Here is a 72089-nt window from a genome sequence, read left to right on the forward strand (position 1 = left end):
GAAAACAGTTTAATAATCAACACAGAAACGTTAGTAAATTAAAATTCCTTAAGCTTGTGAGCGTTACTGTGTTAAAACAAAAAAAAAATCAGAAAACTGTTAAAAGAATAAAGAAATGTATAAAATAGTAAAGAATCAGAAATATTCCGAGTCCACAATTTTCTTGTGCGTCCTTAAGGAATTTTAACCCCCTCATACGTTGCCAAGGTAATGGATTAAATCCTCCCAGGATAAAACGGAATAAACATTCCTGCAACAGTGGCAATACAAACTGCAGGATACCAACGAACTCAAAGAACGGAGCAAAATCACACTTACGAATTTGAGAGAGAGAGAGACTGCCAATTGGGATGCAGTATATTCAGAAAGAAAGAAGTTCTAGAGTGTTTTTCGTATCTGGAAGATGCAGCCTTGCCTTAGAATTTATAGGCAAATATCAGAAGAGGTGTCTGGAAAGGTGCCTTTTCAGAAAATACGCGTCCTGCCGCGGTTCTACCGCGATCGCGGTCGAACCGCGGCCAGAGAGCCTCTCTGAATCTGACTGTCGCGGTTCTACCGCGGTCGCGGCAGAACTGCGGCCAGCGAGACCCTCTGAACTTTCAGCAGTGTTCTGGCATATTTTCAGCAGTGATTTGGCATTTAATTAATTATTAAATAATTAAATAAATTTTGTCCAAAAAATAATCTTATCGATCATTTGACAAATCCGAAGCCGAAGCCGAGCGAGCGACGACGACGACGCGAGGGTTCATTCTCTTCAACTCCTTTTAAGAGCTTTAAGAAGTGAATCTATATATAAGCACATAAATGTGATTGTCCCTCACCAATGAGGGACAAAGTGCAAGACAAAAGTTCACTTCTTCAAATTTTCATTTTCCCTCCATTTTATTTCCCCCCATTTCCAATTCACACTTCTTCTACTTTAAAGCCCAATGGCTTAAAGTTCAACAGTTAGGTCTTAAAATGAAAAGTAAAGTGGCAGGGGATAGATAGGAAAGCTGATAGATGGCCTAGAGAGCAAGTTTGGGCTGAAAAGCATGCTACAGGAAAATGGGCGGAAGCAGAAGTATATAGAATCATCTTGGCATGCTGCACTTACTTCATCTGGCAGGGGTGGAATAATAGGATATTTCAAAGTAATTCCTGGCAAAGGTAATTCTAAAGTAAAAGTGGCAGGGTGTCTAAAGGGAATGAACTACTATCCACAATTTGATTCCTTCTTCTCCAACCAGGAGTAGTTTAGGTGGCTGTAGATCTCGGGAATGTAGTGATCTTTGTTTTTGTTTTTTATGAAAGGTCTGTTATTTCGCAGATTCTTAGGGGTTATTTTGTTTGCACAAAAATATTGTCCCTGGTAATCAAAAAATTATTTTCTAAAAAAAATTAGAGTGCTTGGTGAGACAAATTGCAATCTGATTATCACAAAATAAGATGTACCTTGACTGCTCAAAACCAATATCATTAATAAACTTTATCATCCAAAGTAATTCTTTAGCACCTTCGGTGATAACAATATATTCAGCTTTTATGATGAATAGAGTTATTATCGTCTGTAGTCTAGATTGCCAAGAAATAGCTCCTTTTGCAAAAGTAATCAAAATAATCAGAAATGGGTCTTTTAAATTATCGAGGCTGCCTCCCAAATCAGAGTCTCGGGTTTATAAGATGAAAAAGGGGCAAATATATTTTCTTCACAAATAGCAAATCTTTCGTCTTGTTTTTTTTCAAACATTACAATTGATCACGTTTAAATATACTATCTTGCTCATATTCGCCTCTATCCCGTAAAAACCCCAAATAAATAACCAAAGTTCTAATACCACAGTTATATAGAAAGAGGTAAACTCAAAAATAAAATAAAAAATGAACACCAAATTTTAATGTGACAAATCAAAGGTAAAAATCACGAGATTACAGAGATCCAAAAAGCTCTGCTATAACAATAAGAGAGTTATAAAAGTTCTTCAAAATGACTAATAATAAGTAGCAAATACGGAGCAACAATAGCAATAAAAGTAACAATAACCATTTGAAAAAAGGAGATAAATCACCCAAAAATATAGCTATTGTTCACAGCAAAATCTGAAACTAAACGCCTCCAAATCTAATCTTCGCGTTCGGATCCAAGACCGAGATGTTAGAACCACTCAGTTAAAATTTCAGCTCAATCCAACGATAAAAAAATCGAGAAATGCAATATGGGGAAGGCTGGCATGCGCAAAAATCTTTGGAGCAAAGAAAAGTTTTCTTTCTTTTTTCTAACAAAGTGACTTCTATCTCAAACTTCTCTTATGTGCTAAAGTCTTTCAAAGACTAATATCAATGAGTAAACAATAATTTTTTTAAGTTGCCCTATTAATAAATAATGAGTGGTACTTTCTCTTAAAGTCAAAATCAATTCCAAATAGGAATAAAAATCAAATCCAACTTCAAATAGGAATAAAAACCAAAAGTAAGTAGGACTAGATCATTGGACCTTTGGCTGGACAACATGGGTATGAGCCTAACAAACTCCTCCTCCGGCCAATGAGCTAAATGTGTCTTCAAGTAGAGGAACTATTGACAAGCTTCATGCCTATCAATATTCTGTAAAACTCATGCTTATCTGCAACCACCAGTATTATTATCAGTGTGTATCTTCTCAACCTCAAATAATTTCTCTTTCACAACCATTTTTATCTAATGATATTTTCTATTTATATGTTTGGTTTTAGAATAAAAAGTATAGTGTTTGGTGAGACAAATAGTACTCTGATTATCAAAAATATTCAAGATCATTAATAAATTCCTTCATCCACAGTAATTTTTTGACACCTTCAATGATAACAATATATTCGGCTTATGATGGATAGAACTATGCACTTTTGTAATATGAATTGATAAGATTTTGACTATAATTGAATAGGATAAATATAAAAAATTTATTGAATCTTGGTAAAGTAATTTTTCTTTTCCAATCTAAGACATTGTGAATTGTTTTTACAGGATGAACGCGTAGTGGTAAAAGGTATTGATGAATCGAGTCATGCCAACTGAGACTTATCCCTTATTGTTCAATTTTTAAAGAAGAATTAACTCAAATAGTCGCAGATCAAACCACTTGAACTAAAAATAGCCGATGGAGGTATAATATCTGCTTAATTTATGTATTATATGTGCATAATTATATATAATTAATGTATCATCTATGTATATTGCTAAGAAAATAGACAATAAATATGATCGGTTATTTGTGTAAAATCTCATTTTTAAATAGCAAGTGCTTCCGTGCTAAACTGAGCAACAAAAATACATAGATCTTAACTTAACTGTTTTAAGAAAAATAATTTGTTTAATAAATTCATATAAAGAGCCAATGTGTAATGATCCATTAATTCCCAAAAATATCATTGTTGTTAGTTGGGTTTGAAGTGAGAAGTTGAAGATCATCTGTAACAGAAATCGTGAAAGGGAGTTAACAGAAATTCAAATACACGGCTAAGATTAAATTAGAGTTAATGAGTTGCAAGGGCTAGGATGAAGCCACGTCAGCTTGTGGTTATTATAACCACCTTCAACGGAAAGAGAAGGTAGCAATCATCAGATCAATATTCTCTCTTCTCTTTCCTCACTCAATCTTTGTCCTCTCTCTCGATTCTCTTCTAACTTCTTCTTCTTTCTTCTTCATTCTGCAAATTTCCTCAGCTATGGAGTTCCAATTTAAGAGATAATTATTTTTATTTTACCACTGTAGTTCAACTTCTTCTTTTCATTAATATAAACAGAAAATTATCCCAAAATTTCTTTTAATTCTGCAATTTAGTTGTTTAAATTCTTTAGTTCTCATCGAGATCATTATAATTAGTATCAGAGCCTCGATTCTGCGACTGTGAAGGTGGTGATGGTTGAAGGAATGAGGCTGAAAGTTATAGATGATAAGCTGGTAAGACACGATGAGCTTTTGAACGAAGTTCTGACCACTCAAGAGGAATTACGCAACACTTAAACTGGGATTAGGGTACCTTAGAGCTAATCTTAGAAAGGTTGACAAATTTTGAAAGAGTTCCCCGGCGAGCTCAAGGTGACAGACCTCAAAGAGATGGGCTCTTGCCCATACCAGGTCAGGAATTGAGACAGCACAGACCTTAAGCTGCGCATGCCCCTTCTCCTAAGTAGGAACTGCCTTACTTTGAAGGTTATGAACCTAGGGTGTGGATTCGAAAGTGTGAAAAGTACTTCAATCTGTATAGGATCCTAGACAATCTGAAAGTAGAAGCTGCTGCACTCTATCTGAATGGATTAGCTGATACTTGGTACGATTCATTAGTGCTAAGTAGAGGTGAAGTAAGCTGGACTGAATTCAAAGAAGGGTTGCTTATTTAATTTGGGGAGGAACTAATGGGAGACATAGTGGAGGAGTTTAACAAGTTAAGTCAAGTAGGGTCAGTTGATGAATTCCTAGGCAAGTTTGAAGACTTGAATGCTCAAAAGCTGATAAGGAATCCTCACTTGGATGAATCACACTTCATCTCCAGTTTTATTGGAGCTCTAAAGGAAGAGATTAGGTTTGGGGTGAAGTTGTTTAAACCTACGACTTTGAGGTTTGATGTAGAATAAGCTAGATTGCAGTAGAAGGCAATAGAAGCTGCTCACAAGAGAACTAAAGTCATATCTAAGCCCTCCTTTGTGGCTGACAATTCTGCTAGTACAAGGGTACATGCTGCAGCTGCAGTTAAACCGAACTCCTGCAAGCTTAGTCCTGAAGTTTATGAATACAGGAAGAGTAACCACTTATGTTATAAGTGTGGTGAAAAGTATACATAAGGCCATCAGTGTAAGAAGAAGCAACTGAATTGCATGATAGGATCAACAGAAAACCTTCCTGAGAATAATGAGATAGAAGAGGAACAGCCATGTGTATTGAAGGAGAACTAGAGCAGGAAGTAATGGAAGTTGTATGCATGAATGCCCTATCAGGTGACAACAAGGGAGTCAACACCATTTTGGTTCGAGGTACCATAGGAAATGGGAAACTAACAGTACTAATTAATTCTGGCAGCACTCATAGTTTCATTGATATTACCACAGTTAAAGAGAGGGGCTACCAAGCTAGGCATTGTCCACTAGTTAGAGTAATAGTGGCTGATGGGAATTATGTCATGTGCACTTCCATTTGCACAGGATATCAGTGGAAAATGCAAGGTAGACTCTTCCAGGAAAAATTACTAATCATTCCACTTGGAGGCTGTGACATGGTGATGGGAAATGATTGGATGAAGAAGCATAATCCAACCAAGTTTGACCATGAGAAGATGTGTGTTACCATTGGCTAGAAGGGAAACAAACTAGTATTGCAAGGTATCTCTGAAGATGGTAAGTTGAATATGATTTCCAGTAGAACGATGGGAAAAATGTTAAAGAAATTGCAAGCCCTGATAGCTCATCTATTCATGATGAATTCCTTGGGGACAGAAGATTAGAAGCCAGTAGGAGAGGCGATTAAGGAGGTGTTGCATCAATAGCCTGATGTGTTTGCAGTATGGCTGGGCATATATCGGGTATAAGTTATAACCGATAAACCGAACCGATAAAATGTTATTGGGTTATCAGTATCAGGTTATTGGGCAAATAGTTCGATAACAGTTTAATTTTATTTGACTAATGGGTTATCGGTTCGGGTCTCGGTTTATCCAATTTTATTAACGGTTTAACCGATAGCCCAATAAGCTTTATCAAAATTATAATTTTACCCACTAAGTATATAAAACCACCTTATGGCTTCATTCTCTCAATTCTCTCGATAGTTACTCTTCATCTTCTGACCTTAATCCTTAGAGTAAGTTTTAAACTTTTCTGAATTTCTCATTTTAATTTTTCAATTATGTTTTTTAGTTTTAAACTTTAGAGAATTAATTGTTCAGATTTTTAGTTTTTCTATTTGTTTCTTTTGTTGCACTGATTCTTTAGTATTTACAAGATTAGGATTTTATTATTTTTCTATGAATTATGCCTGCTCGCAGTGAGATAGTTAGTAAGATTAGATTGTTGAATGTCTTATCCCTTACTCCTATTAACTTATAATTTTAAAAATTAAGATCATTCATTGAAATTTTCAAATGCAAAGAAAGTTTTTTCTAAGTTGAAATTTAATCCCTCTTCTCTTAAGAGGAAAAATTCAATTCCTTTCTCTTAATAATATGGTCACGATTCCTATAATAAATTTTTGGATAGTTTTTATTCTTATCAGGTAAACCGATAAGGATTGATAACCGACTAACCGATACTCAATAAATAATATCTTATCAGTTCGGTTATCGATTTAGTATATTTATAAATCGATAACCGATATAAAGAACCGATAATATTCACAACTGAACCGAACTGACCGATGCCCACCCCTAGTTTGCAAAACCCAAATCTTTACCCCTTGTCAAGACCTTAGATCACATCATTCCTCTAAAGCTTGGAGCCATGTCAGTCAGCCTGAGGCCTTACAGATACAACTACTATCAGAAGGATAAGTTGGAAAGGCAGGTTAAGAAGATGCTCACTAATGGCATAATATAGCATAGTCAATCACCCTTCTCATCATCAACATTGCTTATCAAAAAGAAGGATGGGACTTGAAGTTTCTGTGTAGATTATAGAGGGCTGGATGACATCACAGTAAAGGACAAGTATCCTATACCTATTATGGATGACCTCTTAGATGAACTAAGTTGATATGTGATCTTTTCCAAGGTAGATTTGAGAGATGGTTATCATCAGATCAGAATGAGGTTAGAAGATGCATATAAGATAGCTTTCAGAACTCATTTAGGCTATTATGAGTTCAATGTGATGATATTTGGATTAACAAATGCATCAGCTACCTTTCAATCTTTGATGAATCAGGTTTTTCAACCTTTCCTTCGAAAGTTTGTATTGGTCTTTTTTGATGACATCCTTATTTACAATTTAGCTGAAAGAGATCATGTGACTCATCTAATTGCTGTCTTTGCTTCCTTAAAGGAACATTCCTTATTTGCTAAAAAGTCTAAATGCTCATTTGGTCAGTCTAAAGTTGAGTACTTAGGACATATCATAACTGCTGAAGGAGCGTCTACTGATCCATCTAAAATACAAGCTATGCTCGACTGGCCTAGACCAAACTCAGTGAGGGCACTTAGGGTATTCTTGGGATTGACTGGATACTGTAGGAAGTATATTGCTAACTATGAAATCATTTGTAGACCCTTAATTGACTTACTCAAAAGGGATGCTTTTAAATGGAATGATGAAGCTGATCTAGCCTTTACAACTCTCAAGAAAGCTATATCTTCTACACTAGTGTTGGCCTTACCTGACTACATTAAGGAGTTCATAGTGGAGACATATGCCAGTCAAGGTGGCATTGGAGTTGTGCTTATGCAAGAGGGTAGACTAATAACCTATTTTAGCAAGGTTTTGTATCAAAGGCACAGGGGTAACTCAATCTATGAGAAGGAGTATATGGACTTGTTGAATGCAGTTGACAAGTGAAGGCGCTATTTACAGTACATGCATTTTGTGGTTAGAACTGACCACCATAGCTTGAAATACCTCCTGGAACAAAAAGTTACTTTTGCTTTACAACAGAAGGGATTGACCAAGTTACTTGGGCTGGATTATGAAGTACAGTACAAGAAAGGGGCTGAAAATAGGGTAGTTGATGCCTTCTCTAGGCAACAGGAAGATTCAGAATGTCACATAGGCCAATCTCAAGGAACATTGCAGGCAATCAGTGTCTCAGTTCCTTCTTGGATGCAGGAGATAACACACAGTTATAAAGGAGACTCTAAAGCTACAGAAGTGATCAGTCAGACAACAGTAACTCTACAAGGACCTAACATTTGGCATTACACTTCTAGCATACTCAGAAGAAAGGGAAAGATCTATATTGGTACTAATGGCGATCTCAAAACTCAGCTGATCTCCACATTCTATGATTCTCCTATAGGTGGACGTTCAGGACAGCTTGGAACTCTAAAAAGGTTATCACAGGTGTTCTATTGGCCTAGAATAAAGTAGATGGCCATTGACTATGTGGCCAACTATGATATTTGCCTCAAGAGCAAGGATGACAACACGACCTATCCAGGATTATTGTAGCCTCTACCCATTCCTAACTAAGCTTGGAGCCACATTAGTATGGACTTCATAGAAGGTTTACCCAAGTCCCAGAACAAAGAAGTGATCCTTGTACTGGTTGATCGAATGACCATGCCCATTTCATAGCTCTTGCTCACCCTTATATAGTAGCAACAGTAGCTGATGTGTTCTGGAAGAGGATACATTGCTTACATGGCACTCTTGAGTCAATAGTAACTGACAGAGATAAAGTATTCCTAAGCAACTTTTGGAAATCCTTATTCAAGCTATTGGGGACTCAACTACACTACAACACTACTTACCACCCTCAAAGTGATGACCAAACTGAAAGAGTCAATAAATGTTTAGAGAACTATCTCGGGTGCATGACTGCTAGTAGACCAACACAATGAAAGCAATGGCTGACTGCTGCAAAATGGTGGTACAACACCAACTTCCACACCAGCCTGCAATGCACCCCTTTGAGGCCTTGTATGGTTACACTCCCCCTCAACTATCCTTAGGACCCTTATTGGAGACAGTGTTACAAGGTGCTGAAGATACAGTGATGAGAAGGCAACAGATGCAACAACTATTGAAAGACAACCTCATTAAAGCTCAAGAAAGGATGAAATACTATGCTGACAAAAGAAGTTCAGATAGGGAATTCCAAGTGGGTGACATGGTCTATTTGAAACTGCAACCTTATAGACAAACATCCCTTGTATTGAGAAAGAACCTAAAACTGAGCTCTAGGTATTATGGCCCCTATAAGATTCTGGCTAGAGTTGGTATAGTGGCTTACAAATTAGACCTTCCTCCTGAATCCAAAGTCCACCCTGTGTTCCATGTCTATATACTCAAGAGGAAGGTGGATAATAGAGCGGTAGTGCAGACCACTCTGCCTATCACGGGTAAAGATGGCCAATTCTTAGTAAAGACAATGGCAATTCTACAAAGGCAGCTAATAAAGAGGAACAATGCTGTTGTGGTTAGTGTATTGGTGCAATGGTCAAATCTACCTCCAGAAGATGCCACGTGGGAGGATTATCAGTTCATCAAAGCCAAGTTTCCAAACTTCGACTCCAACCCTTGAGGACAAGGACTCTTTGAAGAGGTGGGGTATGTAATGATCCATTAATTCCCAAAAATATCATTGTTGTTAGTTGGGTTCAAAGTGAAAAGTTGAAGATCGGCTGTAACAGAAATCATGAAAGGGAGTTAACAGAAATTCATATACACTATTGAAATTAAATTAGAGTTAATAAGCTACAAGGACCAGGATGAGGCTACATCAGCTTGTAATTGTTATAACCACCTTCAACGGAAAGAGAAGGCAACAATCATCACGTCAATATTCTCTCTTCTCTTTCCTCACTCAATCTCTGTTCTCTCTCTCTCGATTCTCTTCTAGCTTCTCCTTCTTTCTTCTTCATTCTGCAGATTTCCTCAACTATGGAATTCCAATTTAGGAGATAGTTATTTTCATTTTACCATTGTAGTTCAACTTCTTTTTTTCATTAATATAAACAGAAAATTATCCCAAAATTCCTTTTAATTCTGTAATTTAGTTGTTTAAATTCTTTAGTTCTCATTGAGATCATTACATAATGGAAATGTGGACTAGGCTACCGTACATTACTACGTGATTCTTATGACCACACATACTCAAGATCACTAACTAGACCAGATCTTGAACCTAGATTTAATGGTATGCACCAAATTATAGAACCAATTTTGTTTGGGTACATATCCTAATGTGCTTAAAAGAAACATGACAAACATCTACAACAGACCAGGATGGTGGAAAAGCTAAAACGTCATAAAGGGACATGGTCACATCTTCAGATCATATGGTTTTAACCCCAAACGATAACCAATCCAACATAGAGCTGTCAGAATCTTTTTCAGAAGAAGGAGAAGCAATGGCAAATTTAATACACCCCCTCACTCGAGGCATTAAATTGATCAATCTTATGGAGGATGATAAATAAAGAATTTATGAACCATAGCAATATTTCATCATTATCAAACTGTTTGGCAAATGCATGATGCACCAATACTTAAAAAAAATCAAGAGCTTTGGAGACCAATGAAAATCTTCTCCTTAATCGATCTGGGAGAAGATTATTTTATCATCAAATTCAAAAAAAGGAAAATATGGAGAAAACACTTCATCAAGGCCCATAGTTTGTAAATGGGAATTACCTTTCTGTGATCAGATGGAAACCAAACTTTATGGCTGCCAACGAAAAACTAACTACCTCAACAATATAGATTAGATTGCCACAATTACCAACAGAGTTTTATGATGGAAAAATATTTGAGAAAATTGGCAATTCCATTAGTCGTTTACTGAAAATTAATGTTTGCACATCAACAACAATGATGGGTCACTATGCTAGGCTCTATGTGGAAATTTCGTTGGATCTCCCAGTGCAACCATTCATCTATATTGGTACTCATAAGCAGTATATTCACTATGAAGAAAAAAATCTACTATGTATGAAATGTGGAAGATGGGGACACCCCTCTACTATATGTATGTTTAGCCAGCAAAACACAAAATTAAACTCCTGCTCAGATACTACTACACTAAGGTCAATCGAGGAGAACCAAGAGGGCAAATGGAAAACGGTCACTTTCAACAAAGGTAAGAGACAGAATGTGACAAAAAATCTGGCAAATAACCACACCCCAAAGGAGAATATCCAAGGTCCAGGTATCTTAGTAAATCTATACAATACAAACACAGGTAAGTACATCAATACTCAAGTTTTACAATATAAATCAAAAGACCCTGCTAAGAACATTACAACCAGGAAGAATATAGACAAACCCACTCTTCCAATCCAAAACCACTTCAACATCCTAGATGAAGAGCACATGGTTTTGGACGAAATTAAAATAAATGAAAAAAATATTCCTCCTAAAACCTCCCATGCAATTAGCCATATGGACACAAAAGGCAAATGACCTGGCAATACCAAACTCATACGTGCCTACTTCTACTAGTAATGAAAAAAGTGACATGCTAATAGATATTAACAAAGATATTGTAAGCACGTGATTTTTGACCTTCCCCGAGGATTTTTACATTTTGTTAGCATAAATATGTAATTGGGTCTAATATAGCCATTTTAACTATTTTACTTTATTTCGTTGCAAAAAGAAAAAATCACAAAAATACATATACAAATTTTAGTTTATGTATTTCTCATAAACTTGAAAAAAATACAAAAATTGTACTTTATTTTGGTACTTTATATAAATTCGAAAATCACAAAAATATAGTTCTATTAATGTTTGCAGTCATTATAATTTTGAAAAAATACAAAAAAATATTACTTCATATTTTATCTTTACATATAAAAACGAAAATTACAAAAATAGTTTTAGTAATATTTTGTAGCTATTTTAAATCTTGAAAAAATATTTAAAAAAAAGATATAGTGTTGTTTAAATATTAGTCTTATTTTTGGTAGTTGTTTTGCTTACATAGGGCTAGTTAAGCAACGTTTCCTATTTCTCGGGTCCGGGCAAAAGAATAATATTCGGGTTCAAACTACCCGGTTTTAGGCCTAATTTCGGACCTAGCCCATAATAAACCGAGTCCAGGACACATGGGGAACCCCACCACGCATGGAGGACACAAACCTTGAACCCCACCACGCGTGGGGCTCATTTTTCTGGGCATTGTGTATCAAATACACGGACAAGGCCAAAACATGGGGGGACTGATTTTTTAAAATTTGAGAGGAGGAGACTATTCATCTTCTTCCTCTTTTGAAAGAAGAAGAAGAAAAACAAAAAACCCTACTGTCCTACACCCAAAACCACCACTCCCTCACGTAAAACCATCCTCGCACCCCGTCGTCACCCCCACCAAACACCACCACCCTCGTTCCACCTCCAAACCAGTCGCTCCAGTTGACCCCCTCTCCGTCACGACCCCTCCAGTAAACCACCAAACGACCCTTCAACCACCATCTCCTCACGTCGCCACCAGCTTCCTCAGCATCGTCAAACCACCCAAACTGCCTACGACCATTCCTCCTCCTCCTAGCTCCATCGTCGACAGCCCGTCGCAACCAACTCCCACCTCCATCACCACCTGCTGAACCAAGCAGCCCCACGACCATTTTTCTCCTTCGCCGTAGCCAAGAACCAGCCCGCCATTTTCAGTCCAACGAGCAGCTATTGCTGCATGCCAAGCAGTCGTAGCTGCATTTTCGAGCAGCGGTGGGTTGCTGCGATCTTGCTTGGCCGAGTTTTCTGTTTTCCGTCGAGGTCGACTTTGGTTCGTCGAGGTCCGGTATGTCGAGATGCTGTCCGAGGTTCCGTCGTTGTTCTTCGTTCAGAGAGGTCCGGCTTGAGTTCCGTCGGGATCGTGTTTGTCGTTCTGAGGTTGTTGAGGTTCAAAGGTTAGTAAACCTCAAGTATTGGATAAGGAAATGTTACGTTAAATGTTCGAAGATGCAATATAGAAATTGGTATGATAATTTTCTGCTCGTGTTTTCATCGTATGCATTTTGTTCATTTTGCGTTGTGTTATTCTTGTTTATTTGATATCATTTAATTAAGTTGGGCTAGTCATTCTATGACACAAGTTTGATGTTAATTTGTTCGCGGTCTTTTTCTTAGTTCGTTCGGGCAAAATTAGCATTAGTACTTGTTGTTACCACTTCCGAAACACCCATTCACCAGACTTATTTTATTAAATTTTGATAAGTTATGAGATTTTAGTTGTAAAGAAGCCGTAAGGTTTAGTATTGTTAAAGGCGTAAAAATGACATCCTTTTAAAAAAAATATATAAAAATAAAAATAAATAATAATAATAAAAAAGCGAGACAAGCTTCGCCAAAAATAAAAAATGTACAGATTACGGAGCCCTCACAAAAATATATATATTAAAATAATTAGAATTCGGGACATGCCGTTTAGCAAATTTTACGGCCTTCCCCAAAATAACAATGCGCTAGTTGCATTAGCCGTAAACTAATAACTAATAAGTTACGTTTTTCAGCATGTAAATAATTAAGAGATTTTCTTTTATTTTAGAGACGAACTTAATAGAAAATATAGTCATTGTAGGTTTATCCTTTAAAAATAAAAATGAGACGAGCCTCGCCAAATAAAACGTATAGATTGCGGGGCCCTCACAAAATGTATGGTTTAATTAGAATTCGGAAGGACCGTTTAGCGAATTTCACGGTCTTCCCCAAAATAATAACGCGATAGTCTCTTTAGGCGCGTGTTTAATATTTTACTTTCTTAAGCCTGGGTGTGCATTTCATGCGACCCGAATCCAAATCCCAAAACATCAAATAAAACGTGTTCCGGATTGTGGGTGCATTTCATGTGACGCAGTCCAAAGACGTGTTTTAAGCGATGTTCACATTTCTTTTAAAAACAATAATAATAAAGCGGTTAAAAGATAAAATTTGCACATAAGTTCATATTTGTATAAAATCAGATAATCAAGCCGAATATAACAGTTGAGCGACCGTGCTAGAACCACGGAACTCGGGAATGCCTAACACCTTCTCCCGGGTTAACAGAATTCCTTATCCGAATTTCTGGTACGCAGACTGTAATATGGAGTCATTCTTTTCCTCGATTTGGGATTAAAATTGGTGACTTGGGACACCCTAAATCTCCCAAGTGGCGACTCTGAAATAAATAAACCAATCCCGTTTCGATTGTCCTTTAATTGGAAAAAACTCCCTTGTACCCTCGCGGGTGCGGAAAAAGGAGGTGTGACAGCTCTGGCGACTCTGCTGGGGATGTAACCCAGAACCACTGGTTCAGGGTTAGAAATTCGAGCTTAGAATAATTGTTATTATTTGGCTTTATTTATTATCTGATTTTATTACATGTTTTGAGCCTAATGTGCTAAATGTTGCTTTTACCGCTTTGATATTACGTGAACTGTATATAAACTGTGCCGAAACCCCTATCCTTTCTGAGTCTTCTAAATCATGAAGAAGGGTGTACTTCGTATGACTTCTTTTCTGTATAGTGTCAAATCCCAATTTAGAACGAGGTTCGGATAAGTTGCTAAGCCGGTGAAGCTTCTGTATTCCCGGTACGCTGCCCCCCTCGGCTCGAGCTGTCCGCTCGGGTAAGCCAGGTCTAGATCAAACACCCAGGTTTTGAACCTAGAATAACTCAGCTTCATGCCGAATCCCTAGTAGGAACGTTTATTTGCATCATGTGCATTTGACTTAGGGGACTCAACACAGGGGTTGGGTCCTTCTAGGACAAGCAACCTGAAAATAATAGACCAGCTTTGGGCATCCTATGTGCTACATGTTGTATTTAGTCAAGGGCGAAAGGGTCATTTGGTCATTTCCAGCCTGATTTTATTTTAATCAAAGCATGGAGAACATTTATGGAATCCAAGAAGCCTTGGAATTCCCGATGTCCCCCACGCTTCATTTTTGGGAAAAAGCACATGGGGAACATTTGTGGAATCCAAGAAGTCTTGGAATTCCATATGTCCCCCATGCTTCATATTTTGGGAAAAGCGCATGGGGAACATTTGCGGAATCCAAGATGTCTTGGAAATCCTTATGTCTCCCATGCCACATTTTTGAAAATAATAATAAATTAAATATGTATATATATATATATATATATATATATATATATATATGAAAAAAGGAAAAAGCATGAAAATTCAAAAAGATTTTGTATGTTGTCATCATTTTCCACATATTAGAAAACCGTGAAAAAGAGGAGAAAATAACAGCGTAGAGAAAAAGTCCGAGTACAGTCGAAGCTCTGCCGAAATTTTGAGAAAATAAAAAAAAAATGTCTTATTAAAGTTGTTTTATTAGCAAGCCTTTTTTTGAAAAAATGTCAAAAAGTCCAAAAAGTCCAAAAGTTTTATTATGTTAAAAAAAAAAAGGGAGTCGGGCGTTGAAAGTGGTTTTATTATTGCATATATATATATATATATATAAAATCCAAAAAGTTTTTCTTTATTTCCAAAAAATGTATATATATCTTTATCTGTTGCAAGAACATTTGTCTTGCCAAAAGTTTTTAGAATCCCCATTTTCAAAACAAATAATCCAAAAATATTTTCCATTATTGACTTCTTTAGAAAGTCTTTCTAATTGTTTTTTTTAAAATAAAATAAAAAAAATATAATATAAAAAACAAATCCGAAAATATTTTGATTCTTCTTTCAAAAATTGAAAAGAAAATTCAAAAAAAACATTTTAGAAGCATTTCTTTTATTAAAGGTATAATTCCAAAAAATATATTCTTCTTTTTCTTTAGAATAAAAAATAATGCAAATGAAAATTCAAAAAATATATCTTAGAAGTGTTTCTTTTAAAAAGAAAATCAATCAAAAATCAAAAAAAATACTTCCTTTCTTCTTTTGAAGCAGTTCTTTCACAAATTCCAATTAAAAAAAATGTTAGTTCATTTACTTATTCATGATCTGCCCGAACTACGCGGGTTTGATTCTCACCGGATGTGAGATACGTAGGCAACCCTTATCGGGTCCAACCCCCAATTTGCTAAAATAGCCAAAAACAAAAATAAATAAATAAAAAATGTGTCAAAATTTTAATTTGGTCATAAACAAGTCGGGCGGTGTCCAACCTCCCCTTTTGCTAAAAATAGCCAATAAAAAAACATGTCAAATTTTAATTTTGTCATAAAGAAGTCGGGTGACGCTGTTTTATCAAGACATAGCCGAATGTTCCCGAAAGGGACGCCGGAAGGCTGACTTTGCATAAACAGCCACCTTTGGGTCATTTTTTAAGATTTGGTCCAGTTGACCCACACAGCCTTAAAAATCTTCGTCCCCGAGACGTTGACAGGCCGTGTTTGCAATATTGAGTTTCCTATTTTTGAAAAACAATAAAAGAGTCATAACTAAGTCAGGAGATGCTGTTTGTCATAAATAGCCGAATGTTCCCGAAAGGGACGCCGGAAGGCTGACTTTGCGTAAACAGCCACCTTTTGGGTCATGTCTAGGAGTTTGGTCCAGTTGACCCACACAGCCTTAAAAAGCTTCGTCCCCGAGACGTCGAAAGGCCGTGTTTGCAACACAAGGTTTTTATCGTAAGTTTTTTTAAAAAAAAAACAAAGAGTCAACGGTCAGGTGAATGCCGTTTGGATGTTTTAAAAAAAAATGAAAAAATAAAATAAGCCGAGCCAGCTTCGGCCGCGTCTTAAACCGTTCTTGCCGAAATAGCCTTAGAGTATCTGTCAGTTGTCTAAAGGTTATTTTCATAAAAGAACAGACAAGTTTGTAAAAGTGTCATAAAATAATCCTCCCCAGCCTCAAAATTCATGGGAAATTCGGAAGGGGCCACATTTGCAAAAATAACCATTTGGTTGCATTTGTCGAACAGAGAAAGGGAGTTAGCCTTTTGTTTTTGAGTTTATAAATCTCTTGATTAAGATATATGGGTTATTTGATTTTCGAGTTTGAAGGTCATCTTCAAACCTTCGAAACCCAGTTTGTTTTAATATGAAAATTGAAAAATTGTTTGTTATTGTTTATCTCTTATTGGTCCGAACTACGCAAAGTCTGATTCATGCGGGGACATGATACGTAGGCAATCTCCATAAGATTCGACCACAACAAAAAGAAAAAAAATGAAAAAAAAGAATGAAAAAAAAAGAAATGAAAAAGGGAAAAATGAATGAAAAAAAATCGAAAAAAAGAAAAAAGAAAAAAAAAGATGTTGTCAATAATGAGGACCGACTAAGTCCATTCTAACCTGTTTGTTTTGCAAAGAAAGTTAAGGTGGTTGGTTTGTGGTAAGCCAGACAATGACACCCAGAATCCTTTACTTGCACCTCATGATACACACTCTGCGGGGATCAGGCCTGATAACAGAAGCACTCAAATCCTATTGGGAACTTGCTGACGGAGGATGATGATATTAAAGCTGATAATGGTCTTGGCAATACTGATGCGAAGCTCAGTGGCTAAGATGCCAATTTGATAAAGTGGGAGGACGCTCCGTTCCTTGGTTAGCAAGAAAGAGGCATTTGGTGGTTTATTTTGTTGTCATTTCTGATTGTTCGGATTATTAGGATTGTAATTCGGATACTGTCTTGTGTCAAACTGTCTTAGCTTTCCGTTTTGTCATAGCGGTTGTTTAAATTTTGTCCAGTTTGTTTTAAGATTTTGTTCTGGTTTGTTTTGTTTTGTTATTCAAACCATTTCACCGGTAGTCTAATGCAAAATCCGGTCTTTATTATTTCCAGTCATCTTTTCGTTTAGTCCTTTGTCATTTTGTTCAGTGCCGATTCTAGTGACATGACATGCACACACAGTTCGGGCCTAATCTTAAAGTTAATCATAAAACCCTGGGAAGGTGATCAAAGCATTTAAAGGAAATAAGAACGGTTCAAGATTATTTGGAGCCCGAGTCATGTGGAACTGGGGCAAGTTAAACACAAAGAAAACCGTTAAAGAAAGATTCGCCTAAATTGACATGAGGGTCGTTCATAATAATGAGAATGAGAGTGTCGCCCAATGGTGGTTTAGAAGTGACAAATGAAAAAGTAAATGTGAATATAATTGTCAAGTCCGGCACCATCAGAAGAGGCTACAAATTTAAATTGTGTTGTTTGCACTTGGCATGTTCGAAAACTGGAATGACGAAGACATTTTGTTCTGCTACCTAAACACTCTATCCTTCGTTACCTTTTTTGAGCCTTATTTATTTTCTTTCATACCCCTCGTTCGGAATCAGTAGCAACGACTAGAAGATGCGAACATGGAAGATAAAAAAAAGAATAGCAAAACAACAAAAAACAAAAAAAAAACAAGCAAGAAAAAAAAGCAAAAGGAAAAAGAAAAGAAAGATAAGAAATGAGTGAAAAGAAAGTCACAAGAAAAAAAGAGGAATTGGGAACTACGTTTGACCTGATTCCTCAAAGAGGATACGTAGGCGCTTCACGGCTCGGTCATAGTTTTGAAAAATGAAAAAAAATCAATTAAAATATCCCCAAGCAAGAAACTGGGGCAAAAGTTGCGTTTGTTGTAAATAAATCTAATTCCGAAGGTTGTAATTAATAACCCAAAATTAATGCATTTTTGAGCCTTTAATACCCTTTTTTTTCTAGCCTTATCCAAAACCCACATTACGGAAAGAAAGACCTTCTGACCAGTCTTCAAAAGATGTCAAGTCAGACAAATGAGAGTCTTACCGGCGAACATAACATTCTGTTCCACAGCAGAAAGGACTCTAATCTCCAACAAAAAGAGTCATACCGGCGACACTCCAAATCCCCAGCTGGAAAGTGATACAAATGAGAGAGTCTTATCGGTGAAAACCTTCACAGGCACCATAAGTCGATGAAAGCTGAGAGAAAAGCCAAAATGAGAGAGACTTGATAGTGAAAACCCTTCGGGCACTACAAGTCGAATAGGATTGAGAATCAGGTGGGGAATCGCCAATTGAAGATCTTGAAAGATGATTGACGGTAGAGGATAGGCCACATACGTATGTCATGGCCATTAGAGTCGGTATCTGCGTTTGATAGGTTTTTTTATATAGTTTCTTTTGTTAAAAGGTCATCTTGTTCCTTTTGTCCTTTTATTCTGTTCCCTTTTATCTTTTTTCCTGTCATAGAAAAATCCCCAATAGAGTCTGTTTGGTCCGAACAAGTGTGAATTGACTTCAAAATAGGCCATCAGCTTTCCAAAATGAGATCTGACTAGTACATCCAAGTGGTATAGTCAGCAGGGAACAAACGCGAGGCCAGTGTCAAAAAGATATCCCCAGCAAAAAGGAATTGACAGAAGGATTGACAAGTGTCAAGAGGGATACCCTTGCCAAAATCAAAGGTTATAAACCTCAAGGCCAAAGCCCGTGGGCAAATCAAGGAGAGAAATGAGCATGATTTGGGAAATTTATACTAGACTAAAAGGTCGGGGAAATGCCAGTTTCTGAGCTATGTCACAAAAGAAGAGGGATATCCCCAGCAGGAAGGGATTGTCCCCAACAAATAATATCATCCCCAACAAGTTGTGGAGCGCAGAGCAAGGAAGGAGAAAGGAAAAACCATCCCAGTAGGAGTATCACAACCAACCACCATGTTTTAAACTAACAAAATTTTATTTGATTTGAAGCAGGTAACGGAAATGGCATTGATGCCAAAACTGCATGCCACAAGCGATATTATCAAACTGGGGCAGAAAATTTTCCTTCCATTTAGAAAATTTTCTGGAAGACAGGTATCCCCAGCTGATAACATTTTATCCCCCAGCAGGTAAGTAAATAATCCCCAGCAAGTTTTCGCGTTAAGATATTTTCAAGTCTTAAGGATATGTCGGGTTCATCCGCCCTCAAAACAGGATATGTCGGGTTCATCCGCCCTCAAATAGGATATGTTGGGTTCATCCGCCCTCAAATAGGATATGTCGGGTTCATCCGCCCTCAAATAGGATATGTTGGGTTCATCCGCCCTCAAAACAGGATATGTTGGGTTCATCCGCCCTCAAATAGGATATGTCGGGTTCATCCGCCCTCAAACAGGATATGTCGGGTTCATCCGCCCTCAAATAGGATAGTTTGGGTTCATCCGCCCTCAAATAGGATATGTTGGGTTCATCCGCCCTCAAATAGGATATGTCGGGTTCATCCGCCCTCAAACAGGATATGTCGGGTTCATCCGCCCTCAAATAGGATATGTCGGGTTCATCCGCCCTCAAACAGGATATTTCGGGTTCATCCGCCCTCGAATAGGATATGTTTGGGTTCATCCGCCCTCAAATAGGATCTTATTTTCAAAGTTATTGTCTTTCTAGGTCACCCACCAGTATAATGCGGGAATACATTTCTGTCTTTTCATTTCTGTTCTAGGTCACCCACCAGTATAATGCGGGCATATCATTTTTCATGTCTTTACTACCAGGCGCCCACCTGAATAACGAGAGGAATACTTTTATGTCTTAGTTTGGCCAGACGCCCACCTGTATAACGAGAGGAATACATTTCAGTCTTTTCATTCCAAGTGTTGAAGTTAGGCACCCACCTGTATAACAAGGGAATACATTTTGTGTCTTTACCAACAGGCGCCCACCTGAATAACGAGAGGAATACTTTATGTCTTAGTTTAGACAGGCGCCCACCTGAATAACGAGAGGAATACTTTTGTCTGTGCATTTCATATTTTAGGCGCCCACCTGTATAACAAGGGAATACATTTTGTGTCTTTACCATTAGGCGCCCACCTGTATAACAAGGGAATACATTCCACGTCTTTACCCATAGGAGATGCATTTCCTCCTAAGTTTGTTTTAGTTTCATCCATAGGAGATGCATTTCCTCCTAAGTTTGTTTTAGTTCCACCCATAGGAGATGCATTTCCTCCTAAGTTTGTTTTAGTTTCACCCTTAGGAGATGCATTTCCTCCTAAGTTTGTTTTTTACCCATAGGAGATGTATTTCCTCCTAAAGTTTATTTTTACCAATAGGAGACGCACATCCTAAGTTAAGTTTCACCAATAGGAGACACACATCCTAAGATAAGTTTCACCACTAGGAGACGCACTTCCTAAGTCAATTTCACCAAGAGGAGACGCACGTCCTAAGGAGACGCACTTCCTAAAAATAGTTTCACCAAGAGGAGACGCACATCCTAAGTTTATTCCACCAACAGGAGACGCACATCCTAAGATAAGTTTCACCATTAGGAGACGCACTTCCTAAGTCAATTTCACCAAGAGGAGACGCACTTCCTAAGAAAAGTTTCACCAATAGGAGACGCACGTCCTAAGGAGACGCACTTCCTAAAAATAGTTTCACCAAGAGGAGACGCACATCCTAAGTTTATTCCACCAATAGGAGACGCACATCCTAAGATAAGTTTCACCATTAGGAGACGCACTTCCTAAGTCAATTTCACCAAGAGGAGACGCACTTCCTAAGAAAAGTTTCACCAATAGGAGACACACATCCTAAGGAGACGCACTTCCTAAAAATAGTTTCACCAGTAGGAGACGCACTTCCTAAGCCAAGTTTTACCAATAGGAGACGCACTTCCTAAGTTATTTCACCAATAGGAGACGCACTTCCTAAGTTTATTTCACCAACAGGAGACGCACTTCCTAAGTATAATTGTACCCATAGGAGACGCACTTCCTAAGCTAAGTTTCACCAATAGGAGACGCACTTCCTAAGCAAAGTTTCACCAATAGGAGGCGCACTTCCTAAGGAGACGCACATCCTAAGAATAATTTCACCAATAGGAGACGCACTTCCTAAGGAGACGCACTTCCTAAGATAAGTTTCACCAATAGGAGACGCACTTCCTAAACAAGTTTCACCAATAGGAGACGCACTTCCTAAGAATAGTTGTACCAATAGGAGACGCACTTCCTAAATTCAGTTCTACCATAGGAGACGCACTTCCTAGGTTCAGTTCTACCAATAGGAGACGCACTTCCTAAGTTCAGTTTATCATAGGAGACGCACTTCCTAAGTTCAGTTCTACCAATAGGAGACGCACTTCCTAAGTTTATTGTACCCAATAGGAGACGCACTTCCTAAGTTCAGTTCTACCATAGGAGACGCACTTCCTAAGTTCAGTTTATCATAGGAGACGCACTTCCTAAGTTCAGTTCTACCAATAGGAGACGCACTTCCTAAGTTTATTGTACCCAATAGGAGATGCACTTCCTAAGTTCAGTTCTACCATAGGAGACGCACTTCCTAAGTTCAGTTCTACCAATAGGAGACGCACTTCCTAAAGTTCAGTTTTACCATAGGAGACGCACTTCCTAAGTTCAGTTCTACCAATAAGAGACGCACTTCCTAAGTTTATTGTGCCCACAGGAGACGCACTTCCTTAAGTCTATTGTACCCAATAGGAGACGCACTTCCTTAAAGTTTAGTTTTGCCCGTAGGAGACGCACTTCCTAAGACTATTTTACCCCATAGGAGACGCACTTCCTAAATTAAGATTTCACGCATAGGAGACGCACTTCCTAAATTATTTTCATTCATAGGAGACGCACTTCCTAAATTAAGATTTCACGCATAGGAGACGCACTTCCTAAATTATTTTCATTCATAGGAGACACACTTCCTAGCTCAAAATCATTAAGGTTCACCCATGGGAGACGCACTTCCTAAGACTATTTTACCCCTAGGAGATGCACTTCCTAAGTTTAATTTCATGCACAGGAAACGCGCTTCCTGAATTAAGTTTTCATTATTAGGAGACACACTTCCTAGTCTGGTTCGCTCAGGTTATACTTTTGCTTTAGGAGACGCACTTCCTAGTTTGGCTTTCTAGATTATATTTTATTTCAGGAGACGCACTTCCGGAATTGAGATTTCACCCTTAGGAGATGCACTTCCTAGTTTGATTCATTTTAAGTTCGACCATAGGAGACGCGCTTCCTAGTCTAGTTTTTTGAAGTCTACCCGTAGGAGACGCACTTCCTAATCGAGGTCTTTCAAGTTTTTAGGAGACGCACTTCCTAGTTCTAGTCACTGAAGTTTTCACCCTTAGGAGACGCACTTCCTAGTTTAGCTCTTCCGATTCAACCATAGAAGACGCACTTTCTAGTTTGAGTCATTGAGGTTTTTATTTTAGCAGACACATTTGCTAGCAAGAGTTTTGGTTTTACTCGTAGGAGATGCACATCCTAGTCTAGTCTTTAGTTCACTCTCAGCATGGCATCAGTAGTATCGGTGGGTTACGATTTTGCTAACGACTCACAAACCTTCCCAATGCAAACTGGGTTAGGAAATTTCATTTGTGTTGTTTGTTTTGGTTTTCAGGAGCCTGCCTGTAGAGCGGAGGTTGTTGTATGCCGAAGATTGAAGAAGTTAGGGGTCCGCCTGTAGAACAGCGGAACATCGTTCAAAGTCAAGCCGCAACCCATTGGAAGGCAGAAGGCTATGATAGAAGTCCCCAACACTCAATCCAAGATAGAAGCAACAAGAAGCTCGCCCCAAGAATGCGAGTCAACAGTCTGAGAGGGTCAACAAAAGCTAGTGACAAAAACAAAAAGAAAAAAAGAAGAAAAAGAAAAAATGAATGAATCCGAAGCACGGATGTGGAGAACAGATGTGATCTGCTCAAGAACTAGCGCCTACAACTAGCAAGTATCAAGGTTCAAATCCAAAGTCTGTATGAAGCACCATTCAAGACTCAAGATCAAGTTTCAGAAGACTTAGAGATAGGAATCCTTGTAACTAGCAGCTGATAGGCTTAGTTAGTCTTTTTCAGTTTTCATTTTGATGTAATGACAGGACCGCGGACCGGAACCTCAACGGAACGACACCTCGATCGGCTCCTCACCTCGGTACACTCTACCATCTCTCTCATTTCCGAACTACACGTGGCCTGATTCTTGTATAACCAAGGATATGTAGGCAGCTCAGATACCAGGGCTCGGTCACATCCCCTTCTTTTTTTTCCCTAGTGTGGTCCCTCCAAATAATGATCGGGTCAAAAACACGTCTAGTCGTTCTTTGTCGGAAAACTCTTCGTGTTTCCAGTCAAAGAGGGCAGCTGTAAGCACGTGATTTTTGACCCTCCCCGAGAATTTTCACATTTTGTTAGCATAAATATGTAATTGGGTCTAATATAGCCATTTTAACTATTTTACTTTATTTCGTTGCAAAAAGAAAAAATCACAAAAATACATATATAAATTTTAGTTTATGTATTTCTCATAAACTTGAAAAAAATACAAAAATTGTACTTTATTTTGGTACTTTATATAAATTCGAAAATCACAAAAATATAGTTCTATTAATGTTTGCAGTCATTATAATTTTGAAAAAATACAAAAAAATATTACTTCATATTTTATCTTTACATATAAAAACGAAAATTACAAAAATAGTTTTAGTAATATTTTGTAGCTATTTTAAATCTTGAAAAAATATTTTAAAAAAAGATATAGTGTTGTTTAAATATTAGTCTTATTTTTGGTAGTTGTTTTGCTTACATAGGGCTAGTTAAGCAACGTTTCCTATTTCTCGGGTCCGGGCAAAAGAATAATATTCGGGTTCAAACTACCCGGTTTTAGGCCTAATTTCGGACCTAGCCCATAATAAACCGAGTCCAGGACACATGGGGAACCCCACCACGCGTGGGGGACACAAACCTTGAACCCCACCACGCGTGGGGCTCATTTTTCTGGGCTTTGTGTATCAAATACACGGACAAGGCCAAAGCATGGGGGGACTGATTTTTTAAAATTTGAGAGGAGGAGACTATTCATCTTCTTCCTCTTTTGAAAGAAGAAGAAGAAAAACAAAAAACCCTATTGTCCCAAAACCACCAGCAACCCTACACCCAAAACCACCACTCCCTCACGTAAAACCATCCTCGCACCCCGTCGTCACCCCCACCAAACACCACCACCCTCGTTCCACCTCCAAACTAGTCGCTCCAGTTGACCCCCTCTCCGTCACGACCCCTCCAATAAAGCACCAAACGACCCTTCAACCACAATCTCCTCACGTCGCCACCAGCTTCCTCAGCATCGTCAAACCACCCAAACTGCCTACGACCATTCCTCCTCCTCCTAGCTCCATCGTCGACAACCCGTCGCAACCAACTCCCACCTCCATCACCACCTGCTGAACCAAGCAGCCCCACGACCATTTTTCTCCTTCGCCGTAGCCAAGAACCAGTCCGCCATTTTCAGTCCAACGAGCAGCTATTGCTGCATGCCAAGCAGTCGTAGCTGCATTTCCGAGCAGCGGTGGGTTGCTGCGATCTTGCTTGGCCGAGTTTTTTGTTTTTCGTCGAGGTCGACTTTGGTTCGTCGAGGTCCGGTATGTCGAGGTGCTGTCCGAGGTTCCGTCGTTGTTCTTCGTTTAGAGAGGTCCGGCTTGAGTTCCGTCGGGATCGTGTTTGTCGTTCTGAGGTTGTTGAGGTTCAAAGGTTAGTAAACCTCAAGTATTAGATAAGGAAATGTTACGTTAAATGTTCGAAGATGCAATATAGAAATTGGTATGATAATTTTCTGCTCGTGTTTTCATCGTATGCATTTTGTTCATTTTGCGTTGTGTTATTCTTGTTTATTTGATGTCATTTAATTAAGTTGGGCTAGTCGTTCTATGACACAAGTTTGATGTTAATTTATTCGCAGTCTTTTTCTTAGTTCGTTCGGGAAAAATTAGCATTAGTACTTGTTGTTACCACTTCCGAAACACCCATTCACCAGACTTATTTTATTAAATTTTGATAAGTTATGAGATTTTAGTTGTAAAGAAGCCGTAAGGTTTAGTATTGTTAAAGGCGTAAAAATGACATCCTTTTAAAAATAAAAATATAAAAATAAAAATAAATAATAATAATAAAAAAGCGAGACAAGCTTCGCCAAAAATAAAAAATGTATAGATTACGGAGCCCTCACAAAAATATATATATTAAAATAATTAGAATTCGGGACATGCCGTTTAGCAAATTTTACGGCCTTCCCCAAAATAACAATGCGCTAGTTGCTTTAGGCGCGCCTTTAATAATGTTATCTCCCCTAAACTTGGGTGCACATTTATGTGACCCAAATCCAAATCTCAACAAAATCGAAATGTGTCTCTAATCACGGGTACATTGATTGTGACGTGGTCGGAGATGCATTTCCATGACGTTGCAAATTCTTTTAAAAAAACAAGAATGAGATGAGCCTCGCCGAATAAAAATACAAATTGCGGGCCCTCAGTAAATACTTGTGTTAAAATTATCTAGAATTCAGGAGGGTTGTTTAGCGAATTTCACGGCCTTCCCCAAAATAATAACGCGATAGTCTCTTTAGGCGCGTGTTTAATAGTTTACCTTCTTAAGCTTGGGTGTGCATTTCATGCGACCCAGATCCAAATCCCAAAACATCAAATAAAATATGTTCCGGATTGTGGGTGCATTTCATGTGACGCAGTCCAAAGACATGTTTTAAGCGATGTTCACATTCTTTTGAAATAATAATAATAAAGCGGTAAAAAGTTAAAATTTGCACATAAGTTCATATTTGTATAAAATCAGATAATCAAGCCGAATATAACAGTTGAGCGACCGTGCTAGAACCACGGAACTCGGGAATGCCTAACACCTTCTCCCGGGTTAACAGAATTCCTTATCCGAATTTCTGGTACGCAGACTGTAATATGGAGTCATTCTTTTCCTCGATTCGGGATTAAAATTGGTGACTTGGGACACCCTAAATCTCCCAAGTGGCGACTCTGAAATAAATAAACCAATCCCGTTTCGATTGTCCTTTAATTGGAAAAAACTCCCTTGTACCCTCGCGGGTGCGGAAAAAGGAGGTGTGACAGATATCATTAATCCTAATAAAACTACCAACTCTACATGGCAAGCCACTAAACAAACTAATTAACAGACTACAAATTCTCCTATTACCGATCATACAAGCAACAATCTTTCCCTAAATATTGAGATTATCAAACACCCAAAGCATGCAAGGATACCAAATCCTTTCATATTCACCCTATAAATCTAAAAGTTGACCATTCAGAGGCCATGCAAGAAGCCCTCCAATCATTTTCTCTACCACCAATCCCATCCTCTATATTGATAGCCCAAATTCCACACATGTTGGAAACTCATTAAATACCAAACAATCCACTCAAAATGCCAAGAACCTCATCTTCTCTAAAAAGTAGGAACATATTAATCCAAATACTAAAGCAACTCAGAAATCCAACGATGGAAAATATACCCCAAGCACCACCACAACTAGCAAATTCTCAAGTGATTTATGTCCAACCCCCTCAAGCCCAAGACTACCAACCACTCTCATGGATGGAAATGGGGTTAATGGGAGATGCAGTCTCATTCAGTATCCAAGTCAATGGCCAGGAGGCAATAGTAATCCTTCATAATACTCAATACCTAGCACAATTGATATCGGAGGAGATGGGTCTAGAAATGAGCAACTACCTGAACCAAATTTGGCTCAACAATATTCTGCACCCTCTAGCACCATCATTGAACCCCAACCTAGTTCAAGCAATGGTACAACAATGAAATATGCCACCTCACTTCAACCCAATTCAACCACAAAATATCCTCTCAGATCTTCCCTTCTTCCCCTCAGAGATGCTAACTCATCTGAATCACATCTTTATGCCTTGGAAAATCAATCATCAACTATATGAACAACCTCTCAACCAAGATAACCCTCATGCACCACCACCCCACCCATATGCAATGCAAGAACAAGGCCAGGCAGAAGCAGGAATTGAGGAAGAAATAGAAGAGCCCCTCAACCTAGCCTTAGAGCAAGTCCTAGAATTCTCAAATCTAGATGGGGTAAATGTGTTTCTATTCAGGGAGATGCAGGAGAAGAGCCATATATTCAACTGTCCTCTAGCACTTTACAAGTGCTCAATAGATATAAGGCCACCACAGGATCCAACTATGGGAAATAGGGCATGATACTTGTGCCATCTCTACGAAGGAACCCTATCTTTCCTTCTAATAAAAATCATCCAATAAATCGTCCAACTAATTTTATTATTTGGAATATACGGGGCGGGAACAATGACAACTTCAGAAGGAATTTTAGGGAGATGATTGATACTCATCGACCCTGCATGGTAACCTACTGGAAACTAGGATGATTAATCATGAACATTGGCTTGAGGATTTTGATTTTACTAAGCTAATCGAGGTTCCAGCGGAGGGGCAGTCAGGTGGAATGGTTGTCATGTGGAACCATGAGGTGGTTACAGTCCACAATTTCACTCGTAGGAACCAAAAAATCCATGCTACAATTAAGGTATTACCCATTCGCAAAACTTGGCTATTTTCTTCTATTTACGCTAGCACTGATTATCAATATAGAAATATTTTGTGAAATAACATAGAAAACATCTCTAACAATTATAATGGGCCTTAGTTGATTGGAGGTGATTTCACTGATATTTTAGGTTCAAATAAGAAATATGGGGGGAGACCCATTAACAATAATAGAGCAGAATACCTCATTTCTAAGATTTCAAATTGTAACATTAAGGATTTAGGTTATAAAAACTGTAAATACACTTGGTCAAATCACAGACATAAAAATAAAGGTTTAATTATGGAGAGATTGGATAAAGCCCTAGGAAATGAAAAATGGTGTGACCTATTTCCAAACTATTCCATATTCATTTACCTAAAACCTACTCATACCATAATCCTATTCTAATAGAACTAATCCCTAGAAGTAGACAAAGACATATACAACCTTTCTGCTTAGAGACTTATTGGTGCAAACACCCTGATTTTCAAAATCTTGTTAAATCAAACTGGCTTGGCAATGACTATTTCATGGCCAACAATTCTTTTATACGTAGTGTTAAATCTTGGAAAAATAGAACCTTTGGAGATATAATGGAAAAAAAAAAGGAAATTAATAGCAAGGCTCCAAGGTATTCAAAATTCTAGGAACTATACTAGTAGCACCTTCCTCCAAAATCTAGAGAGTACCCTAAAGAAAGAATATAATGATATTCTCAAGATTGAAGAGGATTATTAGAAACTAAAGTCTAGAATAATGTGGCTAAACGATGAGGATGCGAATACAAAATTCTTCCACATATCTGCCTCAAATAGAAGAAGGAAAAATAAAATTACTTATTTTAAGGACGAGGCAGGAAATTGGATCAATGATCATCAATTAATCACTTCTCATATTTTAAATTACTTTACAAAAGCTTTTACATCCTCTCATACATGTACTCATTGGAAGGACTTAGAGATAACAAACTCTAGCAACACTTCAATTGACCTAAAATCCCTAGATACTCCCCTATTAGACATTGAGGTCAAGAAGTCCATATTCTCCTTCAAACCTTTCAAAGCCTCAAGGCGAGATGGACTTCACTCTTTTTTCTATCAGAAATATTGGAATAACATAGGCCAATCAGTTACTAATTTTTGCCATGATGTTTTCAATATGCAAGTAATTCCTAAGGAAATCAATAAAACATATCTTTGTCTGATTCCTAAAGTTTCAAATGCTAACAACATTAAAAACTTTCGTCATATTGGCCTTTGTAATACTATCTACAAAATTATTACCAAAATTCTTGCAAATCGTCTCAAACTTTTCCTAGACAAAATCATTAGTTTTCAAGCCAGCTTTATGAAAAATAGACAAGCCTCAGATAATGCAGTAATAATCCAAGAATTAATTTCTAATCTAAAAAGAATCAAGGGCAAACATGGCCATATGATATTAAAATAGACTTGGAAAAGACTTTTGACCGTATAGAATGGTCTTTTGTGTATCGTGCCCTTAGGTTTTTCAAATTTCCACCAAAATTCTCTAACCTACTTCTTAGTTGTATCTCATCAAGCTCTATTGCAACACTAGTTAATAGTTCTACCACAACTTTTTTTGAACCTAGCAGAGGAATTAGGCAAGGTGATCCACTATCACCTTACATTTTCATCCTTTATCTAGAGTTGCTATCTAGGTATATTGAAAACCAAATTGATATTTGCAAGTGGGATCCAACCACCATAGGAAGAAAAAGCCCTAGCTTCTCCTATTTATTTTTTGCGGATGATCTAACATTAATGGCTAAGGCAAACGAAAAATCATGTTTTGCCATTAAAATAGGTCTAGATTTATTTTGTCCCGGTCAAAATATAAACCACTCCAAGTCAAAAATTCTTTTCTCCCAAAATTGTAACCCTACCATTACAAAAAATATAATCAATACATTAGGTATTAAGAGAAGTGAAAACTTTGGTACTTACTTAGGTTTTTCGATACTAAATAAATATCCAAAGCCAACTGATTACCAGTTTATATTTGATAAAATGAGATCAAGACTTGCCTCTTGGAAAATGAGATTCATTAATATAGCCGGTAGAACCATCTGGCTCAATCATGCCTCAACTCTATTCCTAACTATTACGTGCAATATACTATTCTCCCAAAAAGGACCATTAAAATTATTGACAAAATTCAGAGGGACTTTATTTGGGGTACCAATGAGAGTAAAAAAAAACTACACGAAGTAAAATGGACAAAAGTCTATCAACCAAAGATTTCAGGGGGTCTGGACATCTATAGTGCAAATACGAAAAATTTGACTAACCTAGCTAGTCTAATTTGGAGACTTCTTACTCATGCAACCTCTCCTTGGGCAAGGCTGATTATTATTAAATATGGAGGGAGTTGTTCTAAAATAAACCATTCCTTCATCTGGAAGACCATCTTGAAGGGATGAGAATTGTGCAATAAAGGTATCACATGGTCACCCAACCTAAATTCAAACCTAAACATTTGGGATACAAGATGGATCCCAAACTCCACAAATCTAAGAAGTTTAATTGAAGGTGCCTTTAGGCCAGAAACTCACAATCTTAAAATCAAAGATATTTATACCAAATGCAAATGAGATCTTACAAAACTATCGATAGATATTCCTTCTGAAATTCAGCAAAACATCCTTAAGGTCAAAAATCGTACAAAGGGACCCTTAAATGATATTGCTATATGGTCTCTTTCATCCAAATGAACTTTTACTAGCAAAAGTTGTTATAACCTTATTGAACCAATGGATGAAAACCAGTTGGATTATGATTGGATTTGGTCTTTATCATGCCCAAATAAGATAAAATTTTTTTATGACAATGTCTCCAAAACAGGTTACTTTGTAGGAAATACCTAGCCCGGATTGGAATCAACATTGACCCTATGTGTCCTATATGCGATATGAAAGAAGAATAAACTATCATTCATATTTTTCTCACTTGCAAAATAAACAAAACGTTTTGGGACAATTTAAGATGGGTAGCTTTTTATGATCCCACAAGGGGGCACTGGCTTGCACAATTTTAAAAAAAAATCAAATTTTCACTATAAGACACAACTTTCTTGAATGGAATTATATCCTCTCTTTCGCCCTATGGGAAATTTGGATTAACAGAAATGCTAATAATCAAAATAACTTGATGAACGCTGTAAACATAAAAAATATTACTAAAAATGCTGTGGAATTCAAGCTGCTTACGGAGAATAACCCATTGCCTATTGGAAGGATTCAATTACAAATCAAGTGGCAAAGGCCCCCAAATGGATGATACAAATTAAATATTGATGCTAGTCATAACAACTGCCAAAGTTTACTAGGGGGAGTATTCCGTAATACAGTGACCCACTGGTTGTTGGATTCACAAAATAGTAGAACTAAAGGCAATAAAGGAAGGACTCAAAACTGCCCATGAGTGGGATTTATTCCCACTGAAAATAGAGACAGATTGTACGGAGGCAATTCAAATTATACAATGTGGTAATAGACTTTTTGATAATGTTGTCAATATTTGCAGGTCGTTAATGCATCAAGAGAAGGTGACCTTCCTCCAGCACACATTTAGGGAATGCAACATTGTCGCTCACACCATGGCAAGATGGGAAGGACTCCGGGAAGGAAGAAAAAAGTTTTTGTATCCCCTCCCAATGTTGTTTTTAATCTTGTTAAGTATGATGTAGACAGTGAACATTGTTTTGTTAAGTACCTATCTATGGATGCTTGCAATAGATTAACAAGCCTAGGAAATTTATGTGTTGTAAGTGGCACACTACTAGGCCATGATGTAACAAACGTTAGGTAAGTTTAATATATATATTTCCTGTTTGCTCAATTTCTTTTTAATCGTTTCCCTAGTCAATGAAGGAAATCCAAATGTTTACTTCCTCAATTGCCACTTTTATCCAAATATTTTTTAGAGTAAAGTTTTTTTCATTACAAAATCAATTCGGTATCTGGTTATGAAATGTTCTCCGCAAAAACTGGCGAAATGAGCGAACGTTAATTTTTATTGCAGATTTTCAAATTTTTATTCCATAATACTTGCTTTAGGTAATGCTTAGATACACACTATTTTCAATCTTTTATAGAACATATATTCTTATACACTACTCTCAGCCTTACATGTTAAAAACATTTTTTTTTGAAAAATATTTTCCTTTGTACCAAATGCAAATAGTAATTCTTAAACAAACAATAATATGATAAACTCTAAAGCAGTCCAAATCTTGTGACCGAATACCCAACCAATTGTGGCCCAAAGGCCCAAATGAAGCACTCATTGCAAATGTGGAGAGGGTGATAATAAGGAGTTTTTACCCCAAATGATTTCTTAAGTTAAGGGTTATGTGTATTTTCGTCTTTATAACATTGTCTTGAGAGCATATGATCTTTAACTTTGTCAAAATTGAGTATTGTTTGTCCAATTGATGAAATTCTCATTTCTCATATGAATCATTTAAAAATAACAAAGATGTTAGGTTTCTTACATGTGACTAACCTAAAAAACAACGGCAATTAGGGGTTTGTTGCCCAATTTCGTTTTTCTTTGATCAAGGTCCATTTTCATTATTAATATATTATGTTAAATTTTTCAGCAATTATTAGTAGGACTTTTATATTTTGTTTTTGTTGAAATTGGACGAAAAATAAAATTGAAAAAAAGGTCTGAATCTCAATTATGGCCTTTTTCTTTTACCCCAATCATGTAAAAATTACGTGACATCTCCGGTGGTTTGAAGATCCGCTTAAATATTTGGTTAATTGAATAAAAAATGCTTAATTGTTTTTCAATTTAAAAGAATCTCATATTCCTTTTCATTAGAGAAATATATAATTATGGCTGCTCTAAAAAATAAGAGACAACAAAATCTATATTTTTGTATATATGTGTATTATATACATATAATATATTATATATTTTTTGGCTAGTAAATCAAATTAGTTTCGGCCGAGCAGCCAACTTTTTTTTTTTTTGGCTTTTTTTTTTTTTATTATTGTATTTGATATGTGCTAAAAGTGATACAATGAAAACAAGAGAAGGCAACTAGACATATCACCAAACTTAAAGGACTATTTGGGCCAAGAACATGAAAATTGGGGAAGACTCGTATATTCTCCAGAAAGAAGCGTAGAGACAGAAAAACGAAACCCTCGGCTCAAATCAAAAGATCTAATAGAAGGAACCGTAGAGAAACTGAAACCTAATACACAGTGGAGAGAGATTTGTGTAGCAATGGCAGAAGAGAAGAAGCAAGAACAAGCAATTGTACCACCTCCACAATACAATTTGGACGCAAAGTGGGACGCTTGTCTTGATTTGGGCGTTCGCCGTTTCGCTTACTTTTCCTTAATCGGTGGATTTGCTGGTCTTCTCCTCTTCCGTGAGTTCCTTTTTTCCCCCCCACAAACTCACAATTTTTGACTTGCCTTTATACTGTTTCTATGTGTTTTTGTTTTTCTTAGTATTGTTTGTGTGACCTAATCATTATGAAATCGGTGTTGATTGGATGAAATTGGGAAAATGCTGAAATGGGTGTTTTTTCTCATTTTCGAAATATTATAGTTTTGTGGAGTGTACCGAGATAATTGAAGCTGGAGTAAGAGCTTTTGCTTACCAGCTTCTTCTGTTATCTTATCACAGGAGTGGAAATTCTTTTATGGTATTTCCCCTCTAATACTGTTTAGTATTTTGGAAATTGGAGAAGTTTTGTTGCTTATTTTTTTTTTGTGTGATGCGGTGATTGTGGAATTGGTATCGGAACTGAGAAATGGAAATGTGTGCGCGTGTGCACACACACACATATTGGTCTTGCATCATACTATCAATTATGATACACTTACACACGCATATATATTGGTCTTATTATATATGAATTTTGTTTCATTGGTTACTGTTTTCTTAGTTGGAAACTTCAGCTGTGCTTTTGCTTAGTTTGCTCGTGTGATGTTAGTATTGTGAAAAGTGGGATTTGGAGGCACGAAGTTGAGAAATGCCGAAATGGGTTTTTGAATTTGTGTTGTGTGGTAATGGTTAATCAGACAAGAGTATTGTCAGCCTCTTGTGCTCACTAGTATTGTCACATAACTTTGCTTGTTAAGCGTCAAAACTCCAGATGTTCTTTTGCTTAGTCTTGTGTGTGTGATCTAGTGATTGTGCCATTGTGGAAATTATGTATTGCATGGATGCTTATGGGAATGACAAAACGGGGTTTTCTTGCAATTATGTCCTATTGTTATTTAAACGAACAAACTGAGGCTGAAGTAAAAGCTTTTAGCCTGCCAGCTTTTCTGTTCACTAGTGTCACATTACATTGCTCCTTTAGCCCTTTGAAATTTGTTTTGGTAATTGGTTGGGCGAGACACAATTTCTTCACGCTGTACATGTTGTATATGTCAATGCACCTGCTTGGTGCATTCTGGTGCAATAAAAGTTATCCTTCCGCATATAAAAAGAACAAAATAAATTATACATGAGATGCAGTTTTCCAACTAAATCCTTCAATAATGAAGGTCGGAATTGAAGAATGACTTATCATTAAAAAACGTTCAGAATTGAAGTGTATGGATAGAGCAGTAACGAGCAGTGATTGTGATAAAAATAGCATTGGATGGATTATGAACTGGTTCTTATTAACTTAAATCTGTGTGGTCGTGTTGTGTTTATGAGAACTTGAAGAAGTAGTTCTTCTTCTTCAAGTTCCCATAAACACAACGTAACCATGCAGAAACAAGGCAGATGTCTGCGTAGTCTTTTTTGGTGGTCCAACCAGTCCTATGTAAATAGTTCTACTGTCTTTTTGGATTTTGTGAGCTCCCTCTCTCTAGACTAGCCATTATCATGAATGGTCTTACCAGATTTTGTATGGAGCTAGCATATCTACTTCTGTAATCTCTGTATCTTGTTGATGCCAATCAATGAAACAACTTACTTTATTCAAAAAAAAAAAAAAAGAGAGGGAGAATTTGAAGAAGTAGTTCTTGTTGAAGCTTAGCTATGTGGACAGTTTTTGGATGCAGAGACGAAAAGGGTGCTGTCAACTTGATAATGTTGTAGCTTAATAGTTGTTTTTGTAATATTGCTTGCCGTTGTCTTGATCATCAATCTCCCATTCTGTTCTTGAAATTTTTGGTAGCTGTATATCTAGGCATTGATTTGGTCATGCTTGCAGCTTTGTTGTGGTTTTTTCAATGTGTATAATATGAATAGAGTTGTTTCTTCTTCGATGTGTTTCTCCAGGTGTTGTTCAATATTTATAACAGATAATGTAGTAAGTTGACTCATTTTCATTGATTTTATCTTAGGGAGTCCTGTGACACGCTGGGCATCAACGGCATTTGGTGCTGGGACAGGTCTAGGATCTGCATACACGGAATGCTCTCAGAAATTTGGTGGATATCCTGGAAAATTAACTGCTAATGTTTCTGAGGCTCCTATCACCAAGGTAGTACATTGCATCTATTTTTATTTCTATTTGCCAAGCTAATACGTAAGGGAAATACAAATAGGCGTGCCCATCTTTAATGATATTCAGTGAATGCTCAGTATTCTTTTCTATAAGCTGTGTAAAACTGTTCTCTTGTGGCTAGACAGAAATATTCAGGTTGGAGATGATGGTTGTGTAATTATGCTACTTTCTTTGTTTTTTCCTCCACCCTCTTGTGGGGTGAGAGGTCCCTTGTTGTGCCATTGTTTTGGGGCCAGGGAATAGTAGAAGGTAGCATTCATTGGTGCATTTTTAAAGTTTAAAGGCTTTCATTTGTTACCACTTTCTTGTTCTGTTCATGAAGCAAGATGTTAGCTTGCAATGTTGAGCTACAAAGCTATCTTATATATTTGTATAGAGATGGTTAAGATATTTGGTATTTCAGTTTAGAACTATGTATTTTAGGGTTAATTACAGTAAACTCCCCTGTAATTTGGCTCAATTGCAGATATACCTCCTTTATTTTGAAATCAAACACTCACCCCCCTACACTATTGTAATCCTACACAAATATAATGTTGTTGTCCCTCTTCATAAAAATGTTGTTATCCCTATTTTTCAGACAATTTAAACACCTTGTACGAATAACTTGTTCTGCATGTCTTCCTTGGCTGTGACAACTGATCTTGTTCTGCGATTGATAAAAGAATAATTGTTTCTAGAATAGAAATTTCAATTCTTGAAGACTGAAAACTGATTATTGTTTGGAAGTTAATCTGGGGAAGATATGTCGAATGCTACAGCCTACAAGGAATCATATGGACCGATCGTAACTGAACCATCTTTACTTTTTGGTTCTCTAATTTTCTGTATTTAGGTGATTATTACAGAGGTAGAATGATACCCCACTGTCCAAACGGTCCATAACTGTTACAGCGCTGTCATTTTCCTAGTGCCCTGTGTCAATCAGGCTCTTCATTTATTTCGTGTTATTCATGTCAAATGTTTAGTAAGTGGATATGGATATATTAGTTAGCTCCTCACAATACATTTAAACTTGGCCTACCTTTGTCCAAACTAACCTGTCCACATGAGAGGAGTACGGCCACCTTGTCCCTCAAATCCATCACAGCCACAGCCAGAATTGGCACATTTATTTTCTTGATATTAAGTAATTACAACATAACATTTTCACGTGAAGTCCGTACTGCTCCCTTATGTACTTATCAAAAAATTGTGCCCTTTATGCTAACAATTTCTTTTGTGCTCTAATTTTAATAGCCCTGAAGAATTTTAGCGATGCTGCAACAAGAATTCTGTCCCATAAGATTTTAGGCAGGTAATTGGGGTTGGTGATAGGGATAGGTGCATCGGATTTTCCCTGCCTTACACTACAAGGAGATAGTTGACAACTGATCTGGCAGCGGCATCCATTTTTGCTCCCCTTTCCTTTATGTTCCATCGTTTATATAGAATTTCCTTTTATTCCTCTCCTTCCTTTCTCAGGATCATTAAGGAAGTAGTCACCTCTCCTTCGTCCTACTTCATTTCATTGAAGTTTTGGACTAAAGTAACAACTAAAGGTGTCTTCTAGTATAAGTCCCTTTGTGATATGAGAAAAGAAACGCGCCTTGTCAAAGAAGGGAACAAAGAAACGGACAGTGTAAAGGAGGGTTAACCCGAATACTTACTTGTCTAGGGGAAAAATCCAGACATCTGTACTATTTTCCGGGGGGGGGGGGGGGTAGAACTGTAGATTTCGTTCTCGTCAGCTGAACATGAGCCGTTCTGTTGAGTATAAAAAATGTTGCTCATATTTTCCCTTTTTCAAATTGTTTGATAAGTGCATTGTAGAGATGCTGATGTTAAAGGTTATAGAAGATAAAAATTATCACATCCAATAGAAGATGCGGATAACGCAATAGAGGTTAAATTGAGAGGTGCAATAGAGGTTAAATTGAGAGGTCTCTCGAGATGATGCTGTCATGTTGTAAGTGGACCTCTAAATTCACCATCTTTTGGCGTAAAACCATGCATATTGAAGTTGTTAAAACTTAAAAGCGATGGGTAGACTTAGGATCACGTGGAAAAAACTGAATTAGGGGTTCGAGCTGTGGACTCTGCCTTCCCTGCGTGGTTGCGGGATGCTTCGTGCACCGGTCTTTTGTTTAATAGAAGCAAAAGATCCATGTAGGCGATACCAACTAGTTTGATCGAGGTTTAGTTATGGTTGGTACACTTGCAATGATTCCAGTATTGCAATGAGTTTTTCTATTTAATTCATATGTAGTAAAAAAATAGAGAGAACCTTCAGTTTTAGGGAAACCTCAAGTTATTGAGTATTTCGATGATAGGGGTTTAAATGGTAGCGAAACAGATAATGAGGATTTATATAACCAACTGAACTAGCTTAGAATGGATGCATATTTGTTGTAATCTTTTAATAAGAAATGCTGTTGCTGATTAATAGTGGCCCAATTGTTTTCCATGTATATTAGGATGTATTGGGCTCTACTAGCACTGCATTCTGATTTTGTCATCTGTTCCTGTGGCATGATAGCTTACCTTTTCTTTTATGTTGTCTACGTACTATACTCATCCTGATAGACATGTTTAGTCTGCTTTTCCTTCTTGAGCGCACACTGCTTCTTTTTGCTGGGAGTGTGAGGATGGAAGGGACCCAAGGTGTGGCCTAGTGGTTAATGAAGTACGGGGAGAATTATGAAGCTTCAGGTTTAATTCCTAGCGGAGGCAACAAATAGTATGTGTTTTCTTCCCATCTACCTAACATTGGTGGGCAGAGTTATCCGGTGCCTGTGTTGGTGGGACCTCGCAGGTACCCGGTGGAATAATCGAGGTGCGCACAAGTTGACCTAGACATCACCCATATTAAAAGGATGGAAAGGTGGGGTTTGTAGTCTGTACCATGAAGTTATGCTTTTGTGTTGCTACTAAGGTTTTCTTTCAATTTGCTATGCTTGTTCTAATGTTTACTTCAACTTTCTAATTTTTGTCTGTCACAGGATGGGGAGCACTGAAGCAACCCTTTCACTGGGATAACAGATCAAAATCTTCATTTTATGAAACCGTTGTTGCCTGTTTCCACCATGGTTTATTTTGCCCTTTATCTGGACTATTTGTTGACTTTGATTTTCAGAGCAATCTATGGCTAATTATTAATTAGCTCATTTGGCCGTTTTTTATTTTGTAACTGTTACTGCCGAAACAGAGTTAGATAGCAAAAGGAAAGAAGAAATAATTGCTTTCGTGCAGCTTCTTGTATTGTGTTCACTCCTTTGCTGATGGAAGTGTTCTGTCACCTATGGGCTATAAAGAAGTAGAATTTGATGAATCATAGTAGTTTTTCTTTCTTCACTCCTCCCTTTTCACGCGCACTGTGTCACTCTTTAGGTATTTGCTTTGTGGCAAAAAAAAAGAACTGATGATAACTGGTAATAGATGAAGGGTGTGTTTGGTAGGAAGGAAAATGAGTGGTCACTTATTTTTCATTATTTGGTTGGTGAGTGAAATTTTTTTCGGAAAATTTTTTCTAGTGTTTGGTTAAAGAGGAGAAATATTTTTAGGAAAGTAATTTTTTATGTTACTCTCCTCACTCTCCTTTCCCCAAATCTCTATGTTTCCTGTGTCCCCCTTCCCCAATCTCAAATACCCAACATTTTCAGGATTTTATTTTCTTCAAAAATGTAATTATTCTTTTAGAAATTCACACAAACTCAAAGAAACTAATGTCGTGCTTTACTATTTTACGCGAAAATAACATTGAAATTTGTGTTCCATAACTAAAAAGAATAAATACTTTTTTTGGTTGAAAAAGAAAGTATTCTTTTCACAAAATGAAAAGAAATTATTTTTTTTGGTAGGAAGGAAAATGAGTGGTCACTTATTTTTCATTATTTGGTTGGTGAGTGAAATTTTTTTCGGAAAATTTTTTCTAGTGTTTGGTTAAAGAGGAGAAATATTTTTAGGAAAGTAATTTTTTATGTTACTCTCCTCACTCTCCTTTCCCCAAATCTCTATGTTTCCTGTGTCCCCCTTCCCCAATCTCAAATACCCAACATTTTCAGGATTTTATTTTCTTCAAAAATGTAATTATTCTTTTAGAAATTCACACAAACTCAAAGAAACTAATGTCGTGCTTTACTATTTTACGCGAAAATAACATTGAAATTTGTGTTCCATAACTAAAAAGAATAAATACTTTTTTTGGTTGAAAAAGAAAGTATTCTTTTCACAAAATGAAAAGAAATTATTTTTTTTGGTAGGAAGGAAAATGAGTGGTCACTTATTTTTCATTATTTGGTTGGTGAGTGAAAATTTTTTCGGAAATTTTTTCTAGTCTTTGGTTAAAGAGGAGAAATATTTTTTAGGAAAGTAATTTTTTATGCTACTCTCCTTTCCTCAAATCTCTATGTTTCCTGTGTCCCCCTTCCCCAATCTCAAATACCCAACATTTTCAGGATTTTATTTTCTTAAAAAATGTAATTATTCTTTTAGAAATTCACACAAACTCAAAGAAACTAATGTCGTGCTTTACTATTTTACGCGAAAATAACATTGAAATTTGTGTTCCATAACTAAAAAGAATAAATACTTTTTTTGGTTGAAAAAGAAAGTATTCTTTTCACAAAATGAAAAGAAAGTAATTTTTTTTTGTTAAGATGAAAGAAAATAGTTTTTCTATGTCACTAAAAGAAAATACTCATTTTGTTGAATGAAAAAAAAAAATATTTTTTTCTACAAACATGAAAAGAAAGTACTCTTAATAATAATTCTATTTAGGGTGAGGGTGTAATGTCGGGAGGGTTGGGTGTGGGGTGGAGGTGGTGAGGATAGAGATAGGGGGAAGATTGAAAAAGACTTTTGAAAAATATTTTAGGTTTTTCTTGTTTATCTGAGTATAACATATTCTTTGCTCGATTCAAGGTAAGCTAGGAAATATGACATACTTCAAAAGTTAAAAGACAATTATCTAGTAAATTTGTTAAAATAGGACGGTCCAGCAAGTTTTCGGACTAGTCATTTAAAAATAGTCAGCATTTGTCAAGTCATTGAAAAATAACCACTATTTTGCTGCAACAGAGACCGGTCCAGCATAATATGCTGGAGTTCGGTGCACCTGTGTATGAATTTCCAGCATATTATGCTAGACTAGTATACTTTGCTGGCTCTAGTATAATATACTGGAGACTGGAGCACCAATACTCCAAACTCTAGTATATTATGTTGGACCGGTATATTATACTGGAACTCTAGTATATTATGCTGGAGTATTTTTTCGGATTTTGAATAGTGTTTTCGTTCAGATTTATTTTTACATGAAAATTGGCTAAATTTCAATTACTTTTGAAACTGTGGCTATTTTTGAATAACCACTTATAAATCTGACTATTTTTGAATTTCTCCCGATAAATTTACATTGTATATTTGTCCATTAGCCCATTGCCTTTATGACCATGCCCTAGGCGAAAAACCAACTGGATTGTCCAGAGTGTTTTATTATTCTATTTTCCACTGTCAAAAATATTATAGTAGTAGATTTTCAAACAATGTTGGATAAGAGTGAAGTGCAAAACTAATTCGTCTGTCCAGTAATCTGGAGGGTAATTAGAATTTGTTTGGCAAAATACATAACTAGCCGCCCAACCTATACCCCAAATCCCTATTACACATTTTTTGTAGACACTATTTTTTTCTTGATCAATTTTTCAGAATGTGTAATATCACATACCAATAACATTGTGACACGTGTTAATAATTTTTTTTTTTATAAAAAAATAAAATACTTAAATTTCTCTTGACTAGTTTCTCTTTCCTGTTGTCTTTCTCTTTCATAAGAAAACCAGAGGCACCACCATACTTCCATTCTTCTCTTTCTTTGAAGACCCACTTTCTTCATCATTTTTATTCTTCTTTACCACTATTTCTCCCTACTCTAAAATTTTTTATCACCATTTATTGGTTTCTTGGTTTTGTTTGCTATGGAAACACCATTTTTACCGAAGGGTGTTGCCACTGTAATAGTGGCCGGAAAATGGAGGTCGCCATCGTTTGCATTTTTTAACCAAACGAGACCAGACCTGAACGAAGAACCACCAACTTGTCGGAAAGATCTGAGAGCTCTACCCAGCCGGAGAAGATTGACCTTGTCGGTCATGATCTAACAGGGAATGTAACGACCTGGAGGTCTCTACGTTGCTTGAGGTCGTCACCGACGTTACAAGTTAAGGACGAGATCTACTTAAAGGAAATGAAAGGGGGAGGAGATGGCCGATGGGAGGCGTGGGAGAGAAAAGGGAGCTGTGGTTGTCGCCGGATCCCCAGGACGGCAAGGGCTCCAAGTGGGGAAGAAGGACCTCGACATTTTTTTCTTATCTTTTAACTAATAATTTAAGAAAATTAAGGAGAAAAAAAATAAGATTTAGACACGTGTGCTTACATAAGTATTTGGACAGATAATCAATAGGTTTTACACGCTCAATTTTTTTTGTTAAACACACGCGTGCAATCTGACATAAATAGTAGTACCAGACACAATTTTAAAAAATTGCGTGTGTAATATGATATTGATATTCGTCCTCAAAAAATATGTAACAGGGATTTGGGTTACAGGTGAGATGACTACTTATGTATTTTGTCAATTTGTTTTATATTCAGTTTCCTATAATGTGAAGAGCATGGTGTGAACAATAAGATGCGCGGCAAATAGCCAATACCATAAGATTCACAATAATCATGAAAATAGGAGCAAACATGAAGTAGTATTATTTATTTATAGCAAACAGAAGTCCAACTACTTATTCTGTGTTACAACAGTCAAGAACCACAATTTATTTTACACGAGAGCAAATATATAACATTTTTTGTTTTTGTTTTAGAAGGGAAGCACTAGACTTACTCGACAGGAACTAACTTTTCGCTTTGTAAAATCTTATTTTCAAATGGAGGAGGTTTCATATCTCATTTTCTTGTTCAATGGCCTTGATCTGTTTCCTTTGAGTCCGACATAAAAGAACAATCAGGACAAGGACAATCAACTTTCTCATCTATTGTGCTAGTCATACAAGAGCAATCAGGGCAAGGACATTCTACTGTAGTCAACAGATTTCTTGTTCTTGGGAAGTTCAGATTCACAGTATATTTCTTGGTTAAGATGCTTGACTAAATGGTTCCCAGAGTTTCAACATGACTCTCAGTTGACTCACTAGTGCTGAGATAGAAGCAAAGTGCAAAAACCATGAAAAGCAAGACAACTGAGATTTTCTTTGCCTTGAATCCAAAATTTAAGTTTAGTCCCTCTTTGATTCTTTTGATATTGATGCTGTTGCTCAAAGCAATTGAGTTGTTGAAATTTATAGTGATACATTTCTTATGATGTTCGATACTAACATTGAAAAGTTAGTACTAGTTAGGATATCTTGTTGTATTAGAGTATATGCTGATACTAATTTCTCTTGGAAAGTTAAGATGGTATCGTTGCTACCTATGCACAAACAAAAGCATCAATGAAAAAGACCAACTAATGCATATTTTGGTTTAAACTGATACAATGCGTCTCAGTTACGTTTCAGATATTCCAAAATAATTGCTGCTTCTAAGTTATTTACAACCTTCTTAACACATTTATTAACGTCAAGGACTAGTGGTGTATCTTAAACACCACCATCTATACCCCTTTCAAAATTTCTTATAGAAACTAAGGGTCCACCAAAGTATATAGAAAATCAGGTTCTCTATTAGTTTCCACATAACACACATATTGCAGTAAGTAAATGACACAATGGGGTTTTACGTGGAAAACTCCTAGCTTACGAGATTAAAAATCACGACCTACCCTTGTAGGATTTCAACTTCACTTAAGCAAACTTCAGATTACAACCTATTGTAACCTAGGAATTAACCTCTTAATCCCTCACTAACTTGTAACAACTCTATTACAAGCCACTTTGTTATAACTCTATTACAAAGGTTATACAACTTGACTAACTCTAGACAAGACACAAACACAAAGGTTTCCTACACAGTGCTTCTAATTAAGCTAAGTAGGAATTACAAGTAAGGTACTTTAACAAAGGTGTAACACAACTAAGGACATGTAATGACTTAATACAAGGAACCGGTCCGTTGTTATGTTGTTATTTGTTCTTGATGCTCTTGAGAATCACTTGCCAGATTGATTGCTCACTTGAGAGAGTACTTGATAATTCTTCAATATTCAAGTGATGTTTTACCTTTGCTTGAATGTTAATATTGCATAGGTGACATCATTTGAATGATGTAAGCATGTTTGGTACAAGACATTCCCCATAAAGTTGACTGCTGCACTGTTTGCTCTGTTGCACGTGCATGTAGCAACTTTACAACTGTCTGGGGGTTGACTGGTACAGTCATCAAGGGATTGGTGTTCATCTATTCCCTCTGCTGTTTCTCTTGACTCTGAAGAATTAAACCATGTCCCCGACTTGAGGATTGTTGATCTTGAGTCCTTGAGGATGTTTAACAGGTTCCCAATCTGGTTCTTAACGTTAAGTTTGTTAGATCATCAAAATATAACAAGGATACATATAAACCTATCAATTTCTCCCTTTTTATTGATGGCAAACTTATAATTTAAGTTCCCTCTAAGAACCAGAATGACATACTCATATTCCGTATCCCCCCTGAATCTGTTCCCCCTCAATTATTTCCCCTTTTTGGCATCTTAAAAAGATTAGTAACAAGCAACAAGCAAAAAAAAGTCCAGTTTGGTTAACTCATGCCACATGTGCGCATACAATCATGGTGAAAAATAGAGCATAAGAGCAAGGCATACAACAAAAAGACAAAACTTTAATTAATTTTTGGAAATTAAGCAAGCAGCAGTTTCAAGGTTACCAAACATCCACAAAATAAAAACATCAAAAAGGTACCAGTCATAAACATCATTAGAACTAAAACAAAGGACAGACACTAAGACTTGACACTGGAAAGGGAACATTTTTTAGGGAGCACCGGAAGGGGAAGGCCTAGATGAAGAGGCAAGGGTTCTAAGAAGGATGTCCATTCGAGCATTTGTTGAAACCTGCTTGTTGAGCAGTCTCTCCTTCAGGTCCTCAACCTGTTTCCCGAGGTTAGCATTTTCTTTTGTCAGACGGGCAACCTTTGTGCTTTGAGAGCTGCTGGAACCAGGTGCCTCCTGAACCTGACTAAGCTGTCCTTCGAGAATGACATTCCTTTCCTTTAGCTTCTTTATCTCTTCAGGGGCACTATTCTGAGCGTTGATCAACTGAGAGATAGTAGAAGTGCTGCCAACCCCTCCACTCTTTTCAATGCATTCACACTTCTCGAGGATGGTCTTGGAGAAGGTTTACTTACGAGTACCCACTTAGCTTTTCCTAAAGGGACTTTGAAGAATTCAAAGACCTTAGTGAGGAGGAACCCATAAGGCAGCCCATGATTACCATCCTTAAACTCTGCCACCTTCTTTATGTGTTCTATCAATAAGGCCAAGCATATTTATAATTGTGTAGCCATCCAGTGCTTTCATAAGAACCAGGTCTGCTTGTGATGTAATGGACCATCTTTCTGCACGAGGGAGCAGAACCTTGTTCACCAATTTAAACAGTAGTTGGTACACTGGAGAGAGGGCCTTCTTGTGTACCCGTTCCCCTTGTTGCACTGCTTGATCCTTCAAGATGGCATTTCTGAAGTTCGAGGAGAAAGTTCCCTCAACAAAAGACATACCCCCCAGTAGGTACGCCGAAAATGGTTCCCAACACAACAGTGTCTATCACAAAATCAACACCATTTACTTTCAGACAAATATTATCATCCTCAACTATGAATAAGCCGACATAGAAACTGCGCACTTATTCCTCATAAACCTTAGGACTGTCACTAGTGAATAGATGTGTTCACTATTGGTATTCAACAATGTCAGCTAATTGGCGCATTCCTGATAGGTCAAGAATATTAGAGGCAAATGTACGACCCCACAACACTTTTTGGTTTCTCAAATTTTCCGTGCCAACATCCTGGGTTGCACCTACCTTGGCCTTCTTTGAGGAACCAGGTTCCTCACTGGAACCAGCCTTTCTTTTCACTGATTTTCTCATACTCTTCCCTTTGTCTGTAGACTTCTTGGACACTTTCTCAGCAGACTCCTCAACCACTCGTTCACCAGACTCTTCAACTAGTTTTTCACCAGACATATCTACAACCTTTTCACCAGACACCTCTTCCACTATTTCACTAGATTTTTCACCCTCAACAATGCTCACACCCATCTCACTCACAGATGACTCTTTCTTTAAGGACTTACGAACCAAGGAACCAGGTTCCTTTTCCACCTCATCATCAACCTCAACAACTAGTGCAGGAGGCATTACCTTTCCATCTTTCACCAATCTCCTTTTCTTTTTTTCTTCTTTGTTTTTCTTTAGAACAGACTCAAGCTCTTCCTTATTTTGCAACCTAGTGATAGGTCTCTTAGGAGTTGACTCCTTGGGAGTTACCTTTCTACTCCTAGCACTAATGAAGCTCGCAAGAGCCATATTGTCATAGTCTTCCTCTTGACTATCCTCATTCTCCTCCTCAGACAGAGATCTCATCTCAGGAACTTCAATTGATAATGGCTTAGCATAGAAATGGGGAGAGGGGGCAGGATTAGTACTGACCTGGGAAGAACTAGAGGGCTCTTCTTGGGCGGAGGGATCAGGTCCCTCAGTTGGTTCCCCCTTCCCCAATAGTACTGTCAGGTTCCAAAGTTTCGATAGGCACCAGTTCCCTACCCTCGACCTTTGCACCATTATCCTCCCCCTGAGACTCAGACACACCCTTATAACCTCCAACCAGATTTCCTCAGTAGCTATGGACAACATATTTTCTATAGCTTCTTGTTCTTATAACTCCAAAGTAACTTCAGAAGGCATAAGAGGAGTATTACCTGTAGAAACAAGGCCTAGGGCTGTCATTGTTGATTCATCACTGGTATGACCCACACCCTATTCTTTCTCAGATCTTTCCTCCACTGGTAGGCTAGAAACTTCTTGATGTTCTACTTCCTCCACTGTAACTTCTTATACCATTTTTTCGGCGAGGCAAAAGAAGAGGTCACAATAATTAAATTTCTTGGGATTCAAAGTTTTGCGACTTCGATGAGAACCAGTACTAGATTGGGTTGGAAAGGAAACAGAGGGTGGTTGTGTCTCTGACTTAGGGTTTGGACTAGTTGGAGTGGGGAATGTGGGCTCTATCACTGATGCTTCAACGAATGAAGACATAGTGGGGATGATGCTTGGAACATTTTGTGTTTCTTGAGTTTCAGACATGGTGGAGTATAGTGAGTTGAAGAAGAGAGTATTTGGTTTGAAGAAGGAAAAGAGGAATTTTGGATTTTTGATGTGAACAGTTTTGAAAATGACTGTGAGTGGATTTATTTAAGAGGGGGACAAGTTAGGAATGGGTGTTAATTTTGGGTAGACGGGTCCTTTCATAATAGGTGAGACGTTTGGGTTTAAAAAGCGGGGAAAAAGAGAAACTGACTATTGACTGATGTGACACCGTTTTAGTCGTTTAAAAATTGTTCATGAGAGTACATAGGAGCTACTAACCTGTGTCAAGGGAACCAGGTTCCCTGATAGATTTTGCAAAGGTAAGCCTCATCCTTTGACCAACGTGCAATGCATTAGCTACTTGTTTACTCTGTAATCATCATGCATGTCTACCTTTAATGGTATAAAGATGAGTTAGACTTTGCCATAAAACACTTTTTAGCTATTTTACCTGTACAATTCTTTTGTAGCCAATCATCGAGGGACTAGATCCTTAGCTTGATTTCATCAACCCTAGTGCCAAGCAATTCTTTTCAAAGTGCTCTCTGCTTAGTGCTTTGGTGAATATGTCTACAATTTGATCTTCCGTGCTGCAAAATTTCATGGATATGAGCCCTTTTTGTACATTATCTCTGAGAAAATGGTGTCACACATCAATATACTTTGTTCTCTTTTGTTGATCTGGATTCTTGGCCATGTTGAGAGCACTGGATTGTCACATAGTAAGGGCACACTTAGAAAACACACCAAAATCTTCCAGCTACTACTTAATCCGTAGCAGTTGAGCACAATAAGAGGCAGTCCCCACATATTCAGCTTCTGCAGTTTAGAGGGCCACTGAGTTTTGTTTTCTTATACCCAATGAAATTAGACATGAACCCAGAAATGTGCCATGCCAGAAGTGCTTTTCCTATCTACTAGATAGCCTGCATAATCAGCATACCCAATTAAATCAAAATTGTCTCCTAAGGGATATTAGAGAACCAGGTCTCGTGACCCTTTGAGATATCTCAGGATTCTCTTGGCTACCTTCAGATGAGATTCTTGTTGATTAGATTGAAACCTGGCACAAACTCTCATACTAAAATCATTATCTGGTCTGCTTGTTGTGAGATACAGGAGTGACCCTATGATACCTCTATACATGGTCTCATTCACATAGGATCCAGGTTCATCCATGTCTAGATGAGTGGCTGTGGCAATGGGAGTATCAATGATTTTTATCCTTCCATGTCAAATCTCTTCAGCAACTCTTTGATGTACTTCTGCTGACTTATCATTGTCCCCTTAGGAGTTTGCTTCACTTGTAAACCTAAGAAGAAATTCAATTCCCCCATCATGCTCATTTCAAACTCACTCCCCATGAGTTTTCCAAATTCCTCACACAGAGAGTCATTCATTTCTCAAAAATAATGTCATCAACATAGACTTGCACAATGAGTAGGTTCCTCCCTCGTTTCTTCAAAAAAGGGTATTGTCAATTTTTCCTCTTGTAAAGCCATTTTTTAGAAGAAATTTTGACAATATTTCATACCAAGCGCGAGGAGCCTGCTTTAGCCCATACAAAGCCTTGTCAAGTTTAAAGACACACTCGGGATGCTCATGATTCTCAAATCTAGGTAGTTACTTGACAAAGACTTCTTCCTTTAGAAAACCATTTAGAAATGCACTTTTGACATCCATTTGGAACAATTTGAATTCCATATAAGATGCAAATGCAATGAGGATTCTGATCGCCTCCATTCGAGCAATTGGAGCAAAAGTTTCATCATAGTCAATCCCTTCCTCCTGATTGTAACCTTGAACTACTAGCCTTTCCTTGTTTCTTGTTGTGTTTCCAAACTCATCAAGTTTGTTTCTGAATACCCACCTGGTTCCTATAATGGTAAGCAGGTCATAGAACCAATTGCCACACATTGTTCCTCTCAAATTGATGGAGTTCTTCTTGTATAATTGTAATCCAGTTTGCATCTTTCAATGCCTCTTTGATATTTTTGGGCTCTATTTGAGAGAGGAAGGATGAGAAGGCAAGTGAGCTTCTTGTCTTTGATCTGGTTTGAATGCTTGAATCAAGATGAGTGATTACATTTTCAAGAGGGTCTGAACTTTTGTGCTTCCAATTAGACACCTGAATCTCATTGTGAGAAGGTCCATGTATTTCTGAATGTGAACCTTAATTGCTTCTCATCTCAGCATGTGGGGTGCCTTGGACAACATCGACAACTCTATTCTGAGCTTCAGTTGTTGTGATTGAGGGACCAAGTTCCTCTCCATCTGTTGGAGATATGGTTGCACCAATCTCGTTTGAATCCTTGACGTGGCTCATCATATCAGTCTTTCCATTTTCCATGTCAATAACATCACCAGGGACAGTTTACTGTTCTCCATCTTGATCACTCTTATCATGTAAATCTTTTCCACATAAGTGGTGAGATTCATCAAAGATCACATGTATGCTTTCCTCAACACATTAAGTTCTTTTGTTGTACACTTTGTAGGTTTTGCTTTGTGATGAATAGCCTAGAAAGATTCCTTCATCGCTTTTGGCATCGAATTTTCCAAGTTCTTTCTTGTCATTGTTGAGAGCAAAACATTTACAGCCAAAGTTCCTTAAATGTGTTAGCTTGGGCTTTCTTTCGTTTAGCAGTTCATATGAGGTTTTGTTCAGAAGGGACCTGATCATGCACCTGTTCACCAAATAACATGCAGTGTTAACGGCTTCTGCCCAGAAACTTTTTGCAATGCCACTATAAATCAATATTGTTCTTTCCATGTCTTCAAGATTCCTATTCTTCCTCTCCACAATACCATTTTGTTGAGGTGTCCTTGGAGCTGAAAAATTGTGAGTGATGCCATTTTCAGCAGATGATTCGTCAAATTTGGCATTGTCAAATTCTGTACCATGGTCAGACCCGATACATACTACATTATTGCTCATCTTCACCTGGATCTTCTTTACAAATGCAACAAACACCTCAAAGGTTTCATCCTTGGTTCTAAGAAATAGAGTCGAGGTGAATCTGGAATAGTCGTCCACTATAACAATGATAGGTTACAAGTACCTTGGGCATAAGTACTTTACTTTATGTTTTGATGATCTAACAAACTTACCATCCAGAATCAGATACAGAACCTGTTACACATCTACAAGACCTTGAGATCACAAAGTTCCAAGTTGGGATATAACTCAACTCTTTAGAGTGGAAGGAACAACTGAGGAAACGGGTCCCTACCAGTTTCCGAGGAGACTGTATGAAGTCAACTCTCCAGCAGGAAAGTTACTGCCTGCACACGCTACTACATAAGAACAGTGCATCAGTCAACTTTCTATGGAAGGTTTTTTTACCTACCTTGCATTATTTTAAGTGATGTCACACACGTATAAATATCATCAAGGAAGGTAAAACAACTTACTTCATGAGAGAACCAGATAAAGGACCTAAAACATAGCTGGTACAATAATTCAAGTTAATCGACTCAAGATAATCTGGGCAATGTGATTTAGATTCACAGGAACCATATTAGGGACCTGATACCTTGGTGTTCCCCTGACAGAAGTATAAGTCAACTGTACAGTTGGAAAGCAACTGCAGAAAGTGAATGCCTACAATAGTGCAGCAGACATGCAACAGTCACTTTCCATTGAGATTGGACATCACCATTGTGAATTGACATCACTAATGTAATGTCTTGTGTAGTATAAACCTCATGCAAAGCACAATATTTAGGTTCAACACTTGCAAATACAGAAAATGAAAATCCTCTCTCAAGTGCTTGCAACAATCTCTCTCAAGAACAAAGTTGCTTCAACCTCAATGACCGGATACAAGATTGAAGTTGTCTTAAGTCCTTAGGTTTGTTGAGTCTTTGTTATTTGTTCTTCAATTGTAACTCCTATCTTGCTTTCTTAGAAGCTGTTTTAGGAAACCTAAAATCACAAACCCTCCAAGTTTGTGTCTTGGCTAGAGTTAGTCGAGTTGTAAAGATTTTGTAATAGAGTTATTACAAAGTGGCTTTTAATAGAGTTATTACAAGTGGCTTGTGGTGAGAGCATCACAAGCTAGTAAAATCCTTTGTAACTAGGGTGTCACAAAATGGCTTATGGTAAGAGTACCACAAGTTAGTTGAATTCTTTGTAATAGAGTCATTACAAAATGGCTTGTAATAGGGTTTGCAAGTTAGTGAAGTTGAAAGCCTACAAGTATAGGTCGTAATTTTTGTCCCCTTGAGTTGAGATTTTTCCACGTAAAAATCCTCTGTGTTCTTTACTTTCTACCGAGCTACTGTGGGAACAATTAGAGAACCTGATTCCCTATACTGGTTGGTTTTATAGTCTATTATTTACAGTGGGAACTTATAGAGAATCTGGTTCTCTACACAGCGGAAACTTATCCTGTCTATCATTTACATACTTGTTTAGTAGTTAGCACTTTACCAAGCTGATATAGGACTATATTGCTATACAGTTTGGTTCATTAGTATTTTCAGAGGAAACTCATAGAGAACCCGGTTCTCTATATAGTCTGGTAGATGCTAAGTTTCTAATAATTAGTATCAGAGCGGGTTCTTTCTAAAAGGTTAATACTTAGAAAGTATCTACATGGCTGCTCCACCAAATCACGAGGAAGACAATCAACGTACAGACCACCAAATTTCAATGGTTAATACTATGATTGGTGGAAAATAAGAATGCATGATTTCATTATGGCTGAAGACTCAGAGCTGTGGGATGCAATATGTGATGGGCCTTTTGTTCCCATGAAAACTGTTGGTGAGGGAACAGTTACAATCCCAAAAACAAGAAAAAAGTACAACGATGCTGATAGAAAGGCTATTGAGAAGAATTTTAGGGCAAAGAAGATTCTTGTTTGTGGCATCAGACCAGATGAGTACAACCGCATTTAAGCTTGTCAGTCTGCTAAGGAGATTTGGGAAGCTCTTCAAACTGCCCATGATGGAACTACTCTGGTTAAGCAGTGCAAAATTGATATGCTTACTACTGAGTATGAGCTTTTTAAGATGAAGGAGGATGAGTCTATTCAAGATATGCACACACGTTTCACCTCCATTATCAATGAGCTTCACTCCCTTGGTGAAATCATCCCAAGAAACAAGCTGGTTCGGAAAATACTCAGTGTTTTACCAGGTTCTTGGGAAAGTAAAGCAAATGCTATCACTGAAGCCAAGGATTTGCAGAAACTGACCATTGATGAACTCATTGGAAATCTCAATACTTATGAGATGAAGAGAAAAAAGGATCTGGAAAGAAGAGAGCCCAAGAAGGAGAATAACCTGGTTCTCGAGGCTGCCAATAAAGACTCAAGTAGTGATGACTCCGACATGGAGTATCTCACTCGAAGATTCCAAAAAATGATTCGAAAAAATGGTGGATTCCAAAGAAAAGAAGTTCCAGCAGGAATTTCGAAGAAAATGATTGCTGCCATAGGTGTGGAAAATCTGGATACTTCATTAAAGACTGTCCTCTTCATAAGCAGGATCATTACAAAACCAACACTAAAAAGGCCACTAAAAAGAACCAGGTCCCTGATAGAAAGTTCAAAAAAAGAGATGATGCTAACAACATGTTGAAGCAAGCCCTAGTTGATTGGGGAAATTCCTCTAATGAATCTGAAGGTGAAAATATGATGGTTGATGACAATAGATCTTCAGAATATGAGTTAATCTTTGCACTCATGGCCAAATCTAATGATAATGAGGACAAGGAGGAAGATGAGGTAAGTTTTCTTGATGTTCAAAGAAATTTGAAAACTTACTCTAAGAAAAAATTGATGTCCTTAGCAAATGTGTTGATTGATGCCTATCACAACCTCATTAATGAGAAGAATTCTTTAGTAGAAGAAATTGGTGGCATTGAACAAGAGAAGGATTATATGGGAGTTTCCATTGTAGACTTAGAGGAAACCATTGAGAGTATTAAGAAAGAAAAGGAGGTTTTAACTAAGAGTAATGCTAACATTGAGCACGAGAGAGATGATCTATTGGTGGTAGTTGTAAACTTGAAGGAAACAATTGGGGAACTTAAAATGAAAAGTAGGCCTGAGAATTCTCAAAAAGGAAAGGCAGTTGCAAGTGAGGCACACATTAAGCTTGAAAGTGAGTTAAATTCAGTGAAGTCTAGTCTGTGTGCTGAGCTTGAGAGAAACAAACAAGTTCAAGAAGAACTAGGAAGAGTGAAAAGTGATCTTGAAAAATCACTTAAGTGGACCTGGTCCTCTGATGCTATCACTGCCTTTTACACAAACAATGGGGGAAACAGGAAGGAAATCAGGTTCCAAATGAAAAAGACTCCCTATAACCCTTATAGCAAGTATGTTATTGTACCTGACAATTGGCTTTGCACTCACTGTGGCAACACTAGACACTTTAAAGAAAATTGTAAGGTCAGAATTCAGTCGTTGTAGAAAAATATGGTTTTTGCTGAAAACGTAACTGCTGCTACGAAACCTGGTCCTTCACATAAAAAACATATAATGCCTGCTTGGACCAAAAGAGCCCTCACTCACCCCTTTTCTCATTATAAGGACTCCTGTAAAGTTAAAATTCAGTCATTGCAGAAAAATAAAGTTGTTGTTGAAAAGAGGCATATTGATGAGGAACCTGGTTCCCAGAAAAGAAAATATGTGTTGCCTGCATGGGCAAAAAGAAGTCTGATCCACCCGTTCTATCATTACAAGAGACCCAAACTCTTTTGGGTTCCTAAGTCTAACTCTTGACTCTCTTGTGCAGGGAAAAGTGAAAGGGAGCAACCTACAATGGTACATGGATAGCGGCTGCTCAAAGCATATGACTGGAAGTACAAATGATCTCCTTTCACTTAAGGCCCTGCAAGGAGAGAGTCTACCCTTTGGAAATAGCTAAAAGGGGTACACTCTAGGAGTAGGAAGGATTGGAAAGTCACTCGCTCACTCAACTGAAAACGTGTGCTATGTCAATGGCTTGAAGTAAAGTCTCTTGAGTGTTTCTTAGATATATGACAAGGGAAGTAAAGTGGAATTCGTGTCCAAGATATGCACAGTCACCAATATTGTGACTAGTGAGGTGGTGCTTGTGGCCAAAATATACAAGAATGTCTACACTACTGATTTTAATTCCCGGTGTGATCTAACATGCCTAAGTGTCATTAATGATGATGCTGAATTATGGTGAAGATGACTGGGCATGTGAGTTTCTACTTGTGAACAAGTTGGTTATGGAGGACCTGGCTCATGGGCTGAAGCAGCCAACACTGCTTGCTACTTGATTAACAAATACATGATCAGGTCCCTCCTCAAGAGGTCTCTCTATGAACTGCTCAATGGGAGAAAAGACAAGTTGACCTACCCGAGAGCCTTTGGATGCAAATGTTTTGTTCTCAACAATGATGGAAAAAGGGTCACAAAACCAAGCAGATGAAGATGGAGAATTCACAAATGCTCCTGGTAAAGCTATAGATATTGCAAATGGAAAGACTGATCTGATGAGTCAAGTCAAGCAGGAGGATGAAGGAGATGCAGTAGAATCTCCAAAATGGCACAGAGGAACCTGGTCCCTCGATGATTTGCTATGTTAAGAAGGAAAGGTACTATGGTAAAAAGTGTTTTTCAGCGACATCTAACTCAAATCTATACTGTTACAGGTATACACATATGGCAGTTTCAGGACAAAAACAAGTAAGAGTGACATTGCACTACTAGGAGTCTTTGCTCAAAATTTTCAAAAACCGTCAAGGAACCTGGTTCCTGTGACTCAGGTTAGTAGTCTCTCCAATACTTATATGCCTTTTAAGATGCTGAAGTGTCATGTCATTAATTTATATCTGGCTTTCTCCTGCTTCTCCTCCTAACTTTTGAAGTCCAAAATGTTAAACCTTTTCTGAATCGACCCGTTGCCCTAAAAAGGAACTTCTCTATCTTACACCCAAATAAAATCGACTCTTTTCTTCAAAACCAAAACCAACCTTTTCTCAAAATAATCCTTCTTTCCAAATATGCCAGAAGTGAACCCAACTGTCTCACTTTCAAAAAACCTAACTCCATCCGAATCAAAACCCCAAGAATTCTTTGGTAATTTTTTATGGAAGTTTAACTGAAAGGGAACACGGTAGATCTAATATTCTATAGCGTGAGGCTGAAATCATTGTTGGGTTTGTAGAAGCCTTGAAGGATGGTGGAATTGGTGAATGTGCTGAAAAAGAGGGGAATTGAATAAGGGACTCGGTCCCTAAATCCTTCTTAGGATGATAATTCTAATGATAATCTTTCTCTCTTGAGTTCTATGTATAAACAAACTTTTGATCCAGTAAAAAGGTTTGAGAAAAGCAGGCTGATTAATGATGAAGTGGTGCAACATGCTGATATGGTGATTGTGGAGGAGAGGTGAAGTGGAAAAATCTCCATTTTTGAAAAAAAATATATATAATAAAAAATGGAGAAAAGAGGGTTGGCTGAGAAAGATGCAGCAGATGATAAGAGTAAATAAATTGAGAAGAAGAAGAGGGAGATATGACTGCTCAGGGATAGAGAGGGTAGTGTAAGTGAGGAACCTGGTTCCTTACAGAAGTAAAAGGTTGAGCCATTAGGTTTGAAGGGAGAAGACTTTGAAGTCTCAAAAAGTGCTATAAGGCAGAGTGTTGACTCTGATATTGCTGAAAAATGGAGGAACTTCTTAACATTGTTGAGCTCCAAAAATAGAATAACCTTTTTGTTTCTCCAAGTCCCAATGTTTCTGAAGAAGAAGTAAAAACTTCTATATTTTACGTAAAACTATGATACTATATGTGCGTGGGACTGAGTCTATTCTTGATGAGACGAAGCTTGGAGAGCTTCTTGGTGATCTGATTGATGGTTCAGCCTACTCAGATAGTTTGAGCACCAGGTCCTCGTAGAACCTCGACAGAATAGAATGCTAAGTTGAAGGGTGAGAATGACAGATTGAGGAAACAAGTAGAGGAACTGAGAGAGCAGATGATCATTGATCAAAGGAGAGTAAATGAACGAATGGACAAGCTCATCAAAGCCTTGGCCCCTTACTTTCTTTCTACCCAGTGATCCATGTCCTTCACTCCTTCCAAATTCCCTTGAATTCTTATCTTCTTTTGATCCCTTTATTTAATGACATTGGTACTTTAGTTGTTTAAATTGTCATATTATGTATTGTTGAAACTACTGTGCTTTTGTTATAATTACTCCACTATGGGCGATCACTCTATTTTGTGACATGACATTCACTTGTTATTCTTGTTACTATTTATGCTGTGTTGCCCAAGTGGCCTGAGTTAATGTTGCTGAACTTCTTTTTGGTGGTACTTCTTCTGTTATTCTTTTCGATGATTCCAAAAGGGGGAAGTTATATAGGTGTCAACAGGGGGAGGAACAGAATCGAATTGATATATTGTGTTGTGCATGAAAGATGGCTCTGCTTGCTGATAATATGTTGACTCTAGGTCTGATCTGCAGGGAAACATGTGTAGAATCTAGTTCTCAAGAGGAACATTAATTTTGGGTTTGTCATCATCAAAAAGGGGGAAATTGTTCTACCTTAAACTATGTCATATTTTGATTATGACAAACGTTCTCAATGTACTGGGTACGGACCAGATGTGATCAGTGCAGATAAGGAACCTGATTCTTAGGGGGAATAATTTTGGGTTTGTCATTCATCAAAAAGGGGGAAATTGATAAGTTATGGTACTTTGAGTTTTGATGATTTGCCAAACAGTCTTGAGGAACCAGTTGTGATCAGCTCCTTAGATTCGGTTCTCATGGGGAATATGGCTGATTCGTATGGGAACAATGTGGAGATCTGGTTCTCAGGGGGAATATCAATTCTAAGTTTGTCGTCATCAAAAAAGGGAAAATTGATAGGTTACAAGTACCTTGGGCATAAGTACTTTACTTCATGTTTTAATGATCTAACAAACTTACCATCTAGAACCAGATACAGAACCTGTTACACATCTATAAGACCTTGAGATCACAAAGTTCCAGGTTGGGATCCAGCATGGGATATAACTCAACTCTTCAGAGAGGAAGGAACAACTGAGGAAACAGGTCCCTACCAGTTCCCGAGGAGACTGTATGAAGTCAGCTCTCCAACAGGAAAGTTACTTCCTGCACACGCTACTGCACAGGAACAGTACAATAATCAACTTTCTATGGAAGGATTTTTACCTACCTTGCTTACATCATTGTAAGTGATGTCACACACGTATAAATACCATCAAGGAAGGTAAAACAACTTACTTCATGAGAGAACCAGATAAAGGACCTGAAGCATACCTGGTACAATCATTCAAGTTAATCGACTAAAGATAATCTGGGCAGTGTGTTTTAGATTCACAGGAACCAGATTAGGGACCTGATACCTTGATGTTCCCATGACAGAAGTATAAGTCAATTGTACAGCTGGAAAGCAACTGCAAAAAGTGACTGTCTGCAACAGTGTAGCAGATATTGTAGTAGTCACTTTCCATTGAGATTGGACATCACCATTGTGAATGTACATCACTAAGGTAATGTATTGTGAGGTATAAACCTCATGCAAGGCACAAGATTCAGGTTCAACACTTGCAAATACAGAAAACGAAAATCCTCTCTCATGTGCTTGCAACAATCTCTCTCAAGAACAAAGCTGCTTCAACCTCAAGAACCGGATCCAAGATTGAAGATGTCTTAAGTCCTTAGGTTTGTTGAGTATTTGTTATTTGTTCTTCAATTGTAACTCATACCTTGCTTTCTTAGATGTTGTTTTAGGAAATCCAAAATAACAAACCCTCCAAGTTTGTGCCTTGCTAGAGTTAGTCGAGTTGTAAAGCCTTTGTAATAGAGTTATTACAAAGTGGCTTGTAATAGGATTATTACAAGTTAGAGTGTCACAAGCCTTTATAACTGTATAGTGACAAAGTGTCCTGTGGTGAGAGTATCCCAAATTAGTAAAATCCTTTTTAACTAGGGTGTCATAAAGTGGCTTGTGGTAAGAGTACCACAAGTTAGTTGGATTCTTTGTAATAGAGTCATTACAAAGTGGCTTGTAATAGGGGTTTACAAGTTAGTGAAGTTGAGAGCCTACAAGTGTAGGCCATGGTTTTTGTTCCCTTGAGTTGGGATTTTTCCAAGTAAAAATCCTCTGTGTTCTTTACTTTCTGTCGATCTACTGTGGGAACAATTAGAGAACATGATTCCCTATACTGGTTGGTTTTACAGTATGTTGCTTACAGTGGGAACTTATAGAGAATCTGGTTCTCTACACAGTGGGAACTTATCATGTGTATCATTTACATACTTGTTCAGTAGTTAGCACTGTACCAAGCTGATATAGGACCAGATTGCTATACAGTTTGGTTCATTAGTATTTTTAGAGGAAACTCATAGAGAACTCGGTTCTTTATACAGTCTGGTGGACGCTAAGTTTCTAACAAACAAAGATGTACTTCTTTCATCCTCTACTTGGTGGCATCCTCATTGGTCCACATAGATCCATATGGAGGAGATCAAATGGCCTTGAGGTACTAACTTCCTTTTTAGGCTTGAAAGAAGATCTGACTTGCTTTCCTTTACACATGCATCACACACCTTGTGATCCTTGAAGCTTTACTTGGACAGACCACGAACCATACTCTTCTTGAACAATTTATTCAGCAACGTAAAACTTGTGTGACCCCCTTCAGTGCCATAGTTCAGCATCATCATCAACAACACTTAGACAGCTGAGATCCCCATTTTGCAAGGACTCAAAGTCAGCGGCATAGATATTTTTGTATCTTTTGGCCACTAACACCACTTCACTAGTCACAAGATTGGTGACTATGCATATTTTTGACACAAATTCCACTTTATTTCCCTTGTCACAGATTTGGGAAACACTCAGCAAGCTGTATTTCAACCCGTTCACATAGTACACATTTTCAATTGAGTGAGAGAGATTCCCAATCCTCCAACTCCCAAAATGTATCATTTCTTGCCATTTTCAAAGGATACATTCCCTCATTGTAGGGCCTTCAATGAAAGGAAATTGTTTGTACTTCCAGTCATATGCTTAGAGCAGTCACTATCCATGTACCTTTGTTGGCTGCTTCCTTTCACTGCTCCCTGCACAAGGAAATCAAGGGTTAGACTTAGGAACCCAAACGACTTTAGGTACCTTATAATGAGGAAATGGGTGAATGAGGAGCTTTTTGGTCCAAGCAGGCATCACACGTTTTTTATATGAGGGACCAGGTTCTCTAACAGTAGTTACCTTTTTAGCAAAAACTTTATTTTTCTGTTGAGACTAAAATCTGGCCTTACAGGTTTCCTTAAAATGCCCAGTATTACCACAGTGAGTGCAGAGCCAGTTATCAAGTACAGTAACGTACTTACTATGAGGATTGTAGGGAGTCTTTTCCCTTTGGAACCCGATTCCCTGCCTGTTTCCCCCATTGTTCGTATACATGGCAGTGATAGCATCAGAGGACCAGGTCCACTTGAGTGAATTTTCAAGATCACTCTTGACCCTACCTAAATCTTCTTGAAGTTGTTTGTTTTTCTCGAGTTCAACACACAATCTAGATTTCAGTGATTTTAGATCATCTTCAAGCCTAAGATGTGTTTCATTTGTAACTTCCTTTCCCTTTTGAAGAATCTCATGCCTACCTTCTCCTTTTAGCTCCTTAATTGTTTCCTTTAGGTCTACAACCACTACTAATAGGTCATCTCTCTCATGCTCAATATTAGCAACCTTCTCAGTTAACACTTCTTTCTTCTTTTTAACACACTCAATGGTCTCTTTTAGATCGACCACAACAACCACTAGATCATCTCTCTCATGTTCTATGTTTGCAATTTTTTCAGTTAAGACATCTTTTTCCCTTTTTAAACTCTCAACGGTTTCTTTTAAATCAACCACAACGATTACTGGGTCATCTCTCTTATGTTCTGCTTCTCCTAGTTCCACAGTTAATGCATATTTATTATTTATGACTATGATAAGCATCAATGAAAACATTTGCCAAAGACATAAGTTTTTTTGGAGAATAAGACTTCAGATTTCTTTGAACATCTAGAAAGTTTACCTCATCATCATCGTCAACTTCATCATCGTCAGATTTTGCCACCACGACAAAGATTGAGTCATACTCAACTGCTTCACTTTCCACTGCCATCATGGAGCTATCACCTTGATTATCATCTTCTTCAGATTCGCTGGAAAAGTCTCCCCATGCAGCAAGAGCTTATTTCACAATATTGTCAGCGACATCTTTTCTCTTGAATCGTTTGTCAGGAACTGGGTTCCTCTTAGCTGCTTTGTCAGTGTTGTGTTTGTACTAATCTTGCTTGAGGAGAGGACAATACTTGATGAAATGTCCTGGCTTACCGCACTTATGAAATAGGTCATAACCTTTTGGCTTGCTGGAGCTGCTCCTTTTTGGAATACCTCCATTTCTGCAAACCATTTTCTGAAACCTTTTTTGTAGTAGGTCATATTAGTATCCTCACCACCTGAGTCATTGTTGTCCATCTTGAGGACCACGTTCTTCTCCTTTTTGGGCTCTCTTCTCTCATTATCCTTCTTCTTCTTCATTTCATAAGTCTTCAGATTGCCAACAAGTTCATCAATGGTCAGCTTCTGCAGATCCTTTGCCTTTGTGATAACATTTACTTTGCTTTCCCAGGAACCAGGTAATACACTAAGTATCTTCCTAACAGGTTTGTTCCTGGGGATGATCTCTCCTAGAGAGTGAAGCTCACTGATGATAGATATGAAGCGAGTGTGCATATCCTGAATAGACTCATCGTCCTTCATCTTGAAAATCTCATACTCTGTGGTTAGTATGTCAATCTTCGATTGTTTTACTTGTGTTGCCCCTTCATGAGCTACTGGAGAGCTTCCCAGATCTTCTTAGTAGATTGATATGCTGAAATCCTGTTGTACTCATCTGGTCCAATACCACAAATGAGAATTTTCTTAGTTCGAAAGTTCTTTTCTATAGCCTTGCGGTTAGCATCATTGTATTCCTTTCTTGTTTTAGGAACTGTCACTGTGGGGTCTCCAATGGTCTTCATAGAAACTAAGGGTCTATCACAGATGATATCCTAGAGCTCTGAGTCTTCATCTATGATGAAGTCGTGCATCCTTGTCTTCCACCATCCATAGTATTGGTCGTTGAACCTTGGTGGTTTGTAGGGTAGATTGACTTTCTTTAAAGTTTGGCGGAGCATCCATGAGGATCCTTTCTATTTGTTAGCCTGATAGAAAGAACCCGCTCTAATACCAATTGATAGAAACTAAGGATCCACCAAACTATATAGAGAACCAGGTTCTCTATTAGTTCCCACAGAACACACACACACTGCAGTAAGTAAATGATACAATAGAGTTTTACGTGGAAAACTCTCAACTCACGGAATTAAAAACCACGATCTACCCTTGTAGGATTTCAACTTCACTACTGAGCAAACTTCAGATGACAATCTATTGTAACCTAGGAATTAACCTCTTAATCCCTCACTAACTAGTACAACTTTATTACAAGCCACTTTGTAATAACTCTATTACAAAGATTTTACAACTCAACTAACTCTAGCCAAGGCACAAACATAAAGGTTTATGATTTACAAAGGTTTCCTACACAGTGCTTCTAACTAAGCTAAGTAGGAATTACAAGGAAGGTGTTTTAACAAAGGTGAAACACAACTAAGGACATTAATGACTCAATACAGGGAACTGGTCCATTATGTTGTTCTTTGTTCTTGATGCCCTTGAGAATCACTTGCCAGATTAATTGCTCACTTGAGAGAGTGCTTGATAATTCTTCAATATGCAAGTGATGTTTTACCTTTGCTTAAATGTTAATATTGCATAGGTGACATCATTTGAATAATGTAAGCATGTTTGGTACAAGGGCATTTTCCATAAAGTTGACTGCCTTACTGTTTGCTCTACTGCACGTGCAGGAACCAACTTTACAGCTGTCTGGGGGTTGACTGGTACAGTCACTAAAGAAACTGGTGTCCATTTGTTCCCTCTACTATTTCTCTTGACTCTGGAGAATTGAACCATATCCCCGACTTGAGGCTTGTTGATCTTGAGTCCTTGAGGATGTATAACAGATTCCCTATCTGGTTCTTAATGTTAAGTTTATTAGATCATCAAAATATAACAGGGATACATATAAGCCTATCAAATTTGTAATTAGGGAATGAGTTTATCCCACGTTCATACCCTCCAAAAACTTTAAGTAAGTTTATCTTATATCTATCGCTAATAGATACAATAATAATGTAGTCTCATCTGATGTTTATATAAAACCAATGAATACAAGATATGTATATTTTATACACATATTTATCGCTTTAACTATGTTGAAATTGATACCTTCAATTCCAATTCTCATCGTTCTCATCTCGAGGATTCACAAAAGAAAAGCAAAACAATAGAAGAGTTAGGAAGAGAGGGTTTTGATGAAAGCAAGAAGAAGGTTCAGGAATATAGACAATTACAAAAGACTAAAAACTTACTCTCTCAATTATCTGATAAAGTTAATGGGACACGTGGAACTGCCCAACCCACAAGATCAAACACTAAAAGACTCAACCGGAGCCTTTTGACTGTTTTGAATAGAGCTTGCAAAAATGCAAATACCAAGTGGAGGAATGTGTTCTTTTAGATCAGATATTGCTGCTTCACCACAGACGTTAGATCAGACTGATTTATTACACAAACCACCGGATATATATAGGAATTGTACAACCAGTACATTAGCTGTATTGGTACAATAGATGTATACTAAATAGGTACAATAACTGGATTTGGATTATATTGTATAGCCAATAGATAATGTACAAATATAGCAAGTTTTTCTTTTCTACTTTTAGCAAAATACTTGTAATAGATACATTACACTACAACAATGAAAATACAAGGAAAGTTTTCATAAATTCAGCCTCTAAATTCCTACATGGTATCAGAGCAACTCTGAGATCCTAATATCTTAGTTGCCTTCTTCTTTCTTTCTTTCTTTCTTTCCTTTCTTCATCTTCTTCAATCCAAGTTTGGAAATGGGTTCAACATCTTATGTAACCTCTGCAAGCATTGGAAACACTGCTAATATTGCGCCAGACCACTCTCACCCTTTCTTTCTTCATGCATCAGATTCAGCAGGGATAAACTTGATAAACTATAACCTTCAATGGAAAATGGTATGGAGGATGGAGAAGGTCCATATTGATTTCCCTTTTTGCAAAGAACAAAATAAGGTTCATAGATGGAACTCATATTGCACGAGCTTCAGATTCAACAGACTTTAAATTATGGAGTAGATCAAATACTATAATCATATCATGGTTGCTTAACTCATTGTCATAAAAAAAATAGCTGACAATATCATATATTCTAAGACAACAAGAGATATGTGGAAGAAGCTTGAGGACGGGTTTAGACAGTCCAATGGAGAAAAACTTTATCACCTGTAGAAGGAGTTAAGTGATTTAGTGCATGAGTCAAATGACATTACAAGATACTTCACAAAAAATCAAAGGATCGTGGGATGAACTAGACGCCCTAAATACTAATATTAACTGCATTTGTGCATGTCAGTGTGGAAGAAAAACAAAGGTGGCAAAGTCTCTTCAAGATGGGAGGTTGATTCAATTTTTGATGGGTTTGAATGATGTTTACTCAACTATTAAGAGTAACATAATAATGATGTCACCACTGCATTATGTCAACCATACATATGCACTTCTGATGAAAGATGAGAAACAAAGAGAGGTCTATGTAAACTCACAATTCCTTAGAGAGTTTGCATCATTCTTGGATGGAAATCAAGGTAGTTTCAATCAGAATCTGAAAACTTTGAGTCCAAAGAAAAGAGGAACAATCTACTTTGCTCTCACTGCAAGAAAACTAGACACACAGTAAGTGCTATAGGATAATAGGATTTTCAAGTGATTTCAAGTTCATTAAAGCTAAGAGATTTCAGGGAAATGTGAGAAGCAATGCAATTTTCTCAACAGAGAGAGAACAAGACCAAGGTGCAAACTCATTTGATGCGGGAAACAAGGGGCAACAAATCACTCAACAATAATACTCACATCTCATGCAACTTCTTCAGAATGTGAATAACCAGGCAGGAACATCAGACTCAGAGATTGCAACAAATGTTGCAAGTTGCTCTAGTAATATTTTCAAGAACTCAATTTACAGAATTGTTCATTTCAACCAAATCACCTAGATATTGGACACTGGTGCAACAGAGCACACGTGTTTTGTTTCAATGACTTTCTTAGAACTAAAACCTCTTTTTTTTTTTCTTTTTGTCAATATTCCCAACTTATTTAGGGTTAAAGTCACTCAAACTGAAAGTGTCATTCTTAACTCTAATATTTCTCTTAGGAATGTACTATTTGTCCCTAGTTTCAAGTATAATCTTATTTCACTTTAAAGATTATGTCAACGATTACAATATTTGCTAATCTTTTCTTCATATGGTTGTCTATTGCAGGCCCCTTCAATTAAGAGGCCTCTGGAGTTTGATGAAGCTAAAACAAGCTTTTATCTTCTAGAGTCTATTATTTAGCATCCTATGAAGTTAGCTTCAGAGAATACAGTTTCTTTATGTAGTTAAGAACACCCAAGTTAGTTTTCAATTTCTAGTTGTCTTTCAATTTGTGTAAAGAATGCTTCTGATGTAAGGTTGTGGAACCTTATATAAGGGCACATGCTATTTTCAGCAATAAAGAATATTTGTTCAAAATCATTGTCTCCCTTTAATTTTGATTCTACTTGCAATAGTTGTCCATTAGCAAGACAATCAAGGTTTCCATTTTCATCCAATGAAATCAGTTCTAGAAATGTCTTTGAATTAATGCACATTGATACTTGGCCCCATACAAAATACCTACACATGATGGACATAAATATTTTATAAATATAGTTGATGATTATAGTATAGGTACATGGAGCTATCTCTTAGAAATTAAGAACAATGCATTTTATCTACTGAAGTCTTTTTTTTGTCCATGGTGGAGAGACATTCAATACAAAAGTAAAAGTAATTAGATTAGACAATGTTTTAGAGCTTGGGAGAGTGCAATTTCCTTAGTTTTTTCTTGCATCTCATGGCATAATTCTTCAGACATCATGTGTTCATACTCCACAATAAAATGGGGTTATGGAGAGGAAATATAAACATCTATTAGAAGTTTCTAGGGCACTACTACATCAATCTAAGGTGCCTATGTCCTATTGGGAGAATGTTTGTTAACTGTAACTTTTTAAATCAGTAGATATCCCTCCAGAATTCTTAAGAACAGAACACCATATCAGATTTTGTTTGGGGGTTACCCTCTTATTCATTTCTAAGAAGCTTTGGTTGTCTGTGTTACACTTCCACAATTTCAAACAACAGAGAAAAGTTTGAACCTAGAGCCAATGTATGTACATTTATGGGATATCCTTATGGAAAGAAGGGATATAAGTGACAAAATTAAAGAGAAAGAGAATGATAGTATCTAGATATGTAAAGTTTTATGAACCCCATTTTCTGATTCTTTTTTCTCCAACAATGAACATTCTGCACTTTTATTTTTCAGTCCAGCACCTTCACAAAACCAATTTGAATTCACGCCTTCAACTACTAAAGATATCAGTGATATCCCTTCTCATCCAACAGTTGTCTCAGACCCTCATCTCACGTTTGACTATTCCTCTCATCCCATTTCACCAACTAGAGAGTCCACAACTCCTATATTATCCTTCTTATTCTCCCATCTCACCAATCAGACAGCGTCCTGCACAAGTTCCTGAAAGTCATTTAAAGCTATCAGAAAGGCCATATACAAGACCATGATATTTAAATGATTATATATGCAATTCGGTTTATCTTACTGATTTTACAGACTCTTGCTTTAACCAACCCATTGTCCCCCCAACATACTCCTTTTCTGCTTTATCAACTACCAACCAGCAGGTTATAAACTCCATTGTTAATATCATTGAACCAACTAGTTTCTATCAATTATTCGTGCATCCAAGATGGAAACATGCAACGAAGTTTGGAATTCAAGCTCTAATTGATAATCAGAATTGGGACATTGTTGAATTGCCAAAACGAATAAAGGATTTACCTTGTAAGTGGGTGTATAAGATAAAACATAAGTCAAATGAAAACATAGAAAAATTAAAGTCAAGATTGATAATTAGAGGGGACATTCAAAGGGAAGAGATTGATTTCAATGAAATATTTAGCCCTTTGGTAAAGATCACCACTATTAGATGCATTTTGACAATAGCAGTTAAGAAAGGTTAGAGAATTTCACAACTAGATGTAAATAATATATTTCTGGATGGTGAGTTGGAAGAAGAGGTCTATATGAGATTTCCTGCGGGAATGGCTTGCCCCTGATATGTATGTAAACTTAAAAAGTCTTTGTATGGACAAAGGCATGCATCACGACAGCGGGTATGCAAGGCTTATAACAACTTTGAACTTCAAAGATTTTGTCCCTTCTATGAACGAATATTCATTGTTTTTAAAAGGACATGCACTTATATTTCTATCGTTGCAGTCTATGTAGATGATATCATCCTAACGAGGAACAATCTTGAGGAATTGTTTGAATTAAAAGGTTTTCTAGACTAGGAATTCAAAATCAAAGATCTAGGAGATTTACATTATTTTTTGGGTTTGGAAATACTTTGAGAAATGCGTGGAATGATAGTCAGTTAGAGAAAGTTTACCATGGAACTCTTGGATGAGTATAATTGCAGTCATCTCTCAATGGTTTCATCACCTTTGGATCCTTCATGCAAATTGAGTGCGAAGTCTGGAGAATTGCTTAAGGATCCAACTTCATATCAGAGAATTCTTGGAAAATTAAACTACTTGACTCATATTCGACTAGATCTTCTTTTGCGGTGCATCATTTAAGTCAATTCATGCAACAACCTCCCACTTCCTATTTCTCTGCTGCTCTTAGAGTGATTCGCTATTTGTGTTTAGATCCATGTTAAGGGTTCTTCATTTCAGGAAATCCTTCACTCACTCTGTTAGCATTTTACGATGCTAATTGGGGTTCTTCTATAGACCCGCGATCGATTAGTCGATTCTTCATCACTCTTGGAGGATCTCCCATCTCCTGGAAATCAAAAAATAATCCTCGGTATCTCTCTCTTCCGCCGATGTAGAATATCATTCCATGAGAAGAATGTGGCAGAAATTACTTGGCTGACTCGTGTACATACACATCTGAACACTCCTCCATCTCTTCCCATTTTGGTACACTCTGACAGCCAAGCATCAATCCATATTGCTCGGAATATGGTCTTTCATGAAACGACCAAGAATGTGGAGCTTGATTTCCACTTTGTTAGGCAATAATTCATCTCTGGACTGATCTCTCTCGTTTGTCCCTGCATCATCACAACTAGGCTATCTATTCACAAAATCTTATTTGATTTTTGGCAAGTTGCGGGTTGCTTTTTTTCCCTCCAATTTGAGGGGGAGTGTTGAAATTGAAACCTTCAGTTCCAATTCTCATTGTTCTCATCTCAAGGATTCACAAATGAAAAGCAGAACAATGGAAGAGTTCGAAAGAGAGAGTTTTGATGAAAGAAATAAGAAGGTTCAGGAATGTAGACAAGTACAAGAGACTAAGACTGAGTCTCTCAATTATCTGATAAAGTTAATGGGACACGTGAAGCTGCCTAGTCCACAAGATCAAACAGTAAAATACTGAACAAGTGCTGTCCGATTGTTTTGAATAAAGCTTGCAAAAATGCAAACAAGTCAAGTGGAGGAATGTGTGCTTTTAGATCAGATATTGTTGCTCCATCACAACCGTTAGATTAGGCTGATTCATTGCACAAACCAACATATATATATATATATATATATATATATATATATATATGTATGTATGTATGTATGTATGTATATGGGAATTGTACAATCAGTACATTAGCTATATCGGTACAATAGGTGTATACTAAATAGGTACAATAGCTGGACTTGGATTATAGCGTATAGCCAATAGATAGTGTACAAATATAGCTATTTTCTTTTCTGTTTTTAGTAAAATACTTGTATAAATACATTACAACTACAAGAATGAAAACACAAGGAAATCCAGTCTCTAAATTCCTACACCATATTTAAGTGATATAAGCATTTTTGCTTTAATCTTTAACAGTAAAATTGCATGGTTTGGTGTAAACACCGGGAGAAAATAAGTTAGACCTTCTTTTGATCGGCCTTCCCCAGACTAGAACTGAAAGGACATACCGCCCCCAAAGGATTATGCAGAGCAAGCGAAAGAAAATATAATGTCGCGAGCTAGTATTCCTGCATGAAAATGGACGCGATATGGCACAACAACTTTCATTCAAACAAGCCTCAGATCTGATTCAGTAGCAATTCTATCTCATTTTTCTGGATCAAAGCCCAGTCCTCATCTTTTCAAGAGCTGCTCATGGCTTTCAGACAACTATCTTATCAAATTTCTAGTTTATTATCGAGGGCGACCAAATATGAGATAGGTTGCAGGTACTCTTTGTTCTCTCTCTTTTCTTTATGGGCATGCAAGTATTTACCTAATAGATATTTTTTTTGTCCCATTTGTGTTACATACTTTTCATTTTAGTCTATTCTAAAGAGAGTAATACCTTTTTATTTTTTGAAATTATGTAATCCTAGCATCCCCATTTTACACTTAATGACATGAAACTTGTTGGGATACATTTGATATCAAAGTTTGTTCTTTTATAAATAGAAAAAAATGGAAAAAAATAAGTACTTTCATTATCATTCATTGTCGATACACAAGATTTTTTCTTAACTCCCTATCACCGCTCATTTCAAAGAATAATTTTTGTACTTTGGATATATTTGGATTCCATGAAAAGAGTTTCTTTAATTTTTTTAAACCTTGTATCCAATGAAACACCTTTACATAAAATAGGATGGAAGGAGTACAAAATCTATGCTTCCATTCCATGTGGAATTGCTGTGTTTCTGTAGCTTTGCGTTGCCTTTGATTGTCTCTGTTAACACTTTGGACTATCTATCTATGTAGTAGAAGTTCAACAGAAAGCAAAAAGAGGAATAAATGAATGAAGATGAAATTTGTGGTGGTTTGTAGTCATATTTTCTATAATTAAATTGTTCCAAACGTTGAGTTGACTTAAGATTAATTAAATTGTTGCAGTTGTCTTCCCTTTTACCTGCATTTAGTTACTTGAATCAAACTTAGTTATACTAGACTACTATGTCTGTAATTAGAAAAAAGAATGCCACTTGATTAGAAACTGAAAAAAAAAAATGTCAGAAATGAATAAATAACTTTACCTTCGACAGATATCAATAGTGTACGTAGAACTATTACATCTATCAAAGAATTGAAGTTTTGTTATATATATTCTATTTTCCACTGTCAATGATATTCTAGCAGATATTTTAACAATACAGGATAAGGTTGAAGTGCAAAACTAATTCGTCGTCCAGTAATCTGGAGGGTTATAAGAATTTGTTTCATATTCAGTTTCCTAGTAAAAGACGAGCATGGTCTGAACAATAAAAAACGAGGCAAATAACCATTCCATAAGGTTCATAATATTCATGAAAATAGAAGCAAACATGAAATGGAGTATTATTTATTTATAGCATCTGAGGTGATGAACCAGAAGTACAACTACTTATTTTGTGTTACAGCAATCAAGAACCACAAGAGCAAACATAGCATTTTTTTGTTTTGTTTCAGAAAACCACAATCCATGACATTGGGATTCCTATCTTAAGGTCTTGTTCAATGGCCTTGATCTGTTTCCTTTGAGTCGGACATGCAAGAACAATCAGGGCAAGGACATTCAACTTTCTCATCTATTGTGCTAGTCATGCAAGAGCAATCAGGGCAAGGACATTCTACTGTAGTCAGCAGATTTCTTGTTCTTGGGAAGTTCAAATTCACAGTGTATTTCTTGGCAAAGACGCTCGACTCAATGGTACCCGGAGTTTCAACATGAGTCTCAGTCAACTGGCTACTGCTGAAATAGAAGCAAAGCGCGAAAACCATGAAAAGCAATGCAACTGAAATTTTCTTAGCCATGGATCCAAAAATTTAAATTAGTCCCTTCTGTAATACTTTTACTAGTGATGTGGATGCTCAAAGCAATTAAGTTGTTGAAATTTATAGCGATAGATTGCCTATAATGTTCGATTTTAGGATTGAAATAATTAGTACTAGCTGCAGGGATATCGATGTTGTATCAGTATATGCCTTTTGGAATTAGTGTTTCGGCTGTCTTTAATATAAAAAGTGATGCCAATTTATCTTGGAAGCTTAAGATGGTGTTTGATGCCACCTATGGACAAAAGAAAGCATCAATCAAAAAGACTGCAACAACAAACAACAACATATCCACGTATTCCCACAAGTGGGGTCTGGGGAGGGTAGAGTGTACGCAGACCTTACTCCTACCTTATGTAGGTAGAGAAGCTGTTTTCAATAGATCCTAGGCTTAAGTCGATCAAAAAGACTGCCTAATAAATATTTAGCTTTATGGCGTTAATATATCTGAATATCTGTCATAAGCTGAACAAGTCTTGATTGTCAACCACTTTCTGATATCTTCTGTCAGTGAATAGTTTCTACAGATGTTGTTGTTGTTGAAATGAGATTGTCTTATACTTCATAAGAGTTAAATAAAGGAAGTTTCGAATTGGCAAGAATTTATTTCACCAAATAAGACTATTCACAGCAATAGTATCAATTTTCAGAAACTAAGCCATCATGCAGCCAGTTTCTCATCATCAAGAAAGCCTCTTCTGCATCTTTATCGTCGTCTAAAGATTGTGGTCGATGGGCAAAACCATGACCCCGTCCCTCAAAAACCACAACTTTGCAACCATTGGCATTTTTCTCGACCTCCCTCAACACATTTACAGGACAAAGTGAATCGTTATCACCTGCAATGAGTAGTAGCGGAACCTTAATCTTGCTAGCAACAGATACGTCAATCCGTGTGCCATAAAATGAGATCCCAACACCAAACTGAGAACCCTGGTCTTGAGCCAATATGTCTATTAATAGGCCACCTCCAAAGCAAAATCCAATGACACCAAACTTCTTTGAGATTCCTGCAGCCACAAATTCATTGACCATCCATTTTGTCGATGTGAAGATGTCTCTCACAACCCGTTGTTTGTCTAGGTTACCACGCCATTGCTCAAACGAAGCCTGAGATTTGTCCTTTCCCCATGGATTGCCACGAAACAAATCTGGTACCAGAACACTGCAAAATTATTCAATAAACACCGTCAAACAACAGAGGAATTCAATTCAATTCCTAACTAAAAGGGCTTGACATAACAATGAAGCTGAAAACAATAGTACTAATGGATATAACTTACACACACTGACAATGTATAAGATAGCACGTATCCTGTCTTATTTTTCAAGTTACTAATCCCACTTTTCATGGACGGTTACTTATAGTTATCTTTTAGGTGTCCTGATATGTAAAAGGAAGTCACAAATCATTATTAATATGCTACAAATTTTGGTTGTTTGCATCACTTTCTTGCACATGGTATGAAGTAAGACAACCAAACGAGATACATTTTAAATAGAAAAGGAATAGCAGAAGGACTAAATTACTTACTTGTACCCATTGCATGCAACGCGATATGCAAAATCTCTGGTAAATGAGTCCTCATATCCAAAGATATCAGATAAGAGCAAAATGCCAGTACCATTGTTGTTCTTTACCGCGTTGCAAAGATAAGCATCAATGCTATCAACTCCATCCTCAATGGAAAGCTCAACTCCGTTAACCAATTCACAAGCCTCATCCTCTACTTTCACATTGCAACTAAAGATTTTGCATTTCCTAGGCTTTCTGAAGGATAACGAAAACCCCCAACACTTCACGTAGCTTTTCTGGACAATAACTGAAGCTTGACAGTCAGCCCTTTCTCGACAATTATCAACTTAAACAACACAAATTATCATGCATGAACTGAAGTTACAACTTAAAAAGGTACAACTTTGTTTGTTCCTTTCTACATACAAAATGTACGCGCCTTCTCTGATCGATTTAAAGTAAACTAGGAAATATGGCATACTTCAAACGTAATTAAGAATTTCATAACCACTTAGCTTTTAGCAGATTAAAACATAATATAATCTCTCCATAAACCTGTTGCCTTTTGATCTCAATTTGAAAATTATATACTTAAAGTCGAAAGAAACCCCAGCCTCCAGAGGCGGACAAAGGATTTGAATTCTATGGATTCGAACTCATTGTATTGTTCCAGTTATGGATTCATATATGCTATTTGTTCTTACTTTAGATAATTTTTTACTCATAAATTTATGCTACGCGTCGAAAGTACTGGGTTCGGATGAACCCGGCACTGCTACGCTGAACCGCCCCTGCCAGCCTCGTCATACTGGAGAGTATTGCCATAATAATAGAAAACAGGATAGAAC

General features: G+C 37.2%; 7 protein-coding genes across 7 annotated transcripts in view; 5 read left to right on the forward strand and 2 right to left on the reverse strand.

Annotated features, from left to right (window-relative positions):
• Nucleotides 1-6753: 6753 nt before the first annotated feature.
• On the forward strand, nt 6754-7500 carry LOC138887010 (uncharacterized mitochondrial protein AtMg00860-like). The gene has a single exon (XM_070168718.1). The coding sequence runs from the start codon at nt 6754-6756 to the stop codon at nt 7498-7500; it is 747 nt and encodes a 248-aa protein (XP_070024819.1).
• Nucleotides 7501-7518: 18 nt separating this feature from the next.
• On the forward strand, nt 7519-8028 carry LOC138887011 (uncharacterized). Its single transcript, XM_070168719.1, has one exon. The coding sequence runs from the start codon at nt 7519-7521 to the stop codon at nt 8026-8028; it is 510 nt and encodes a 169-aa protein (XP_070024820.1).
• A 478-nt stretch (nt 8029-8506) lies between these two features.
• LOC138887012 (uncharacterized) lies at nt 8507-9184 on the forward strand. Its single transcript, XM_070168720.1, has one exon. The coding sequence runs from the start codon at nt 8507-8509 to the stop codon at nt 9182-9184; it is 678 nt and encodes a 225-aa protein (XP_070024821.1).
• A 23727-nt stretch (nt 9185-32911) lies between these two features.
• On the forward strand, nt 32912-38648 carry LOC104221722 (MICOS complex subunit MIC10-like). Its single transcript, XM_009772842.2, has 3 exons — nt 32912-33253; nt 35175-35314; nt 38320-38648. The coding sequence occupies exons 1-3, from the start codon at nt 33106-33108 to the stop codon at nt 38332-38334; spliced, it is 303 nt and encodes a 100-aa protein (XP_009771144.1). The 5' UTR covers nt 32912-33105; the 3' UTR covers nt 38335-38648.
• A 6562-nt stretch (nt 38649-45210) lies between these two features.
• LOC138887013 (uncharacterized protein At1g10890-like) lies at nt 45211-47805 on the reverse strand. Its single transcript, XM_070168721.1, has 3 exons — nt 47656-47805; nt 46906-46996; nt 45211-46043 (listed from the first exon to the last, which is right to left on the reverse strand). Exons 1-3 carry the CDS (start codon nt 47803-47805, stop codon nt 45211-45213), a joined length of 1074 nt encoding a protein of 357 aa, XP_070024822.1.
• A 3510-nt stretch (nt 47806-51315) lies between these two features.
• On the forward strand, nt 51316-53505 carry LOC104238019 (uncharacterized). Its single transcript, XM_070168722.1, has 5 exons — nt 51316-51492; nt 51604-51971; nt 52073-53027; nt 53193-53282; nt 53374-53505. The coding sequence occupies exons 1-5, from the start codon at nt 51316-51318 to the stop codon at nt 53503-53505; spliced, it is 1722 nt and encodes a 573-aa protein (XP_070024823.1).
• A 16696-nt stretch (nt 53506-70201) lies between these two features.
• LOC104237986 (uncharacterized) overlaps nt 70202-72089 on the reverse strand; it is a 3403-nt gene continuing 1515 nt past the window's right edge. The window contains exons 2-3 of the mRNA XM_009792241.2: nt 71260-71537; nt 70202-70890 (exon numbers count right to left, since the gene is read on the reverse strand). Of these exons, the coding sequence (XP_009790543.1) occupies nt 70365-70890; nt 71260-71537 (804 nt within the window). The 3' untranslated portion in view covers nt 70202-70364. The remainder of the gene's footprint in view (nt 70891-71259; nt 71538-72089) is intronic.

The sequence above is a fragment of the Nicotiana sylvestris genome, chromosome 3, assembly GCF_000393655.2.
Source record: "Nicotiana sylvestris chromosome 3, ASM39365v2, whole genome shotgun sequence".
Classification (NCBI taxonomy): Eukaryota; Viridiplantae; Streptophyta; class Magnoliopsida; order Solanales; family Solanaceae; genus Nicotiana; species Nicotiana sylvestris.

Coding starts and splice junctions, on each gene's coding strand:
- LOC138887010 (XM_070168718.1), top strand. CDS start 6,754: ATGAGGTTAGAAGATGCATATAAGATAGCTTTCAGAACTCATTTAGGC.
- LOC138887011 (XM_070168719.1), top strand. CDS start 7,519: ATGCATTTTGTGGTTAGAACTGACCACCATAGCTTGAAATACCTCCTG.
- LOC138887012 (XM_070168720.1), top strand. CDS start 8,507: ATGGCTGACTGCTGCAAAATGGTGGTACAACACCAACTTCCACACCAG.
- LOC104221722 (XM_009772842.2), top strand. CDS start 33,106: ATGGCAGAAGAGAAGAAGCAAGAACAAGCAATTGTACCACCTCCACAA. Junction 33,254..35,174: donor TGCTGGTCTTCTCCTCTTCC/GTGAGTTCCTTT, acceptor ATTTTATCTTAG/GGAGTCCTGTGACACGCTGG.
- LOC138887013 (XM_070168721.1), bottom strand. CDS start 47,805: ATGGATGAACCTGGATCCTATGTGAATGAGACCATGTATAGAGGTATC. Junction 46,997..47,655: donor AACAAGAATCTCATCTGAAG/GTAGCCAAGAGA, acceptor TGATGATTACAG/AGTAAACAAGTAGCTAATGC. Junction 46,044..46,905: donor ACCTGGTTCCCTTGACACAG/GTTAGTAGCTCC, acceptor GGAACCTGACAG/TACTATTGGGGAAGGGGGAA.
- LOC104238019 (XM_070168722.1), top strand. CDS start 51,316: ATGCATGATTTCATTATGGCTGAAGACTCAGAGCTGTGGGATGCAATA. Junction 51,972..52,072: donor AGTGATGACTCCGACATGGA/GTATCTCACTCG, acceptor TTGCTGCCATAG/GTGTGGAAAATCTGGATACT. Junction 53,028..53,192: donor ACTTTAAAGAAAATTGTAAG/GTCAGAATTCAG, acceptor GTTAAAATTCAG/TCATTGCAGAAAAATAAAGT.